Genomic DNA, 72,089 nt, shown 5'->3' on the forward strand with positions numbered 1-72,089 from the left:
GTAGAGTGAAAAAATTGTACATAGACCTGGAAGTGGGAGGAAGCATAGACATTTGGGGTAGGGGAGAGGGATGGTGTACACAGGTGGAGAGGTAAATCAGCCCCTGGGATCAAAACTATGACCTTAACCTCTTTGCTCAGTTCATTAACCAACCAAATGGACTAACCACAGCGAGCTAACCATTCAGGCATCACCAAAGGGGAAGGAATGCAAATGGAAGTTTCCCCAGGCCTGGCTAAAGTAGAAAGAAAAATAAGGTCACTCCTGGTTATTTATATCAATGGAAGGCAAGGAGAATCCCCAAAGGGAGTCAATTTAAAAGGACTATTGGTGAATACCCAAGATGATGAGAGTCTGACACCAACCTAGGCACTCAATAAATGTTGGTTTGAATGACTGAGCAAATGATGTCAATGAAGTAATTTCAAAGTATAAAGAGAGGCACAAATCATTATCCTCAGTTTGCAATGTACTGTACCACACTGCCCTTCGAGGTATAGTCCACTAAAGATGACAAGAGAAAGCCTTTCACATTCTTGCTGAGTACAAGGCTCAGGGCTCCGTCTTCCTATTAGTGACTCTTAGCTTTGCTCTTTGCTCTGAAAATGGGGGCACTGTCTCCATCAAAGATCATTGCTCTCAGCACCAGCCTTCTTCCCCAGGACTTCTAGCGCCCACGTGCCTCTGAGCCCAGCTCACAGAGCAACTGAACATGGCCACTCTCAGCCTGGCAGAAGTTTAAAGCAGAAAACCATTCCTGCCATCAATGCTCTTTCAGCCTTGGAATTTCAATTCTTTCAGCTGGGCATCGCAGCCTGATGGGGGCCACCTTCTCTTTGGATTCCGGGGGCAGGCAAACACAGCACAGAAGCACAGGTTTCCTGACTGCCGACTCTGCCAGGAGCTGCCCCTCATTTAAGTCTCTTAACGACCCTGTGAATTGGGGTTTATTATTTCTTCTCATAGCTGAGGATTCTGAGATACAGAAAATTTAAGCAACTTGTCCAAGGTCACACAGTAAGTCAGTGTCAAAGATGGAGCTCAGATCCTCCAGCTTTTAATTTAGACTACAGCGTCATGAGATGTCTTGAATTCTGCATTTACTTCGTCTTTTCTACTCCCTTCTAGATTTTGTCCATAGAATTCCCCTTAAGCTCCTCCTAACTGTCTCACTCCAGCATCCCCTTACACACTATGGTGCATACATGCTCCACTATAGCACACTTGGCCCTGATGCAGGCATGAGGTCCCCGGGCCAGACATGTCCTACTGGGGCGCTAGACAATGTTTAGTCCTGGGCCAGCTCTCCCCCAACATGTGTCATGCTTCCAGGTGTCCAGATAACACGTGGAACAAAACTGTCTTCCATCTTCCAGATGGAGAGTGGAATGGGTGTGGAGTCTGGCTCTATAATGTCAAATGCCACCCTCAGGGAAGAAACCAGATGCTCTTAGTGAAGGCAGGGATTATCAACGTCCACCTGGGAAGTGGCAGTCTCTCCTGCTCTACCCTCACTTCTCACCATCCCTCCTCCAGCCCACCTTATCTCGCAGGACCCCATGCACAGCCTCTTTGGGGCCACACAGCACTTCTCAGCAGTCCTGAATTGCACCAGGCTCCTGTACATCCCTCTGCCTGAATCACCCACCCCATCCCATACCTGCGTCATTCCTATTTATCTTCCATGTTTCATCTTAGCATCACCTGCCCCCGGAAGCCTTCCCCAACACTCTGGCCACATGTTGGACTTTGGGGTCCTTGCTGTGCTTCCAGAGCTTTCTGACCTTTTCTCTCCACACTCTTACCACTTTGGACATAATTCCTATTCACTGGTCGGTCTCCACCACTGGCCTGAAGACTCTGTGAGGCAAGGACTCTGCCACCTTGCTCACTGCTGAATCACCAGCCTTTGGGGACAATCACAACACACAGTAGGCACAGAGGAAATATTTATTGTGGTCACATTGCTGCGAATTCTTTTTCTCTCTCTTTTCCACTTAAGTGTAAGCTCCCTGAGGACAGGGTCTAAATATTTTCCATCTTTGGATACTCAGGACTAGGGACAGAGCCTGACACAGAATAAGGAGAAGCAAGGAGCCTAACATGTTTAACCTGGAGAAGAGGTGACTGAGGAAAGAATGCAGGACCCACTCACTGTCCTTAATTATCTGAAAGGCTCTCAAACAAACCGATATAAAGCTACTCATAGTGTGATCCAGACCGGCAGCAGCCACAAAACCTGGGACCTTGTCAGACATGCAAATTCTCAAGCCCTACACTAGAGCCACCAAACCAGAAACTCGGGGGTGGGACCCAGCACTCTGTGTTTTAACAAGCCCTCCAGGGGATTCCGATGGGCCCTACGGTTTGAGATGCTGGGTAACCTCCCGTCAGACCTCTGCTGGGATCTCATGCCTTGATTATTATATTGTAGATCCATCCAGGAGAGAGAGAGACTGGAGGAGAGAGAGCCTTTCAGAACTTCCCCCACTGATCTCTGTTTTGCTGGGCTGGGGATTGGGGACGGGTGAGGGGGACGTTCCTGATAGCCCAGTTCTATCTCTCCACGTGCCTGGAGGTTGGCGTTGAGGAAAGGCAGTGGGGAGAGAGTGATACTGGCAGAAGGAGGGCACCCACCTTTGTCTTTTTAATTTGAGAAAGGCTTTACGGTTGGAGAAGGAAGGTAACCTTGCAGTTGTAATAACAGCAATACCAAAAGTTAACATTTATTAAACATTTACTATGGGTCAGGCATAGTGCCAACTTACTTTGCAAGGATTTTCTCATTTGATTCTTCCAAGAGCCCTATAAAATTTGCTAATATTATCTCTTATTGAAGATGAGGAAAAAAGTGAGAAAGAAGCTAAATGACTTCCCCAAAGATCTCACCTTCATGGAGATGACATTATAATGAATATTACCAATATTTGTAAAAGCATTGATATTTTGAGGGTGAGCCTGGCATAGCCTGGCCCTGGCACAGAGGCTCAGGACATGCTTATTGTAAAAATGGATAAATGAAAGATCTCATTTCATCCACTGAGGTAGATGTGATTTCCCCCATACTTAGATAAGAAAGCAGACTCAGCAGAGGTAGCTGATTGTCAAAGGTCACTTAGCTATTAAGCAGATGAACTGTGATTTGACTGTGTCTTCCATCTCTAAAACCTGTGCTTATTCCCATATCATCATCCACAGTGTGGTAGAGATTATACAGAATGGCCACAAATTCTTTGCAGCTCCTCCCATCAAGAAACTGAGTCTTTTAATCCACCTACTGGAGTCCAAGCTTGTCACTTGACTTGCTTTGGCTAATGGGATATTGGCAAATAATGATGTAAACAAAAGTTTGAGGTTTTCTTTTTCTTATTGCTGGGAATATTTTCATTACCATGTGAAGAATTTCAGCATAGGCTACTGGAGAATGAGAGACCCTGTGAACAGAGAAGCCCCAGCAATCCCAACTGTCTCAGCCATCCCCACTGAGGCTCCAGACATATGAGTGAGGTCATCCTAGACCATCCAGTCCCAGTCAAGCCAGCTCAAAGCAGAAGCCACAAAATCTTAAGCAAATCAATGATTGTTGCTTTAATCCACTAAATTTGGGGTTGATTTGTTACACACCAAAGCTAACTGATACAAACGGTTACTATTATTTTATGCTGAACTACCTCTCTTTTTCACACTTACAACCTTGAAAAGTCACTCCTCATACTCTAGTATGCTCACACTAGAACACACGCAAATGTACACAGTTGCAGATACATCCTTAGACTCAACAAACTCAGGGAAAAGAAAGGGCACCAGCTTTTACAAAACTTTTTTAAAGCACATGAAGTGGGCTTCAAGAGGAGCTAGGTCCTCAAGGAAGAATTTCAAACATTACTCTGGCTGTAATTTACAGCCAGTTCATGGTTGCCCTTTGTATTATTTTTGACTGGCTTTTGTAGGGCAGTCTGGAGTAGATAAGCAGAGGAAGGAGATGGCAAAGTAATAAGGATGAGTAAAGGATTTTCATCTGGGGAGCGTGGCCATTAGCCAACCCCAGATTTGAACACAGGGCCACAGTCTCACAGCCTCTGCCAACAAACTCCTATCAACAAGTCAACTTGAGACATTTCACCCAGGCCAGCAGGCATAAAGGACACAACCCACCACCTGAGTAAGCCATCAATATATGCACACGGGGATGCCAGCAGACTAGCCAACTGTAGGTAGTTATTCAAAATCCAAGGCTACAGCAAAGAAAGTTCATCTCTTTCCAGAGCTTGGCACCATCAGGTCCTGCCTGGCTTTTTAAGGAGGAGTTAGCAGCTGCCAACTGTCAGGAGCCTGAGCCCTGGCTGCTGTTCCTGCCACCTTCCCATGGTCTGCCACTGGGCCATTTCTAAGCTTTGCTCGTAGTCACAGAACATCAGCATTTAACCAACCATGAGGGGCCTGATGATTCACCCAGTGAAACAACAGAGGTGGAAAAAAACTGCTGGGATGAATAGAACAAAACACAACCAGAAGGGTCGAAGTCTGGCAGAAGAGTTGAACTACACAGAATTAACAGTGCCACATAACAGACCATACACAAGGACCTGAGAGCCCAAGAACAATGCCTGGTACAAAGTAGGTGCTCAAGAAATATTTATCAAATGAATGAATACAAATCAGCCCAGCCACAGAAACAGGGCTTCATGTCTGTTCTCTGGTCTTACTGCAAATGCATTTGGCCCTCCTTGCTGAAACCTGGCTTTCCTTCAAAGGCCAACTCTGACCCTTGGAGAGGCACTCCAGGCTACATCTTAACTGTCAGCATAAATGCTTTCTGATTACCTTAGAAACTGAGACGTGGGCCAACAGCTTTCTCTTCTAGTGATTTTAGATCAAATAAATGAGCGTCCTCCATCTAGCTCAACTATATCTTTTGATAGAAACAACTTTACATGCTAAGGCAGGGGTTAACTTACAATTCTCTGCCTCAAAATAAAGATTTACTTATGTGTTCATTTATTTATACCTCATTTTCCTGCACAAAAGGTTTGAGATAACAATGGAAAAATATTAAATGCAGCATTCTGTTTGCAAGCAGACAAGCATGGAGAAGAAGGAAGCTTTTAAAAAAATGTTTTCCCGGCAGCCTCTTTTGACCTACACTTGGCATTCTGTGTAATATCCATGTGCAAGAGATTGCAATGGTGGGAAGGTCATGGGTTATGCGGTGTCAGCTCAACCCCACACAGGGGGATGTGAACCTCCAGGCAAATCGTAGCTGAACCCCTGGCCAAATGAGGTCATGAGATGGGAATGTCAATTCCAGAGAATGTATGTTTTCTAGTTTTACAATACAATTTGGGGAGGTGAAAGATCGCATCATTACAAATTCAATAGAGTTCAGAGGAGGGGGCAAGGAAGGAGAGAAGTGGGAGTAATGTTTGCCAATTTATCAAGCTCTAAGTCCCTGCATCTCTCTCCCCATGCAATCAAGAGTAATCATTGGCAGCTTGTAAGGAAATATTGTGCTTCCCAATATTTTCCATTCAACAATTGTACATTTGTAAGTTATCCACCACTCCAATGGAAGAAGGGTAGGCAGGACAGATGACCCCCAGGCAAGTCCAGGAATAAAAACTGGCTTAAAGAGGTTGCCTAGGTGGTTGGAAAGAATAACCTAGACTATAATGATGACAGAAGAGGGGGCAGAAGATCCATGCACCACTGAGTCTGGCAATGATGGCAACTCAGCCAGGGGTGGGCTCAGGCTTCCAGACACAAAGTGCCCCCAAGTGAGGCTCGTTTTGAATTGGTTTGCTTTGTTTTTTCTTCTTTAATATGAAAATGTTTCAAACAGAGAAAAATTTAAGGAACTTTATAGTGAATACCCATATCAATACCTAGATTCTACAATTAACCTTTCGCTACAGTTGCTTTATTACATATCTATCCCTTTATTCACCCATTAGCCCGTCTTTTCAAAAAAATACATTTTAAAGTGAGATGCAAATGCCAGTTCACTTCCCCCCAGTACATCCATAAGCATATCATTAACTGAAGTTCAATATTTGGGGTTTTTTGCCTCTTGAGGTTAAATTTCTATACAGTGAAACACACACACACACACACACACACACACCCCTTAAATTGCTATCTGATGAATTCTGACAAAGGCATAAAACAGTGTAACCCAAACCCTTATCAAGATAAAGAACATGGCCGTCATCTAGAAAGTTCCCTCACATACCTTTCCTTTCCTAACCCTAACCCTAACAATCAGAGACAATCATCATCTTGATTTTTTACCGTCATAGATTAGTTTTATATATTCTAGAGAGTCAGGTAAATGGAATCATACTGTATTTACTTGGGCAAGTTTTCTATCACTCAGTGTAACAACATTTTTACGATCTATCCAGTGATAGAAACCGTGCCGTTATGTAGCTCGTGTATCAGTAGCTCATTCCTTTTCGTCGCTGAGTAACTTCCATCGTATGAATTATCACATTTTGTTTATCCATGCACTTGCTGATGGATATTTCAATTGTTTCCAGTTTTTATGGCTATTAGGAATAATTTTGTGGTTTTGGTTTGTTTTGAGGTTTTCTGTTTGTTTGTTTTATTTGGCTGCATCCTGCAGCTTGTGGGATCTTAGTTTCCCGACCAGGGACTGAACCTGGGCCGTCAGCAGTGAAAGTGCAGCGTCCTAACCACTGGACCACCAGGGAATTCCCACTTATTATGAATAATTTTGGAATGACGGAAATATATAAGTTGACAGGTCTAAGTGGAATAGATCTGTCAACTCACAGATCCTGTGGTTAACCTTGTGGCTTACCTTGTTAAGTGAGAGTTTAGAGTTGAAATCCAAAACAACTCACAACTTCAAATGACTTACATTCAACAATGTATATCCATTTTATTGCCTCATAAGGTAACACACAAAAATGAGAAGTAATTGACATAAATAGAAATCATTATTTAATGTCACCCGAGGCCTGGGAGGGCAGAGTAAACATCTTTGTAGTCTCTGAGTCCTGTCCTCACCAGAAGGAAGAGATCCCCACCACTGTCTTTCTCACTTCTCCCACCAGGACCAGTTTTAGGGAAGGAAGCAGCCCCACCTAAAGCCAAGCTAAACTCAAGACCCTAGTGTTCGTGTCCCAATTTTCCATATGCTGGTAGAAGTTTCTCTCGTGCCTTCTCAGAGGAAAATACATAAAATACCTCTATCATCTCCACACCCTCACCTCCCATTCTCTCCTCAACCCACTACAGTTCCACTGTCCAACGCCGTGTCAAATAAGATGAGCGCTGAGACGTTTCCACTGGATTTGCCATCCATTGGTGATGTTAGAGAGGACAGTTTCAGTGAAGTGGTGGAGACGGGGAGGACTTGAGTACAGCCAGAGAGAGGAGGAGAGAACTGAGCTAAGGATAGGAAGAGAGGACCCTATGAGACAGGAGCTGGTGCAGCAAAGGAAGTTGCTGGAAATAATCTTCACCTACTTTCAAAGTTCACCTGGAGCCAACCCAGCCTGGTCACCAACTTAGGTCTCAGGGCTGCTTCCTCTTCACTTCCCTCTGGGTAAGGAGCTCGGCACTCTCCCCAGACACCACTCAGTCTCATAAGAGCACCACCCATGTCTCCCGCAGCAGCCTGGACCTGGAGTGTCCTCCTCTGGTCCTTGCCCCAGCCAAGGAAGGCACTGTCCTAGCTGGCTGCCAATGCCTTGGCAGGTATCACCTTTGCTCCCTTGAGGTCAATCATCCTCCGGTCTCTGGAATTCTTCCCTTCCCTCTTGACTCCTTCTGTCTGCCTCGTTCCAATCGCCTGAAGAGAGTTCACTTGCAAATTGCCAAGGCTGTTCTGGACTCAGGTGAAGCTGGGCTTCTTGCCTATTATTTTAAGCTACCAACCCAGGCTTCCTGGCAGCCTGAGACTTTAAGGCAGCTTTGCCATGTTCCCTGAAATCCACGAGGCTGCCTCTGAAGTTTCTTTGTGGGACAGATAAGATTAACACAACCCAAGTCCTCCCACCCACTTTCTCCCTGGTAACCGATTCAAGTTTCTCCACCACTGCCACACACGATCCCCAACCCCACACCCTTAGTTGTGTGAGCTTTCACACTCCTTAAGTGGCTGATATACAATCTCAGTATGCTTTAAACATACGGTGACAACTCTGCAGGGACACCATTGTGAACACCAGCTATTGTCCTATGATGTGATAAGATGATGCTATCATGTGATACAGACATCTAACTCGGTTTGTTCACACTATTTGGATCCAGAACATCATGGTTTCTTTGGCTATGTGTTTGCTTTTAATAGCTTCTTTCCTCATCTCTTTGCTATTATCAGCTTTCAGCCAGTGCTGCTGGCCACCCCATATTCTAATTTGTTATTTCAAATGAAACATGTTGGAGACAGTACATAGGCTCTGAGTGATGACAGTGTATCAGTGGGCATAGTGCCTGGAATAACATAGGTACTCAAAATATGTTTTTAAATATTATGAACCGAAGAAAACTTTCCTGCTACAACACATAGGAAGTCTAGATAAAATACAGTACTATCCCTCCCCAAATTTTATAAAAGCACAAAGCTGGCCTTGAAAGAAAGAGAAACCCCCAAATTCCAGATGAGAAGAGGGAAATGAAAGCCAGGGCAGTGAATACACGCTGGTGCCATGGAGTCCCATAAGAGCTTCAGCACAGTGACTGCCACAGAGGCTTCAATACCCTCCCCACACACAGAAACTGTGGCCTCAGGCCCATGCAAAGTGAGAGCTCAAACTGAGGCATGCTCATAGAGCTTAGAGCCTTAGAAATCTTTCCTGTTCATGAAAAGGGCACACAATGATACTGTTCACCAGCTCACTAAAGCAATAAGGATCCTTGCTGTCTGTTTGGGCTTTAAGCAGGTAAATCAAAAAAGACATCTATGACAAAATCAAGAAGCTAAGCCTCTGTTCCTTGTAGATGTGAAGTGTGAGTCAATGCTACCTGTGCGTATAGAAAACTCAAGCTGAGACATTAACATTAAAACTGGTCCAGGGCCTTGGAGACCCTGGAGCCTTGGCAAAAGTAAGTGTGAAATTGCTCTGAAGACTCCAGAGATCCCCACGGAGGGAAACAAGATCTAAAGATATACTCACAATAAAGAAAATGACTAGTTGCACAAGGAAATGAACTACCATAAGGAATGGTAGACAGATGCAACAAAGAGAAAGACTGTAACTTGACCACAGCAAATAACAGAAAGATCTGAAGGAGAACATAAAATAAAGATCCTGAAAATGATTAAAGAAATAAAAGAATAGACATAATCATGAAATTAAAGGATACTATGAATAAAAATCACCTTGATTTGAAATAATAATAACTTGTAAGAATAATAATAAAAACTTCTAAGAATAGTCATGGAAATTTAGAATGAATTTAATAATTTAACAGCAAAACCTAAGTGAGGTAACTTCTATTAAAATGGGCAGCAGGAAGAGATTAGGAGAGAAAAAGGGAAAGGAACAAGGAACACTTAAAAGCAGGAGTATAGAGCCTCACCACTGCGCTGTAAGCTCCCACGGCATGGGTCTCAGGACCATTTTCTATTTAAACTTACACGTCCAATATCTATTCATCCGGTGTCTGGCATAGAAGACCTCAAAAAATGCTTGTTGAATGAATGCAGTAACAAACGAACAAGCTATAGGTAAAAGGATTAATGAATAATGGAGGGAAAGTCTTCTAGGCAGCATTCCGGACTAAACTTTTTCTTTTCTCTCTTAAAGCCTGAGATAGCTACCCAGACTCATCCCATCTTAGCAATGGCAGACATTCATGGGCCAAGGACATTTACAGACATCCAGAGGCAGCAGGCGTTTTTATAGAAAGCATTTTGCAGCAGGCCCCAGCTGAGTTCATTACTTCGTGGACTGCGGCTGCACTGAGAGCTACACTCCAGCCCCGCACAGATTTAAGAAAGAGTGCGTGGGGACAGAAAGAGCTAGGGCAATAGAAACACAGCTGGGGAAGTCCACGCAGAACAAAGGAGAAAGTCTCTGGTCTGAACACTGCACGGTTGCCTACAGAGGGCCAGAAAGCCCCCTGGCAGCAATGGCTCGACTTGTCAGTAGGGATGTGACCAGTCCAGCTTCTATCTGGATGAAACTGGTGGCGTGTGAATGTTGAATCAAGTCAAAACACAATGAAGAAACAGGGGACAAAAGATAAAGGGGACCTGTTCCAGAATCAGCCCAATGATGCATCCAGAGCTTCCTCACAGCTCTAACAGGAGAGAAGTCACAATCAATACAAAAAACCACCCTGTCGTGATGGCTTGAAATTGTGTTTGTGTCTGTGATTAATTTAACTGTTCCCTAAATTATATATGTTCCACTTCTAATTTAGGATCCAGTCGTCCTCAGGTTTATCTTTTAGATTTTCCTAGCCTCCTCCACTCAGTAATGTTCCCACTGTTCTTAGATTATTCAAGATGCTAAGCCCATGGAAGTAGTTCCCTCAAGTGGAAGCAATAGACTGTTGCTATAGGCAACACAAAACACACTTCATGAGAGGTTAACACTCCAGAATATCGGAATCTGATGGTCATATTTCTGTGCCTGTTACATCCACTCTGGGAAATGAAACTTGTCAAATGACTTTCTGACCTTATTTATTCTATAAAATTAGAATGAATGGAAAGGGTTCGGGGCATGTGTTTGGGTATGAGGCTGACTAGAATTTGAAGCCGAGCTTTGCCAGTTACTAATTAAGTGACATTGGTGAGTTACTTAACTTCTCTGAACTCATCTGAAAAATGAGGCTAGAAGTATGAGCAGTTGATAATAGTAGGTACAATGCAATTCCACGGTACTGACCTCATGGGGCAGCTGGGAAGACAAAGCGAGATGATATACGTGATTATACCATTCTGAGTTACTCAAAGCACCACAAGGACCACTAAGAATGTTTATCATAGATGATCTGGTGCTCAACCACAGATAAAACTCCTGAGAGAACCGCACTGTTGAAGCAGGGCTTTAGGGTTTGGAAAAGCAAAAGCCCATGACAGAATTGTAGAACTTACAGTACATGGCCCCCTCCCACTCCTCGCCACAACCCTACAAAAAAAAAAAAATCTAGGGCTTCCCTGGTGGCGCAGTGGTTGAGAGTCCGCCTGCTGATGCAGGGGACACGGGTTCGTGCCCTGGTCCGGGAAGATCCCACATGCCGCGGAGCAACTGGGCCCGTGAGCCATGGCCGCTGAGCCTGCGCGTCCGGAGCCTGTGCTCCGCAACGGGAGAGGCCGCGACAGTGAGAGGCCCACGTACCGCAAAAAAAAAAAAAAAAAAATCGAATCCAGATCCCAATGCATAGATATCACATGAAGAATAGTGGTATTTACACTTTCAAAGAATACACATGCTCAAATGCATACCAAAGTGTTAACAGAAGTTACCTCTAGGGTGTGTGATTCAGCGTTTGTAAGTATGAGCACGTCAGGGATTGAAGATGGTCAAAAATTCTTTGCTACTCCTCCCATCAAGAGGTGGCATCAATGCCCCACTTGCTGCACTGGGCTCACTTTTGTGGCTTACTTGACAGAGAGCATTCAGGGGAAGTGATGTTCTGGGCCTTCCAAAGCTAAGTCATGAGAAGGCTTGCAGCTTCTGCTAGGTCTCTTAGGCTGCTTGCCAGTTGCCATGGAAGGAGGCTACCGCACTGAAAGGGCACAGGAAATGACCACATGGAGAGGCCTTGAGACTACATGAGGAAAGAGAGAGAAAGGCCCAACCAGCCCCTAGGCCTTCCAGGCATTCCCAGCTGAGGTCCCAGTCATCCTGGGGTGGAGAATCTGACCATCTCTTCCTAAATTGCAGATTCAAAAGCAAAATACATGCTGGGTTTTTTTTTTAAGCCACTAATTTCTGGGGTGGTTTGTTCTGTAGCAATACCTAACTGGTAAAAAAAAATGTACTTCTGTATTGTGTGAATTTTTTTACAACCAACACGTGTTTCTTTTTTAGTTTGAAAATTAAAGGGAGAAATAAAAGAGAAAGTTGAAGGAAAAGAAAGTCTTTTTTAAAAAAGAGAGGAAATCGGTACACTTTTCATATCACTAGCCTCTCCAACAACCTTCCCTTATGGCACACTTAACTTAGATTGTCATGGGCTATTCAGCTCCCTCTTCTGAAGAAAACCACCATTTGATGCCTCCTGTCATCTCATGGAAAACAGATCCTGTTTCAAACAGCTGCAAGCACAGGGCAAAGCCCTCCAGAGATTCAGAGACAAGGGCTCAAACTCCTTCGGGATTGATAAATCATTTTGCACGCGTCCCCACACTCTTCAGTTTGCCATACCATAAAATGACTTGGCTCAAGTCTAGCTGAAAACAAAGAAGAGCAATTGCTTTAGAGTCTATATGCTGGAATCACTGTGACGCGACTTTGAAGAGGGCCAGCCTTCCCTGTTAAGAATGTGGTCTTTAGGATCTTGGATCAGCAGGGACCTCAGAAAGTCTTCTGTAACTGGGGGAATATTCATGTCACCTTTTGGCTTCTTTCTTCATGAAACAAATGGGTTAGACTTGGTCTTGCAGACCACTTGTAGTATGAAGGTTAGTGCTTGAAGCTAATGTAGAAACCCAGGTCTTGCTATGCAACATGTCAGACAAGTCTGGTGGAAAGGAGTTCCCCACAGTGTGATCACAGGCAGAATTTTAAAGCCTCAGTGTGACCTAAGAGGACAGCCTCTCCTTCCTCCATCCACTTCAGTGAAGGCCCAAAGTTCCTGTGCATAAGGAATGTTTAGGAGTAAAGGAATGTCAACTTGCATAGGCTTTCTATTCTCTGAGGGGAATAAAGTATAGTCACCATTTTTCAAAAGGAAGATATGGTGTGTGTGACACGATACAATAAGCAGATCTTTGGAAATGATTTTCACTGTTTCTTCGAGGAAGAGTGGTTTGGTGTTTCCTGGTATCTCCTGTACAGGCCATTTGAGATTGTCTACCAGCCATTCCCTGGCCCCCAACAGCAAAGCAGGAAGAAAGCAGCTTTCTGATAGAACGAACCTCTCTTCCACCCGCTTGGCGTAAGAATTCCCTCATCAGTTAAACAGAGAATCAGCTCACCCAGTGAATTCTAATGAGGCAGGCTGTTCAGCTGTCAGCAGCCCTCCCTGCTGAAGAAGACAGCAAGCAAGGAAAAAGATGGCGTGACGCTCCAAGCAGTTTATCTTCCCATACCAGGGACATGAGCATCAGAACAGCTTCCATTATAGCTGGGCTCCCAGAAAAAACCAGCAACAAGGAACGCTGGATTAAGTTACCCTGGGTCTAAGGAGTCCCACAAAACAAGGCAGGTATAGAATGGCGATTCTAGGAAATTAATTAAGATTAATTATTAGTCTTATGAAAAATCTAGGCTTAAACATACACATATATACAAGCACCTTTTGAGTGCCAGCTCTGAACTGAAATGGGGGAACGCTTCAACCTAAGTCTCAAGGGCAGCCAGCTGAAGGTATGTTTTGACATTAGTTGAGAAAGTAGGGGAACCATTTACAAAGATAGTGGTGAGAAATACAGGAAACAGGGACTTCCCTGGTGGCGCAGACGTTAGGAATCCACCTGCCAATGCTGGGAATATGGGTTCGAGCCCTGGTCCGGGAAGATCCCACATGCCGCGAAGCAACTGAGCCCATGCGTCACAGCTGCTGAGCCTGTGCTCTGGGAGCCCATGAGCGAGCCACAACTACTGAAGTGTGCACTTAGAGCCTGTGCTCTGCAACAAGAGAGGTCACGCAATGGGGGGGCCTGTGCACCGCAGTGAAGAGTAGCCCCTGCTCGCCATGGCTAGAGAAGGCCCACGTGCAGCAACAAAGACCCAACCCAGCCAAAGATAAATAATAAATAAAAAAACAAATTTACGAAAAAGAAAGAAATATAGGAACCAGACTGGAGGCAAAGTGGCAGGGGTCCTAGATTGACCTTGGCCACTGGTTTTGTCACCTGAGAAAAGACAGGTAAGCACCAGGTCTGTGCTTCTGAGACAAGGGAGGGCAGTGGAATGTCAGCAGTGCCTGGACCATGGGGATAAGCATAGCATTTCTTTCAAAGGCATTGAAATTGATGATGAGTACTTTCAATATTGTTTTTTTTTTTAATTTAGAAACTGCTTTCCATTTTTACAATCAACCTTGGAAAATATAAGCAACATAAAACAAAATTTTAAGTTATAGTTCATGAGTTTTAGCAAATATATACACCACCACAATCAAGATATAGAGCATTTTCATCATCTTCTAAATTTTCCTTGTGTTCTTTCAGTGAATACTCCCCTAGCCCCAGGAAACCACTGATTGTTTTCTGTTGCTACAAGTTAGATTTGTCTTTTTTTAGAGGTTCATAGAAATGGAATCACACAGTGTGTGTGTGTGTGTGTGTGTGTGTGTGTGTGTGTGTTTGTCTGGTTTCTTTCACTCAGCAAAATGGCTTTGAGATTCATTCATGCTGTTTGTGTGCATCAAGTCATTCCTCTTTATTGCTAGATAGTATTCCATTGTATGAACAGTGCAGAATTTTTTTAACCATTCTTCTGTTGGTGAAACTTTAGGCTCTTTCAAGTTTTGACTCTTATGAAAAAAGCTGTTATGAACATTTGTGTACAAGTCTTTGTGTGGACACATTTCCATTTCTTTTGGGTAAATATCTAGGAGCAGGATTGCCAGATCTTATTGTAAGTCAGCACTTAATTTTATAAGAAAGTGCTAAACTTTTCCAAAGTGGTTCTACCATTTTACATTCCCATTAGCAATAATTTATATTAAAACAAATGTAAATAGAGTTGAGAGACATCAAATATGGGGGTTCTAAATCCAGTATGTAATCCATAGTCAATTTCCCATGAAAAATTTCTTAAGGCATTCCCCAAAGTACCGTACACATATTTTGGGGTACGTGACTCTGTACTGTAACACACGGGTGTGCATGCATATTGTATATTCAGTAATATGCATGAGTATATATGTTTTATTTATAGTAATAGGTAACTATATCATATACAATATAATTCTATATAGCAAAAGATAGGGATGGCAGAGGTGAGGGAGGGATATATCTTCACTGTTTTCTGCTATTGGTGATGGTTCAGAGAAAGATCTGAAGCTTTTGTGTTTTTCAAATTTGAATAATATACAGATCTTTTTGAAGAAAAATTTGTCTTAGATGTTGACTCAAATAAAAGTAATTAAAATATTGCTCATTATGTGCAAACATAATATAGATGCCTTATATTTTAGCTTGTCTACATATTTGAAGCCCTTAAACATTTACAAATCAATGTAACTAGAACTATAAGGGCAGTGCAATTCTAATTAACAACGTTGATTTAAAACAATGGATAATATTGTTTTGCTGAAACTAAACTGCAACTGGCTCTAAGAGTATGAGAGGGGACATTATGCCTACACAACTACAGGTCAAACAATGGCTCAATTTTCCCAGTGCTTTGCAAATTATTTTCAAATTACTAGGAAACCTTGGCTCAAGCAATGTGCATTCGGCACAAATGCTTCATTAACGTATAAGGTCTGCCTTTGTGGTTTTCTTATTCGGCCAACACAAGTTAGGTGGAAATACTTAGCACCAAGTCGATCACAAACACACGCACACGCACACACACGCACACGCACACACACACACACACACACACACACACACGGAGACTGTGAAATATAGGAAGCAGGGACTGTGTTGTTTTTGGTCTCACCATTACAAACCCAGGAATTGAGAGATGGAGAAAGGGATGAAAGTCCCAAAGAGAAACTATAAGGTTGAATAATTAGGTCAAAGATTTTTTTAAATGAGACATATCTTTTGAAATTAATCAAATATTTGGAGCCAATCAGAGAAAATACCAACTTAAAAAAACAAAACTAAACCTGAAGCTCTCAAATTCCCATTTGGCCTTTGGCAAGTACAGACACAGTCTGCAGCTCCTCTGAGGGAAGAGACTGGGAAAACAGTGAAACCACAAGGACAAGGGGGAAATTAATCAAGAAATATCAACAAAGCCTGGGAATATGACATTGCTAGCCATGTGTGGTTTGTTCAACAAACAAATAGGAAGGCTCAAGGGAAATGAAATTTCTCAGGATAGATGACCAAATGCGCCTTGTCAGCAAATGTGGAGAGGAAACAGAGAAGCAAGATCACTTCTGATGGAAGCACGGTCAGTGAAGGAATCTAGGGGACACTAGAAGAGAACACAATAAAGATTCCTTCGAATTTGAGCCAGATGCTACATTTCTAGAGTATTTCCACATACAACTCCCATGCGTGGTAAGTAAGGTTAACTGTGAGTTCCCACTTTTACAAAATAAGACACCAAGGCTCACAAAAGTCTAACACTTTCCCAATGCTCACAAAGGGAGATGGACCTGAGCTGAGGTCTCCTGCCCATGCTCCATGCTCTGGCTAACACTCTGGAGATGAAGATATTGAGGCAATACAGCTTAGTGGTTAAGTGTGTGGGCTTGGAACCAGACAGCCTGGCTGGGGTAGGTACCTGGTATAACCCATCCTCAGCCTCGTTGTCACACAGTGAGATCATACACATGATGGAGCTCAGTATCTGGCACATAGTCAGCTCTTAAAAAATGCAGCCATTACAGTTTGAGGGGTATATGGATTATGCGAATCAATATAGATGAGAGTGGATCAATTAAACGTAATCATTGTACTAGATACATTCTGGGATAGATAAGGATGCGTGGTTTAGAATCAAATTTGACATAATAAAATACTTTAACAACAACAAAAAGATAAACCATAGAATTTTGCCTATTAAAGAGTGAGGAATGATAGTTCTTATCAAAGGGGAATAAAGAGAGAATTGGGGGCCAAATTGAACAATGAGATTAGACTGGGAAAGTTAAAATCCACAATGAGAAATGAAGACCCAACACAGCCAAAAATAAATTAATTAATTAATATTTAAAAATCCACAATGACTTTTGTATGTTGCCATTCAAATATCTCATGTTTAGAAGAAAGATTAGTTGATAGAGGACTTCAACTTGCATCTTACTGTGAATGTAAGAAGATTCAAATGCAACTCGGACGTGCTTTATGCATACTGTATTAAGGGGAAAATGTCTAATGGGTGCATAAAGGGCACATTTTGTAAGGCTTTCCTCAAGTCATTTCAATTCAATTCTGTTCTATTCTGAAGACCCTATTTACTGAGTGTCCATGTGCTCACACTGGACTGCTTTGGTCCTGTGTGCTCAGTACTTTGCTAGGTCCTGGGGATTGAAAGATAAAAAAGCCCAGCCCTGGCTCTCAGTCTTGTAGCAGATTCAGAAATATGAACACATAATGCTAAAGCACTGCAGTGATGCCCTGAGACAGCCTGTCTAAAGTGCTGGGTGTCCAGATGAGAATATCTGGTAGACTGAATCATTGACCCCAATTTTTCACTACTCTGTTATTATATACCTACACATACTACCTTGCCGTGGCCTCAGCGTGGGTGGAATACTTCCCTGCCCTTTGACTTTGGGCTTCACTCTGTGACTCATCTGGACCAATGAGTTTAACAGATGTGACATGTGCAGAGGCTTAAAATGAGCTTTCCCTTTTGTACTGCTCATTGTCATGAAAAAAACATACCACGTATATTCTGCCCATCCAAGGAGAATGAGAGATCAGAGGAGCAGACCCAGATCCAACCTGCAGCCTGGAAACAAACCCAGTGGAACCCAGCCTGGAATCAGCTAACCTCAAGCCAATGCACAGACGCTCAAGCAAGAAACAAATGATTTTTTTAAGCCAGGGAGTTTTAGGGTGATTTGTTACACAGCACATGGCAACGGCTGTCTGAGATAGGCCATGGTAGCTATGACAGGGATGGACAGGAACAGAGCTATATTGTGGCCCTTCTCTGCCCACTAACTACCCATTTCTCTCCCTTCATTCCCTCCACCGAACACATAAGCATGGATCCCAAAGAAGAGCTGTGGGAATTCTTGCTGGAGCTGACTTAGAGTCTTATAAACAAGACTTCTGTTTGGATTGTGTTATAGCAAAGCAGGGCCCTTACATTAACCATTCCTGGGTACCTCCACTGTAAAAAGAACGAAGACTAGAGCCATCTAATCCATATCTCCCTTTCTTGTTGCTCTTTCTCAATATCGGCGGCTCCTTCAGAAAAGCACATGCCTAGCACTAATTCTAATGTAGTCAGAGCAGCCCACCACCCATATAAAGCTACAGATGGATTTCCAAGGAGTGGTGAGCTAGTTTGGGTAGCTGGGGCCGAATCTTGCAAAGTATACTGCAACCATGGGTAATGCAGAACTTAAGTCCCGGATGAAAAACGTTAACTAATTTATCTCTCCTGGCAAGTAGATAGATGCTAAGGAAAGGCTGGGGAGAGCTCATGAAGGGCAGGCAGGGGAGTGAGAAAAGTGGTAAGGAAAATCTATCTCACGCTATGAGAAATACAGGACTATTCCTTTCACACGTTCCTTCCAGAGCATAGAACAATATCAGATGATATACGTTTCAGAAGCAGGGGTTTTTGTTAGAAGTTTTTGTTAGTTAATTTAAAAAAGAATTTAAGGAGAGGGTTTCCAACTAAGGCAGATGAGTCCCACAGTATTAATACAGTTAAGCAAATATTGGACGATCATAGGAAATGAGGTTGAATAAATTACATGTTTTATCAGACATCTTCGGGCTTTGAAAATGCTGACAGCCCACTGTGGAATATTAAATCTCACATTTCTCAATTTGCCTTTTTATTGATGTTGGGGAGAAGATTGTATATGAAAAATTTTCTTCTCCCAACATTTATAAAATATTATGTATGCATTAACATATGCGTAAATATTTATTTTTAAGTGTGTCTTTGGCTGAGTTCCCCTGGACGCTGACCTGAGACAAGGATTTGGGTGCAGGTAGTTTATTTGGGAAGTGGGGAATGACACAGGTAGGGGGAAAGAGCCAAGGCAGGGCTCATTAATGATCACAGTGGGGAGTCAGGGCTCAGCCCTGTTAGCCCTGTTGTTTTTTTTTTTTTTTTGGCTGCGTTGGGTCTTTGTTGCTGCACGCAGGTTTTTCTCTAGTTGTGGCGAGCAGTGGCTACTCTTTGTTGCGGTGCGTGGGCTTCTCATTGCGGTGGCTTCTCCTGTTGTGGAGCACGGGCTCTAGGCACTCAGGGCTTCAGTGGTTGTGGCACGCGGGCTCAGTAGTTGTGGCTCGCGGGCTCTAGAGCGCAGGGTCAGTAGTTGTGGCGCACGGGCTTAGTCGCTGCGTGGCATGTGGGATCTTACCGGACCAGGGCTCAAACCCGTGTCCCCTGCATTGGCAGGCGGATTCTTAACCACTGAGCCACCAGGGATAATTGTCCTACCCAAGAGGGGGGAAGATAGAGTACTCCTATCGAACATTGGCTGAGGGATGCTCCCAAGGGCGTTAACCCCTGAGCACTTTCAGTCAGCCCCACCAGAAGGGCCTGAGAGAAAACTATCAGATGGAGACCCTCTGGCACCCGCCATAGGTTATTATCGGCTTGGACAGGATGGTGAGTGCTAAGGGGACGTGGACCAGCCACCAACAGTGTACTATAAAGTGCATATTTTAAATCCATGCGTCAATGAGAAGAGTTACACATTGGGTTACATCTTACAAAGACAGCCAATCGTCTAGCCCACCAGTATGTTCTTTTGAACCACACTTAGAATCAGACATCAATTACAACAACTTCTTAGTTTTGAGCCAAGGTAGTCCAGGAGGATGGGAAAGCAACTATTTACAACCAGCACCAGGTAGTTCAAAGTTTTAACAGCCAGGAAGGCTGTACCTGTGCTTATCTGCTAACCATCAGTCCTGAGTTAAGCAATTTATATGCACAGACACACAAGACAGTGGTGCGGTGGAGATCAGAGCACACATCTGCTGCCTTCAAACATCGTTCTACTCCAGGTTGCCTCTGGGAGGGCTGAGGCTGATGCAGGCCCCGGTTTACATTCCCCGAGGGGAAAGAAGTCACAAATTCTGCAAGAGGAATAGCCCTAAGAGATAGGGATCAGGGAAGGCTTTTTGAAACCAGCCAGGGGTTTTAACCTTTCTTGGTTGATGGAGCCCTTTAAGAGTCTGATGAAAGCATGGATTCTCTCCCCAACAAAACAAACTCATACGCACAAAACAGTGCATATTATTTTCAGAGCCTCACCGTCACCTGAAACCCCTCTGTGGGTTCCAGATTAAGCTACAAGGTAACAGGAATGACTCAAATTATGTGTGTTATGATTTGGGGCACTTTCAGAAAGAATTTTCAAATTTTAGAACATTCCCCAGGAAAAGGTCTCCTCTTACTAAGATTATCTGTCTCCCACTGGCAGTTCTCATATTAGGTCTACAATTGCCGCAAGCCCAGCAGCCTCAAGTAGCAGGAAGGATTCCAGATGCTAATTCATGATTGGATCTAGTAGGTTTCTTCCAAAGTCCATTTAAACCACAAACTCTGCCTAGCCAAACTAGGTCAATCAATGCCACAGAGAGGTTATTGCAAAGTACAAATCAGCTGGAACCAAGTAACATACCTAGTCGATAAAGTATCTTATAGAAAGGACTGAAGCATTAGAAGTAACGACAGTGGCAGGGATCTAGACTCCAAAATAGGAGTTTTAGGGTTTTTTTTTTTTTTAATATTAAGAAAGTTGCTGTTCTGGGAAGCCAATCGGGTGGAGAAAAACGTAATTCAGAGAGTAGGACAGGCCTAGTGCCATATCCCCGTGGCACCCATAATTTGCTGTGGCCCTGGAAAGTTAGGCTATCTCTCCAAATCTCACTTTTCACATCTGTACAGTGGGTGAATATTCTTTTCCTTATAAGGTTGCTGTGGGAGTTTGGGAAATGAAGGTGCCTGGTACATCTCTTGCCTTCATTTCAGTATAGCTTGGTGCTAATTTCTTTATTATCATAGCAGTCATGTCCCGAATTAGCATAATGATACTCAGAATGAACAAAAAATACTTCTTCAATTATTCCTGTGTTCATACGCTGTTGAAGAACTGTTCATACTGGTCAGATTCAGTTACCACAAGTACCTCTGGAAGAAAATCTCTACATAGAAAAGAGCTCTAAGTCTCAGCTGACAGTCTCTTTATTTCAACCTTGAGTTATCAAATTATAGAGCCATAGAGAGAGGGGAGAAGGAGAGAACAAAGGAGGAATCTCATCCAACCTCGAGTTTTACAGTGAGGGAAGGGAGGTCCAGAGCAGTTAAAGGTCCTGCTGCAGTCACACAGCTAGTTACTGACAGCGTGAGAACTGGGGTCTAGATCTCTGGACTCCCAATCCTTCAGTCTCTCTACTATATCATTCATTCCACACTAATTAAATAAAACTGAAAAAGAGCCAAAAAAGAAATTTTTAAAACCTCTTGGAACTCAATGTGATGAGATGTTATCTTTATCTGAAATATTCTTGGAAGAGAATGAACAGAAAATGCCTGATATGTAGTGAGCCATTCATTATGTAGTTTGGTTCCACCTGTTTTGGCTTCCAGAGCATTCTGGCCTGGAGGTAGGTATGGAGGAGGTGAAGAAGGCAGGCCATGTGCTAAGCATGGCACTGAGCAGGTGAACAGAAGACCTGGATTTTAACTTCAGCTCCAGCGCCAATGTGTGAGGTTAGGCATCATCCTTGACACCTCTGTGCCTCCGCTTCTTTCTCTGTAAAGCCGTGTTCCCACAAAAGGATGTGTCCAGGGTCCCTTTGGGCTCTCATACTCCAGTTTTCCCAAGAAGGTCCCATCCCCTTCATGGTCTCGCATAAACTATCTTAAAGGGCTGGCTGAATGTGAAGGAGGAGAAGAAGATCTCAGTAGGAGGGAAGAGGGGAAACTGAAAGGGAGCAAGGAGGAGCTGGGGCAGCAAGCAGGGAAGCAGGTGCTCGAGAAAGGGGATTTGGCAGCAAGAAGATGGGATGGCGAGGAGCCTTAACACTGGCCCCTGCTCAGGGCAGGGGCCGGGGGGACTTGAGATTTTGTTCCTGGATGTGTCTATCTTTAAACACTAAAGCAAAATGCCCCCCCCTTCATTCACCCACTCATTCTGCATTTCATCAATACTTTTTTCTTTTTTTTTTGGTAACAGCTTCATTGAGATATAATTCACATACCACACAAGCCATCCATTTAAAGTATACAATTCGATAGTTTTTCATGTATTCAGACTTGTGCAATCACCACCATAGTCAATTTTAGAACACTTTCGTCACCCCCAAAAGAAACTCCATGGCCTTTAGCTATACCCCCCTAATCCTGCCATCCCCTCCCCGAGCTCTAGGCAATCACTAATCTCCTTGGTTTCTAGATTTGCCTGTTCTTGTCATTTCATATACTATGTGAATGGAATCATACAGTATGTGGTCTTTTGTGTCTGGCTTCTTTCATTTAGCATAATGTCTTCAAAGTTCATCCGTGTGGTAGCATGTATCAGTCCTTCATTCCTTTTCATGAGTGAGTAATAATTCTACTGTATAGAGAGAATACATTTGTCTATTCATTCATCATCTGGTGGATATTTGGGTTGTTTCCACTTCTGGGCTCTTATGAATAATGGTGATACGGACATTTTTATACAAGTTTCTTTGGTGGATCCATCAATAATTTTTGAGGTCTGTTTCACGCCAGAACTTCTAGGACTTTGAGATGCAAACATGAAGACAACCATTGCCCTCAAGGATGTCACAATCTTACAGGGAAAGAAAAGTTTGCTTTTCAAAAGCTGCAATAATCTGCTGTGATAAGTGCCAAACAGTGGGCTGTGCAAAGAGAGGCAAAGAAGTTATGACACTTGAGAGAGGTGTTGAAAGCCAGTTAGCCCTTAGGCACAGAAGGCAGAGAGGGTGTGAAAGGCTTTGGAAACTGCATGTGCAAAGGCACAGAGGTGTCAGACAGAAGGCCACATTCAGATCACTGTAAATAATAATAATGCTACCTAATCTTTCCTGGTATTTGCTATGTGTCAAGTACCTACTCTAAACACTTTCTTCATATTATCGCATCTACTTTCCACAGTGGCCTTATCATACTATTATTCCCCCCATTTTATAGATGGGGAAATGGAAGCACAGAGAGGTATGTAACCTGTCTGAGGCTACACAATAGTGAGATCCTGGATTTAAACCAAGAGTCTGCATCTAAAACCTATGATCTGAGCCACCATGAGGACCGCCTCATTTAATCCCAAATCGTCCTGGCTGGTTAGATTGTGGAGTGTGGAAGGGGCCATGCCAGGAGATGACATTGGAAGGGTAGGCTGTGCTGAGCCATATGAAGAAATTCCAGATCCAAAAGCAAAAGGGAGCCAATCGAAGGTTCATATGCAATGCAAAGACACAGATGAGATCTTCATTTTAAGAAGTCAAGTGGCAAGTGTGGGAGGATTGATTGAAAACAGGAGTGGACCATAGTTTGTTCCACTAGCAACACCACTCAAAACCCAACACTGCCCCTGCTACTCTTTCTGATACAACACACCCATTACAGGTGTGAAATTGCAAAGGCAGTATTGGTTGTGCTCTCCTGGATGCAATCTCTTCAGGAGGACGCCACGGTCAAGATTTTACAAAGATAGTTCTCCTTTTTCATTCCCCATCTTTGCTCTCATAGGGTGGAACCTGATTCCCAACGAAACAGGGCTGGGAGTTGACACAGATCTCACAGTGCAGAAGCAAGAATTCTGAGTACACATGGCTCTCACATATATTTTCACAAACACGCTGAGAGTCAGGATGCTGATAAACAAAGGGCTCATGTACCAGAGGACTATCTGATTGGCTTTCTTCCACATATACGTTAATAAAGTGGCTGGTCCTCAATGCATCAATCGTTTGCAGAACTCTGCCCTGCTTTCCTGTCCTCACCCTTGAGTTTTAATGGAAGCTTCTCATCCCTTAACAGAGCCCACCTCAACTACAGAACCAGCCACAGGAGTTCCAAGGGCACCCCTGAATGAGTGCTAATAGAAAACAAGACGTGACTGTAACACCGATGCAAGGCACATAGAAAATGTGCCATCTGTCATTATCCCTCTGCCTTAAAACCAAAAGTTGTTTCATGGAATGCAGAGGATGATCCTTGAGCCAGAAAGAGTTCATATTTAACTCACAAATCCTCACAATCCCTTTATAAAGCTGCTGGGATCATTTCCATTGCACAGGTGGAGAAGCAGAGAGAATAAGGGATTAGCAGATTGACCTGCTCTATTCAAAAGTGTGCTGGTAAACACATGGCTCTGGACAAATCATTTCACTTCATCCTCTCCCCAGATCATTCTTCGTTTTTCTGTTAACATCATCAAGTGTTTTCTAGAGTCTGAGATGGTGCTGGCCTCAGCAATTGCCACATTTGGTGTGCACGTCTTGCCTTTTTAGCAGGGATCATAGTAGGGGAGCTACAAATCTGTTGAATGAATGGATAAATAAGTGTTGGAAAGTCTCTTGGGGTTAATTACTAAAGTATCATTCATCTCCTTTCCTCTCTCTCATGTATATATACATATATGCATATATATGTATACCTATATGTATTAACAAATACATAGATATAGTTATATAAATATAAACATGTATGTGTGTATGTTAACTTTCAATGCTTTTCATATGCTCTGAACTAACTTATCTATTTTGGAAGATAACTAAAAATACTATAATAGCTAACTTTTGTGGTGTGCTTGCCATGTACCAAGAACTGTTCTAACTGTTCTAAGCTCTTTAAATATTTTAGCTCACTTAATTCCCACAACAACCCTTTGTGGAATAAGCTATCATTTTTCCATTTGACAGGTAAAGAAATTGAAACACAGAGAGTTTGAATACTTTGCTCAAGTTTTCACAGCTACTAAGTTGAAGAGTGAGGATCTGAACCTACAGGTAGGGCTTCCCTGGTGGCGCAGTGGTTGAGAGTCCACCTGCCGATGCAGGGGACACGGGTTTGTGCCCCGGTCCGGGAAGATCCCACATGCCGCGGAGCGGCTGGGCCTGTGCGCCATGGCCGCTGAGCCTGCATGTCCGGAGCCTGTGCTCCACAACGGGAGAGGCCACAACAGTGAGAGGCCTGCGTGCCGCAAAAAAAAAAAAAAAAAAAAAAAAAAAAAAAAAAAATTGAACCTACAGGTAGGCTGTCTCTAATCCTGCAATTCTTAAATTGAAAGATAGAGACAACTTTTGAAATTGCTGAATAAGAAAATTACATGAATTATATTCACCTCCATCATAGTTTGTCTCCCCTGGAGAGAAACTGGTCATTTACCCTGTAGCCCTGAGTAACCTGATTGTTTTAAGTGTAACCCAAATAAAATTGGGTTGCCTTGAGGCCAGCCCCTGTCTCAGCATATCCAAAAGAAACAAAAATCCAATTACCAAAAGCCTTTAAAAACACTGAAGATCTCTTGAGATGACAGTGGGGGGGAATTTTATCATGAAACATACAGGAACACTAATTAAAATCTAATTTACACGCTGTCCTTTCCAAAATCTGTCTTTTTATCTTTTCTCTCTCCCCCAATCTTCCAGTCCCTGTCCCATTGCTGGTTTGTCTTACTCTCTTTCTCCCCGTTCTTCTACCTCATCTGTGTTCACAAATAGTGCTACCATTCTTCTTTCCATCCCTCCTTACCCTGAGTAGCCAGTAAAGACCTCAAAAGCCAAAGAAGCAATGGAGAACCCCCCTCTCTCCCCGCCACGGCCAGGAGACACTAAAGGAGGCATGTTGAAAATACCTATAATTCATTTATTCCTGACCACAATTCCACAACATGGGCACTATTATTATTCTCATTTTCAGATATGTAAATTGAGGCTTAGAGAGGTTAACTTTCTTAAAATCACACAGCTGGTAAAGGCAGAAGCAGGACTTGACTCCTGACCTGCCTGAACCTGTAGTCCATGCTCTTAATCTCCTTGCTATACTGCAGGTGGTTCATGCCCACACACAATGATCAGGAACCTGCTGATCTGGGGGAATTTTTCTGGTTCCTTGAGCAAAGCTGGAGAAGGAAGCTATGACTGGATTCTGAAGAGTTTTACATGTTTGTTGAAGACTTAAGATTGTGCTTTAGGTTTTAGGAAATCGCTAAAGATTTTAAGCAGGGGAGATTTTAATCAGGGAAGTTTTAAACATGAGCTGTTTTGTTTTTTGGAACAATGACAACACTGTGGAAAGTGGACTGGTATCCCAAAGCCACACAAACTTTTTTTTTTTTCTGCTTGGTCAATAAGTTTATTGTCTTTAGCTGAAAAAAAATCTTCATAGAAAATTGTGATTTGGTTTATTAGCTCTCAGCAGCCCACTCCTGAGCATACATGGTGTTCATGGCTCAGGTCATGGATGGGGTGGGACTGCTTGACATAGGATATGTCTGAGGGATTGAAGTGCATCCTGGGAAATAACTCTCTCTGAGGGAAAAAGAATAGACGTGCCATGTTTATTCAAGGGCAATAGGATAAAGCTGTAAGGGAAGGGTAATGATTCTTAAAAAGATCTGTTTATCACTAAGATTGCCTTCTGTCTCAGGCTTCATGGATTCATACCCGAGTCCTAAGGTGAGAGGGCTACAATAAAGAACAACTAAAGTATTTTTAAAAGGGATGCAGTTCCCTAACATAAATACCCATGAGGCAGCAAAAACTTGTCCTTCGGCAGCATCAGTGTCCACAGTCTCCACAGGGATGGGAAACAATGCCCTGGGTTCTGGCATCAGTAGCAATGACCACACCTCAGTGAGCTCAGTGGGCAAGGCCTTGGGCATTGGTTGGTAGACACCAGCAGCAGTGAATTTTTTGCTGTTTTTGACAATGACGGTAATGCATATCACTAGAGCAAGCTAAAGTAGGAAAATAGGAACATGGCAACTCCTGGGGAGTAGCCAAGAAGACTGGTTCCCAAGGTGCATGTGAAACACTCCCTGGAGAATACCAAAAGTATTTAGAACCCATCTGAGGGGATCTGGAATTCCAGTAGATGGTTAGGGGTGGAGCAAAAGAAAGACCGTGTTGTGATAGATATTCTGGCCCTGATTTTTACCCTCATACTGGGACTGTGTGGCCTGGGGAAGTCCAAGGGTCCCCTGCAGTGGTATAGGTCAGAGATTATAAGGGTTGAAAAAAAAGAAGGAATAGTGGGAGCTAAGGGGAGGTGACGGCTAAAAGAAATGGTTAAAAGGAAAATTGCCAGGATATGGTAACTGGGTGTAGAGAGTAAGGGAAAAGGAAGAGCCTTAGGTGACATCCTGGTCAATGACGGAGCCATTAACCAAAATAGAGAAGTGAGGAAGAGGAGCTTGAATGGAAAGATGATGAATTCTGCTCTGGGACATGTTGGATTTCAGGAGCATGGAGCTGGTTAAGGTGGAGGTACAGTTTATGACAGAAGAGATACATTTAGAAGATATCTACATATAGATTATAAATGAAACCTTGGGATAAAACAAGTCATGGAAGTATGCTGAGTGAAGAGAGAAGAGAAACAAGAATGAGTCCTGGAGTAATGTTAATAGTTTGATATCTGTTAACCAACTGAATATAGACACTGAAAGGCTTGTATACATCTAAATATCAGGTGAGTATGGGCTGTATGTAGTGAGGTCAAAAAATTGAGGGGGAAAGTAAAATAGTATGATCATGAGTTGGTTTTATAAAGGAGCATGGATAATGTATTATAAATATAATATAAAGAGGTTCAACAGACACTTCCACACAATCCCTGTGGAAGGACAGCTCATGTTGAGATCTGCTCATAGATTAGAGTCAAATTAAGAAGATGCTTTGATATCTCAAAGCCTGGTGGACTGGATATTTTCAGCACCATCAGTCTCTTCCAAGTGACTCAGCACTTGAGAAATGCGGAGTCACTGGGGAGAGGCTGATTCCAGTTAATCTTTTCTTAGGACCAGGCTCAGCTGTCAGAACAGGGAAAGTTCCCTTTCGCTAAGCCAAACAAGAATGATATCAGGGTTGTATTAAAAGCACAGTTGGGGTGAATCCTCATCATCTAGTATAATTTCAACTTACCCTGTAGCATCATCATTCAAGTTAATTATGAAGTTGTTCTCCAGTCAGCCCTCTTTCCTTTTAAAGAAACCTTCTAAATGGGTTTTCCTTCTGGCCTGAAATTTCCACCATATGAGTCATTAAGTCATAAAACTTTAGGGCAGTCAGAGACCATAAGATCCAACTAGCCTAATCTCTTTATTTAGATGATGTTAGTTAAGTGCAGAGAGGTTAAATCAAATTCCCAATCAAATGCCTTCCGGGATGAGGTAGATAACATCAGTGAGTACAGCAGGCCTTGAATCTGCTTTTTAAACACCTAATTTTCACCAATATGAAATATGCCCCTCTTTTGTTTTTCTTGAAATCATGTGACCTTCATGTTCTAGCTCCCCTCCCCCCAACATTTTCAATAGCAATATGGAAACAAATATTTCTAGCTACAGGGAAAAGCAGCACCCATTATGAGCAGGATAAGAGATATGACTTCAGTGTCAGGCTCAGTACGGAGCTAACTGGACAACTAACTGGACAAGTTCCATCCAGAAGGGTCAGATTCTCCCCAGCTTCAGTCAATAGTTGTCTTCAGGGCTTCCCTGGTGGCACAGTGGTTAAGAATGCAGGGGACACGGGTTTGAGCCCTGGGCCGGGAAGATCCCATGTGCCTCAGAGCAACTAAGCCCGTGTGCCACAGCTACTGAGCCTGCGCTCTACAGCCTGCGAGCCACAACTACTGAGCCTGCGTGCCACAACTACTGAAGCCCACACACCTAGAGCCCGTGCTCCACACCAAGAGAAGCCACCGCAAAGAGAAGCCTGTGCACCACAACAAAGAGTAGCCCCCGCTCGCCGCAACTAGAGAAATCCCGTGTGCAGCAACGAAGACCCAGCACAGCCAAAAATAAATAAATAAGTAAATGAATAAATTTACTTTGTTTTAAATGGTTGTCTTCAAGACTGTGAAGCAATTGCTGCCGGACCTTCTAACTGTGTTTACTTTTCTTTTTCTCTCTTTTGCCTACAGGCTGCTCCATGCTCTTTCCACAGACCTTAACTCATCTCCTGAAAATAGGCTGTTGACCAGGATGAAAGCATAAATAACTTTCCTAGAGTTTCCCTGTTATTTTGGGGGCACCTGTTGGTTTTCCTGTGTTTCGAATGGGAGAACGTCCTGTGTTTCAAATGGTAGAACGTTCCAAATTTCTTCAGCCTAGGTCATTTGGTACACAGCACTCATGTTTCATTTCTGTCTGCCTCTCCCTGTTTCTCTTCCTACAGACTTTTTTCTGCAACAATTTCAAACACCAAACCAAACAGATTTTAAACAATCATGTAGAAGTTTCTTCATAGTACATAATGGATTAGGTAACCACAGCAGTATGATAGGGCAATTTTTCCAGAAGTTCATGGTTTAAAAATGCAAACAGGAGCCAGAAACACTTCAACATATATTTATCTCTAAGATTGCCTACTTGAAATTAGAAGGTTACCAGTGTTAACAGATTGTGGGTAAACCCCAGATTAAAACCCAAATATCTGAGTGTATTAGTTGTCTATTGCTACACAACAAATTACCCCAAATTTTAGAAACTTAAAACAATACATACACATTCATATTTCCCAGTTTCTGTAGGTCAGGAATCTGGACAAACCTTAGTTGAGTCCTCTGTCTCAGGGTCTCTCACAAGGCTGCAACTAAGATATTGACTGAGGCTATAGTCTCATCTCAAGGTTCAACTGTAGAAGGATCCATTTCCAAACACATTTATGGAGTTCTTGGGAGGCTCCAGTTCCTTGAGGCTGCTGGACTGAGGGCCTCAGTTCCTCACTGGCTGTTGGGTGGAACCCACCCTCAATGCCTTGCCACATGGGCCTCTCCAATATGGCAGTTTGCTTCATCAAAGCCAGGGAGGAAATCTGCTAGCACAAGGGAAGGCACAATCTTTTGTAATCTAATCATGGAAGTGACCCTCCATCATCTTTGAACTATTCTACCAAATATAAACAAGTCATTAGGTCTGTCCACATCCAGGGGAAGAGGATTATATGAAGATGTGAGTTTCAAGAGGTGGGAATCATTGGGGGCCATTTAGAAGTCTGCCTACCCCAGTGTGATTCCAAATATACTTGTCACTATACCAACTAGAGCTTAAGAACATCAGTTATAAGGAATTTGAACTTCATTGTAGCCCTTGAAATGGTAGGAGGGTTGGGAGATAGAGATGTGTTAGTTCAGATAACACTGGCTTCTATAACAAATAAACCCTAAAATGTCACTGGCTTAACACAAACTAGGTTATTTATTGTTACTATAACCATGTAAATTGGGGGTTCCTGATCAGGTGGGTCTTCTGAAAGTGGTGATTCAGAGACCTAGGCTCCTTCCATCTTGTTGCTAACTGTCTTCAAAACATCACCCTGGAGATTGTCTCCATTCCAGGAATCTAGAAGGGGGAAAGGGCATGAAGGATACCGTCTGAGAAGTCTCTGTGGATCTAACTTGGAAATGGTGCTTCCACGGAATTTCCATCAGATAGAACTCACAGGCTATTCCTAAGCACAGGGAGGCTGGGGAGTGAGGTCTGTCTACGTGCCCAGGAAGAATATGAATCATTTTGATGAGTAACTAGCCAGGCTCTGCCACAGAAACTTTATCAAATTCATTCATTTAACAAACATTAACTAGGAGCCTCTTTGAGCAAGACTCTATCCTAAATGTTGGTAATATACACATGAATGTATGCATATTTGTAGAGTATTCCTATTATATTCTTGAATTCTCTTTCTTCAATTTCTGTGTGTGTTTTTTTTTTTCCTTCACCATTCCCTTATATTTCGCCCTCCTTGCTGGTAAACTATCACTAAAGATGGCTACCAAAAATTCCTCCCACCCTTTACGTACACGCTGTTCCTTTTATTTAGAACTAGAATCTATTTCCCTCCCCTTGAATCTTATGCTGACTCGGTGACCTGTTGTGGCCACTAACATGCTGTGGACTTGGTACAGTTTAATTTCACAGTACTGGGCTGAGGCCTTAAGAGGCTGGCACCTTCTACTTTCCTGCTCTTGGAACCCACCTTCTGCAAGAAAGTCCAAGTTAATACCATGAAGAGGCCATGTGGAGAAGAACCAAGGCATCCAACTGACAGCTCCCACCCTGCCATTAGCTGAATGCAGCCACATGAGTGACTTCAGCCAACATCATGTAGAGGAGAACTGCCCAGCTAAGTCGAGCCAACCCACAGAATCACAAAATATAATAAATCATTGTTGTTTAAGCCACTAAATTTCGTAGTGGTTTACTACATAGCAAAAGATAATTGAAACATATTTTATTCATTTTTCTTTCCTTTCTTCCATGTTCTTCACATTTCTAGCATGTCTTCCAGATAATGTTAGAAGAAATTACTTCAGATAACAGAAAACAGGTGAAACATATCACGGGGTACAAATACACAGGATACCACAGGAACCCTGAGCAATCACGCTACTTCAAATCATTGATGCAGTGTGGGCAGAGTATTTATTTGCCTTGTAGAAAGTGTAACCTGTGAAAAAATGCCAAATGAACTTTGGATGCGAATTGCTCCCCTCCTAGGATATGACCTGTTACAGCCACATTCTGCAGGCATGTAAATACTGACGAGTGATAAGTTCTGTAGTTCAAATAAAAGAAAGTTCCAAGCGATAGGGTCATGGATTCAAAATGTCAATAGTGAAAGTGAATAGGGATTGATATGCCAGCCCATGCCTGACAGTATGGAAAGACAGATTCCAATAAGTGCTGATATCCTGTTTCTATTTGCATATTTCTCCTACAATTAACCAGCACTTTTTTACACAATTTTGAAAAAAAAATTACATAAGAAGAAGTCTCAATTCCAAGAGAAAAGGTGACAGTGAAACCTAGAGATATTGCTACCTCACATCAAAGCCTAAAAGAAAAAGACACACCCTTAGTTTGCAGAAAGGAAAAATGGCTCTTCTCCAAAGGATGAGTACAAATGATTCTACCATTGGTTCCCATCCAGGCTTGGCTAAGTCTACCTTAGTTTCCTCTGTCCTTGAGTACTCTAGGGGCGTTTGTCTGGCAGCCCATCAGCTATTTGCCTTGGAAGGGTGGAGGGGAAGTAGGGTGGGACCAGGGTGGAGCCAACAGGTACTCTGTTATTTGCCCTTCTCCCACGCCATTACACTTAACCTCATAAGAGTTGCCCCTGAGTCTCTGTGCAGAAGCCTGGCATCACTGAGCTTTATACCACAGTCTGTCATTTGAATGATTTTTGTCTGCCTCTGAGCAGATGATATGTTTGGTGTCCATATTACAATCAAAGCATCCTTATTATGGTTAATTCCCATCAATCAATAAGACTTGCCTCTTTGCTTCATCAGAGAAACAGAGAATGGCCTCCATGCCAAAGCTCTGTAGATAAAATGAGAGTCAAGGCTTATTTGAGGAGGCAGAAGACATCTGGGGGAAATGAGAAAGGAGTTAGTGAGTAATTCAGCTCTAGGGAGTCACATTTCCTGCACTTAGATGGGTTAAAGGAGCTGGGGACCAAAGAGATTCTTTGCTTAAAGATCCAAGGGTGAGAATCTCATTTGTAGTCAGATGGCAGCTGAAGCAGGAGTCATCTGAAGGTTTCACTGGGCTGAACATCCAAGATCAGCTTCTTCACTCACATGTCTGGCATCCCAGTGCTCCTCTACATGGCCTGTCTCTTCAGCAGAGTAGCCTGGACTTCTTTTATGGACACTCAGGGTCAAGGCTAGAATTAGAAAGTACCAGTCCTCTTAAAGACTCAGCCTACCACTGGCAAAGCATCATACCTGCCATATTCTATTGGTCTGAGTAGTCACAGACAAGCCCAGATTGAAGGGAATGTAAGAACGATTAATTCCTCTTAATGGAAACATAGCACTTCTTTACAGGAAGAGAAGGAGTTGACGGCAGCCATTTGGGGGACAAGGTACCACATTGTCCTTCCACTCTCAAATTTTTCTTGGTTTGCAAAATAAATCTGTAGTCCTAGAAGTCAGGATAGTGGTTACCCCTGAGGGAAGGGGAGTGACTGGCAAGAACCCGAAGGGGCTAGTGCGTGTTCTGTTTTTGTTTTATCTATGTGTTAGTTACACAGGTATGCTCATTTTGTGAAAATTCTTCAAGCTGTACACTTGTGATTTGTCCATTTTGCTGGGTGACTGTTACACTTCAATTTAAAAAAAGTTTACAGAAGGTGAAAAAAACAACCACAAATCAAAAAAAGCTGACCCTTTCTAGATGATAAATTATAAGGTCATCCTGCCCACTACCCAACTCCAGGCCATATGAGAAAAGCCAAGTGACTCATTAGAAGTTAAAGGTGGGGAGAGAGTGGCTGGAGTGCTGTCATGAGCCTCGCCGTGCCTGTGCCTGTCAGTGCCTTGCTGTCATGAGTGAGAGGAATGGGGCTTTTTCTCTTTGTCTTAAACCAGGTGATAAGGGCTTTATGAGAACCGCGAAGAGCCTGACCTATGCTCCCTGGAGCTTGAGGGACATAAAGGCAGCCATCTGACTCCCTCCTGGGGAAGTACTAAGGTGAGCCTGTGGCCGACCAGCTGCCCTGGAAGCAGCGTAAGGAGAGCTGACTGCCCTCGGAACCACCAGCACTTGCTGTGTCAAAAGGGTCTGAGATGCATGCATATTTCCCCTGAGCCAGACGTGGCCCTTGGAAGGGATCTGGACTGAGTGATCCTGAGAGGGCTCTGCCCAGGAGGACCACTTATAAGGCACTTGATCAGTTGATCCCATCAAGGGATGGACTGTACCAAAGCCAGGGGGCTGAGGGAGAAGCCAGCCAGAGGATGCTCACCCTCACCAGAGGCCTTGCTGGGGAGAGATTCCCAGCAATGCAAAGTCCCCTTTGGGACCATGAGAGCTGCCAAAATAAGAGTCAACACTGAACATTCTCCACACCTGGGAAGTTCCCTGGCCAGTAACAGCTGCACCTGTCTACTGAGGGGTGCCCTGTCCTGTCCTCAACCCCTTCCTCTGCACCAACTGTGGAAGGACTGGAAAGGGTAGCCAGAGACTGGGGGAGACAGTGAAAGGTGGAAAAGAGAGAACAGAGGACATCACTATGCATCTCTCCCAGCCCCTTTGCACAGGTCCCAGTCAGAGGCAGGCTAGAGTGTGGGTGCAGGGCGTGGGGAGCAGAAAGTGCTTCAAATTGAATAAAAGATTGAAGTTTTCAGGTTAGACTGGATGGGACGTTTTATTTACTGAAACGAGATCACGCTTGAGACTGAAGGGGATTGAAAACCTCTGGCACCCGCCTAAGATTTCATCCAGGAGTGAGAAAGAGCTACCTGAGAAATTACGTTTGATAAGGCGGTGGAAGGAAGAATGAATAATTTTCTTCTTACATCCCCACACAAGTCGGATACAAGTAAAACACAAGTTGTAATGTATGCCACAGGCCTTTGTTAGCTGGTGACTTCAAATGAGATTGCCGCCCCGCCTGGTACTCAATATTAAGGCACAGGCCTGTATCAATCCAATTGCTACCACGAGTGCCCTTGAAAGGGCTCCCCCTTTCCCAAGCTCTTTAGGCGAGTTCCCCATGGCACTGACTTGTGGATGTTCCAGAAGCAGCCTCTCTGTTCCTTCCATTCACACGTCCTCATTTGCATCTTTATGCCACAAGAGTCATTGAGTTTAGTATGTATCGGGGCAAGAGGTACAATAACAAAAACAATAGAGTCCCACCTAATAGTGAGGGAGGTCAGAAGACTGTCCTCTGAGGGACTTGTGATTGAGGTGGGATCTGAAAGAGCACCAGTTAACTAGGGGGAGGGGGAGACTACCCCAGGTGGAGGGACCAGAATGTGGACTGAGCAATAAAAATAGGGGCTGGAATAGAGAACCTGAGGAGGAACACTGTACCAGGTGGAGAGGTGGGTAGGCGCTGGGGAGTCCTATAGACCTTGTTCATAATTTTGGAGTTTATCGCAAGAGTGAGGGCGCTAGGAAGCCACCAAAGTGTTTGAGTATGAAGGAGACATTAACAGAATTAACCCTACCCTCAAAATACAACTCAAATCTGACCACTTCCCCACCCTGACTGCCGCCAGCCTGTTCCAACGTATCACCACTTCTCACTTGATCTCTGAAATCACTTTCCAAGTGGCCTTCATGTTTCCTCACCTGCCCCTCCCCCTATAGCCTGTTCTCCAAACAACAGCTACAGCGATCCTCCCAAAGTGTAGAACTGGTCATGCCCTCCCTCTGCTCCAACCCCTCCAGTGTCTACCCATCATCCTCAGAACCCGATACAGAGTCTGCACCATGGTCTACAAGGTCCTTCAGGAAGCGGCCCCTGCCTGGCCCTTGCTCGATCTGCTCCAGCCCACTGGTCTCCTGGCTATTCCGGGCCCCAACCGAGCGTGTCTCCACCGCAGAGTACTTGCACTTACTGTTCCCTCCGTCTTCCCAGATTGCCGTGTGGCTCTCAATCTCAACTCATTTGGGACTCAAATGTCACCTCATCAGCAAAGCCTTTTCTAAAATAGCACCCTGCCACCCTTACCCCTAGTCACTCTCTATCCCCTTTCCCTGCTTTATTTATTTTTCGGGGCACTCACCCGTAGCTGACATATTTATTTTGTTTATCTCTGTTTCCCAACCACCTCCCTAGGATAAGCTCCAAGTGGGCAGGAACTTTCTCAGTCTTATATACTCCATCGCCAAGAACAGTGTCTGGCACACAGCGGTCTCTCAATAACTCCTTGTGTATGGATGCATGCAGGGAAGAAATGAGATGAGTGAGGCGAGGGTAAGAGTGAAAGTGCACGGCCCACCAGCTGCTAAGTTCCCCCATCCCGCCAAACGCGCAACCGACACGCTACGCCCCAGCCAGGGGCAAGGAACCGGTCTTCCTGTGAACCTGTCACCCCGACCCATAGCCTACCCCTACCCTCCAAACGTGCCATGACACTAATCTCAGAGCAGAGGCGGCTATAGCGATGCCCCACGGCAAGATGTGCAGGGCACATGCTCCCGGCCCCGACCCTTCCTACACCTGTACCCAGGCACCCTATAAAGGCAGAGGGCAGAAGGTGGCAGTGGTCACAGGGTGTGGGCAGGGCAGCAACCAGCCAAGAACCCAACCTGGGGAAGCAGGGAGGCAGCAGAGGCAGGACCACAGTGAGCTGACGCTCCACACCCCGGCACCGTTGGGCTGCATGATGCCTTTGGACTCCATTTACAAAATACAAACTCAAGGACAAAATTATGAAGAATTTCAAGATAACAACCGCAGAGCATTAAACGCCAAGCGTGAGACCCTTCTGAGCACGGGGCTCTGTGGTCCTCCTGTACTGGCCACAGGACCATGAAGCCAGGGCTGCTGGCCCTCTTTGTATTCGGTGAGAGATCTGCGGCTTCTGAGCCAGGATGGGTTGGCAGCGTTCGCGTTCACCATCCTAGGGTAGGAGGACCCTGGTTGAGGCTCAGAACACAGCCCTCAGCCTTTTTTGCCCTCCTCCTCACTGTGAGCCTGTTCCCGCATGACATGTGCAGCAAGAGCTTTGACCGCCCCCAGCCCTCTCCAGTGGAGCTTATCCACTCTTGCTTCTCTCCGACACTTTGGAACTGAACCAGCGGCCTCCTCCCTACACCCCACCCCCATCACACACTTCAACTTTTCCCGCCTCTCCAACTACTTTGATGGGATGATGGCTTGCCCAACATTTTAGAGACTGAAGGGGAGGACTAGGTTTGGGCGACCAGATGGAAAGAATGAGGCAAGGGAAGGAGGGGCCCTCCATGGGAGGACATACAGTGCTGAGAATGCTGAAGAGGTACTTTTCACCACGATATGTCGGGAATTTATGTTTCTATGCTCTACTCAACCCAAACTTCCTGCAGCTCTCAGGAAATTGCTTGGGGTGGGGGAGGGGAGCCACACAATGTCACCAAAGCAAGGAGAATTTCAGTACATTAAAGGTTAAGAGGGATCTTGGCTATTGTTAATTGCTAATTGCCTACTACTTAAGGACTTCCAAAACAGACACTCAGTTGATCAAAGGAAAAATGTAAGTGCAGATAAGACTCTCTCAAACACTCACCCAGACACTCAATGTGTGTGCACACATACTCACAGAGGGGAAAGAAGGCAACTTCAAGTAGAATAAAAGAATAATACTAATAGACAGCACTTAGGTTGTCTATTACCATGTGCCTGTCACCCTTCGAAACATTTTATTTGTAGTAACCGATTTAATCCTCACACAAATCTATAAGGCATTACTGTTATCCCCATTTTACAGATGAGAAAACTGAGGCACAGAGGATGACATAACTTTTTCTGTGCTGTCATCGTGTACATAGAACTAACTAAACCAGGCAGCGAGTCAGAATTCTTAGAATTAAAACATCAGTCTTCAGAGCAGTTCAAGAAAGAGTACTCAGCTACACAGGTAAAGCTTAAGAGGAAAGTCAGTCCAATGCATAAAACTACAAGCCTGAAAATATATTCATAAGCACTTCTGTCCTGTTGCCTCTATTCAATTACAGTTAGGGGCACAGTCTCTGACTTTGCGGAAGACTGGAGAGGAGATGATGTGACTACATAATCTGTCAGAGCAAAGACTAAGGCCTTCCCACAATTCCCATCTGTTCCTGCTCCCGAGAATAAACAGAAAGTTCCCACATGAACTCATTTTTTAAATATTGCGAGGAGCATGCCAAAGGTGTCCTGACTCATTGCTCACGGGTGGCCACCCCTGAGCCATGCTCAGCTGCTTCATCAGCATGGCCCTAAAAGTCCCTTCATACCAGAACAGCGACCTGCCAAATATAGCAAGCGCCCTATTTTTAAAAAGGTTCAAATGAGCTAGCAGAGAGCCATCAACGCATGCCATCAGCGTAGTTTTATAAAAAACCCGGGCCAGGCCATCTGCGCGGCATTCAAATAATGCTGAGGCAATACAGCCACAACAGCAGCAGCAGCCATGAGAGTGAGTAGCTCCTGCTCAGTGAGGGCCTCCACGGGTCAGACCCCTCTAAGCACTCTCTTATATCCACTCTCACTTCATGCTGGTAGCTGCCCTGCATGACAGGTTTTATTATCCCCATTTTACAGATGAAAGTACAGTCTCAGAAAGGTCAAATGACTGCCCTGCATTCACCTAGCCAGCACTCCACACCGTTTCTGAGACACCTCATTAAATACCACTTGCAGTTGTACATTCCCAGGCGTGTGACACTTGTGCTACTGGAGGTTGATTGACCCCAGATGTACCGAGGACCTAAGAGGAGACAAAACCTAGTGGCATGTTGTTGCCCCTGCACCTAACGGTCAGACCCTCAGCTATCAGCGTGGAAATGCCCTTCAAGTTTTGAAAGGTTAGAGAGCTTCAAGAATGGATCATAGACCTAAGCATAAAAGCAAAAATGATAAAATGTCTAGAGAAAAATAAAAACATTTTGTGACATTGGGGTAGGCAAAAAATTCCTAGATAAACAAGCATGGACCATAAGAGAAAAACTAGATAATGGACTTCATTGAAATGTAAAACTTAGGCTCTTCAAAGGACACCTTTAAGAAAATGAAAAAGCAAGCCACAAACTGGGAGAAAAAAGTTGATATATACTTGACAGAGAACTGGCATCCAGAATGTAGAACTCTTACAACTTAATAATAAAACAAACAAGTCAATTAAAAAATGGACAAAATATTTTAACAGACACTTCCCCAAAGACAAGTACAAATGGCCAAGAAGTGTATGAAAAAGTACTCAACATCATTAGTTGAAATGGAAATTAAAACATGAGATGTTAGTACATACCCACTAGAATAGAATGGCTAAAAATGAAAAGTCTGACAATATCAAGTGTTGACAAGAATGCAGAGGAAGTAGAACTGGCCTACATTGATGCTGAGACTGTGAAATAGTCTAGCCACTAAACCAGTTTAGCAGTTTCTTATAAAGTTAAACATACATTCACCATATGACTCAGCCATTCCACTTCTAAGTATTTACCCAAAAGAAATGAAGACCTATGTCCACACAAAGACTTGTACAAGAACATACATAGCAGCTTTCTTCATAATAACCGAAAACTAGTAACAACCCAAATGTCCAACAACAGGGGAATGGATGAACACATTTTGGTACATCCATACAATGAAATGCTACTAGCCATGAAAAAAGAGCAAACTAATAATGTATACAATGCCATGGATGAATCTCAAAATAATTATGCTAAAAGAAGGAAACTAAGCAATAAAATAATATAAAAATCTCTGTGTGAGTCTATTTATATGATATTTGAGTACATGCAAAATGAATCTATACTGACAGAAAGCAGATCAGTGTCTGTCTGGTACTGAGGGTTAGGGTGGGTTTGGCTGCAAATGGACACAAGGGAAATCTGGGGGGCATTAGAAAAGTTCTATATCTTGACTGCAGTGAGTACACATACCACATGTGAGTATATAAATCTGACTAACTGGATGTTTAAAATTGGCACATTTTTCTTCATATTTATTACTCCTCAGTAAAGCTGATTTTGAAAAACAATACTGAAAAAACGTGTTTGGAGAAAGGACAGGAAATTCAGAGGACAAGGAAAGAGGTTCGGCGAATGGGTGGCAGTTAGTGATGGGGCAGGGAGGGGAAAAGGTGAGAGTTTCCAATCGTGAATGAGAACCCGGCCCTGCCACTTGTCACTCGGAGAGCTTCAGCCAGTCTGTGAGGTGCGGGGCAAGGAAATTAACTCCTTTCACCCTCATTGTTAAGTGCAACAATGAGTGTGGTGGCTTTATTTCCAGGGCTGACAGACCTGGTTCCTGGCTGCCCTGAGACCTGAAGACCTCCAGAGCTATCTGCTGCTTTCTCGTCGTGAGGCCTGACACTCCTGCTGCCTGCTGGCACCACACCTCTCTAGCTGGGAAAGTGAGACTTCTGTGAAACATGTGGTCGGCATGGAACATAAATCTCATTCCTCCCGGGTCCCTGCAAAAAAAGATCTTCTTTGTCTAAGTACATAAGCACATTTCTCTCACAAGAAGGATAAATTATTTCCAAATGCAGGAAAACTGTACCTATGTGCTGCTGCTCTCACTGCAGAAGCTCCCTCAGAGATAGATGTTATTCAGCCACCCGTTTAGTCATTCATCCACTCATTCGCTCATTCAACAACCATCTAGTGAGCACCTGCTATGTGCTAGGCCAACCATGGTGAACACATAGGCCCTGAGAGCAAGGAGCTCACTGCCTGGCGGGGTGGGGCAGGGGGCTACAGGTAGTTAACAGGCCATTACAGCCCAGTGAGGTAAGAGCCCCATAGCAGATGCTGCCAGTCTCTGTCCCTTGGACTGCTTTACCTCATGCCCTTGGACCTCTTTGCCAGTTCTGTGTATGCCTGCTCTAAAGGTACTTTCAGCCTACAGAGATCATCCATGCCCCTTTGTAAAAGGACTTCCCCCAGGCTGCTGGAGCCAGATTTGCCTGCATCAAAGAAGGCTAGAACTACCTGGGAACTTTCCTCTCCCGTCCCCTTAACCAATGACTGAGGGGTGTATAAATATTCCGTAAGTATAAAGTATTGATAAATATAATTACTCCAGCTTCCTCATCCCCTGTTTGGGACAGTATTGAGCTGTGGTCTTCACTGTGTCCAGAGCTCCCCTCCAGGACCAAGCCAAAGTCACCTACTGTGATATTGTGATTTATAATAAGAAATAAATATTTGGTCTTTGTTCTCATTTCTGGCACAGAGCTCCTAAAGCCCTTAGAATTTGTCTTTTGTTATGTTAATGAGGTGACTTTTAAAATAATTTTTATTGGAGTATAATTTCTTTACAATGTTGAGTTGGTTTCTACTGTGCAGCAAAGTGAATCAGCTATACGTATACATATATACCCTCTTTTTTGGATTTCCTTCCCATTTAGGTCACCACAGAGCACTGAGTAGAGCTCCCTGAGCTATACAGTAGGTTCTCATTAGTTAGCTATTTTATACATAGTATCAATAGTGTACATATGTCAACCTCCCAATTCATCCCACCACCACCACCCCCTGCTTCCCCCTTTGGTGTCCATATGTTTGTTCTCTACATCTGTGTCTCTATTTCTGCCTTGCAAACCAGTTCATCTGTACCATTTTTCTAGATTCCACATATATGCATTAATATATGATATTTGTTTTTCTCTTTCTGACTTACTTCACTCTGTATGACAGTCTCTAGGTCCATCTACGTCTCTACAAATGACCCAATTTCATTCCTTTTTATGGCTGAGTAATATTCCATTGTATATATGTGCCACATCTTCTTTATCCATTCGTCTGTTGATGGGCATTTAGGTTGCTTCCATGTCCTGGCTATCATAAATAGTACTGCAATGAACATAGGGGTGCATGTGTCTTTTTGAATTACGGTTTTCTCTGGGTATATGCCCAGGAGTGGGATTGCTGGGTCATATGGTAGTTCTGTTTTTAGTTTTTTAAGGAACCTTCATACTGTTCTCCATAGTGGCTGTATCAATTTACATTCCCACCACCAGTGCAGGAGGGTTCCCTTTTCTCCACACCCTCTCCAGCATTTATTGTTTGTAGATTTTTTAATGATGGCCATTCTGATGGTGTGAGGTGATACCTCATTGTAGGTTTGATTTGCATTTCTCTAATAATTAGTGATGTTGAGCACTTTTCGTGTATTTGTTGGCCATTTGTATGTCTTCTTTGGCGAAGTGTCTATTTAGGTCTTCTGCCCATGTTTGGATTGGGTCTTTTGTTTTTTTGATATTGAGCTGCATGAGCTGTTTGTATATTTTGGAGATTAATCCTTTGTCAGTTGCTTCATTTGCAAATATTTTCTCCCATTCTAGGGTTGTCTTTTCATCTTGTTTTTCATCTTGTTTATGGTTTCCTTTGCTGTGCAATTAGGTGACTTTTAGAAGGCTCCTAAGGATGGGGGCTAGTTGCCAGGGGAATGAACCCTGTGAGTGGAGGGTTAGAACTTTCATTCCCAGCCCCTGGATCTCTGAGAAGGGGGAAAGGGCTGGAGATTTAATCACTCATGCCTGTGTAACAAAGCCCCTATGAACACCCAAAAGGACAGGGTTTGGAAAGCTTCTGGGCTGGTGAACACGTGGAGATGTGGGGAGAGTGGTGAGCCCAGAGAGGGCATGGAAGCTCTGTGCCCTTTCCCCACACCTTGCCCTATGCCTCTCTTCCATCTGGCTGTTCCTGAGTTATATCCTTTTATCATAAACTGGTGATCTAGTAAGTAAGATGTTTCTGAGTTCTGGGAGCTGCTCTAGCAAATTAATTGAACCCAAGGAGAGGGTTGTGAGAATCTCCGATTTATAGCCAGTTATCAGAAGCACAGGTGACAACCTGGACTTGCAATTGGCACCTTAAGTCTGGACAGTCTTGCAGGGCTGAGCCCTTAACCTGTGGGATCTGATGCTACCTCCAGGTAGATAGTTTTGGAATAGAGTTGAACTGTAGGACCTTCAGCTGGTGCTGGAGGACTGCTTGGTGGTGTGGGGGGAAAACCACACATTGGAATTGGTACTAGAATCATCTTACCCACCCTCTGGAGGACTTGACGTAATAATTCACCCTGGCTCAGCTTCCTTTGCTCTGTCTCCTGCTTCCCCAATTCCCTACTGGTTATTCCCAGAAACACTTCCTAGTAAGTTGCTTTCCCAGGAATCCTTACTTCAGGATTTACTTCTGGGAATTCCAACCTAAGACATGCACCAATTGTAGAATACCAAAGTTGGGCTGTGGAGGCCCCTGGGAGGGGCACTGGGATCAGAGAAATCTTCTAAGAAGGAGCAACATTGGTATGTGCCTGTGTGTGTGCATGTATGTTGGGTGGGGTTGGGAAAACAAAACTGTAAGTGGGGGAGGAGTCTGAACCAAGGCCCCAAGTTGTGGTGAACTTGGGAAACAGCAAGCAGTCTAGTTTGGCTGGAGCGCAGCGCATATATGACAGGTCACGGGGAGAAGTGAGGCTGGAGGGGCCCATAGGGATGGAGGTCATAAAAGTGTAAGTCCCATTAAGAACTTGATCTTCAGGGTAATAGTGAACCATTGAAAGGTTATAGTGATGAGACCAGATTTACTCTTTAGAAAGATGGCTTTGTTTGAGAGGGGCAAAATGAGAGTCTGGGAGCAGTTAGGAGGCTGTCTCAGACATCCAGGCCATAACTGGAAAGAGGTCATCGGAATGGAGTGGGAGAACATGGGTGCACTCGAGAGATGTTCCAAAGTCACATTCAATAAGACTCAAGTTTTGATTGAGTGAGTGATTGATCATATAGGGATGGATAAGGAAAGAGAGGACACAGAGATGTTTCCTGGGTTATCACAGGTCTGGGTCCCTAGGAATCAGACTCTTATTTGGAAATTGGAATGCAGGAAGTCTATTGGAAAGTGCTCTCAGGATTGACCCTTGTTGGTAGAAAGGGAAGGAACTTGGACTGTGATGAAGTCTCCACAAAGGCCTCAGCCAAACTCATGGGGGGGCCCTGGAGGTGGGAGAGCCCTGCAAGAGTTGTCCTAAGTTGGGACAAGGGATCCAGGCCCCTGTCCACCCACATCACCCAGCCACTGGATGCAGATTACCCTGGGGGACAGCATGGAACCTTGGGTGGTATGGCTCCCTTCAGCTGAAGGCAATTCCTGGAGAGGGTTGACAGCTGAACCGTCAGCTAACAACCTTCCCAGCAGCTGAGGAGGTAGGTCCTTCTGTCCTAGCAGGGGTGCTGGGCAGCATAGCACAGCATCCACAACTGACATGTAAGTGTGAGGTACTTGTGAGACCTGCAGTGGGATATATACAGAAAGCACCTGGTTCTTTGTGACTGGATATCAGGAGTGGATGAGCCGATCTCGAGAAGAAGGGTTAGGTGTTGGTTCTTGGCCTCTTTAGGGTCATAGACCCTTTCGAAAAGTTGATGAAGGCCCTTAATAGTCACAACTCCAAACAAAAATTTGCATAAAATTTCAGGAACTTGTCGTAGTTTGGGTTCCTCTACCAGCAGACCCTGGGACAAAGATGTTGGTTCAAGAGGTTCATTTGGGAGGTGATCTCAGGAAATTTGGAGAGGGAGTAGAGAAATGAGCAGGGAAGGGAGAAAAGCCAATAAAGGTACATTAATGGGAGGTGGCCAACTGGGGCTCAATCTTGCTGGAGCCCCTCTGAGAAACCCTGAGGGACACAACCTAGAATTGTCCCACCCACCCAGAAAGGAAGCTGGGGAGTTTGTCTATCATCTCCCATCTCTCATGGATTGAGGATCGCCCCAGGGGCATTAACTCTCCGGCCTATCTAGTCACCTAGTACCCATTCTCCACCCTGTCCCACCCCCTGTGGGACTAAGAACAACTTGGTTCAGTGGCTAGAGAACACCCTCAGGCAGAGAGGGTGCAGATGCTTACAGTAAGAAACCATTAGATTGCCGCTAATGGTTTGAGAGCCAGAAGACACAGCTAGGGCACCAACAGTATCTGCCACAGGACTCGTATATTCCTCGTTGAGAATTTTTGCCAGAGAGGACTGAGGAACACCGAGGAAGCAGAAGGCATAGCCAGCGAAGTAGGGGGAAAAAAAATCAAAACAGTATGGTGCCACGTCAACAGCAGGAAGTGACGGAGACATCGAGGGTACACAGCTTCCTCCAACTGGGTCCCCACTGGAGCCACTGGGGAACGTACTGCTGTCAGTGAGCTTGGTTTTTCTGTTGTAACTCTGAGCTCCCCAGTTCTGACACTGCCTGCCCTGACAACTCAAAGACCAAATGGAAGGCTGGGATTGCCAACTGTCGGAGAGCAGCTTGGGAAATTAGGGTGCGGCTCTCAGGGGGCCAGGATTGAAGGGGATATTTAATCATTTGCGAGTTCAGTGACAGGTCTAGAAAGTATACAGAGGAGGCCAAGCCACTCCCCTTTGTGCCACAAGAATGCCTCAATTAAGATGCCATTCAGTTAGAAGAGGCAGAAAGAAAAACAAACCCCTCAGCTGTAATTGCGCACCGGTTTTTTTTCTGTAAATCAAGGGGTGCAAGTGGCATTTTCTATCAGTGATAAGTGTCAAAAAGCCCAGAGGTGTGCAGCTGTTATTGTGCAGTATTACCCAGTGACCATTTAAACAGCCGATCAAGTTCCTTCCAGAAAAGAAGGTTCTGAGTCCACGTTCCTAGTTCAACCACTTGAAGTGTTTGACTCGAGTGGAGCCATGAAGGCCTTACAACGGGTCTCCTCAAGGCTGGGCTGTACTGGGTTTTGCGGTTGTTATTGCAGTTGGGGTTTGAGTTTGCTTGCTCCTCAGAACACCTCCTGCTACAAACAAATTGCCCTTGGACAAGGTGCTGTGGACCCAGGGGACAAAACACAGTGTACACAAAGCTAAGGAAAGGTTAAGAGGAACTTGGTAACCTTGGGATAGTCTGGAAACGAGCAATGCTAACAACAGCTCCTGTGCACAGTGGACGCCCAGTCAACAGTCCTCACACTCGAGAGAGATGATACAGCTATGCTTATCCATATCTTCACTAACTTATAAAACCCTTGAATGCGGAGACTGTAATCCCTATGCTCATCCCCACCAAACACCCTTGTGTTGACCGAATCACATATGTGTATACTCCAATTACACAGTGCCCACACCACTGTGCCCACACCACCTAGATGACTCTGTTGATCATTTTGCAAAGACTTGGGTAAAACAAGGAGGGAATCGCAATCAAAAGGGCAGAGCTCCTGCATTATTCTCCTGCCTTTCTGCTGCTGAATGATCTTGAATGAATTACTAAATTCCTCTGAGTTGTGATTTTCCCAACCAGAAAATGGATAAATCACCCCGTTTACAAAGTGCCCTGGTAAGACAACTGGAAATACAATCAAAAGTTTATCAAGTGAGATCTCTCAACTAGAATAAAAATTAGACCATGACATTTTGGATAAAACTCAATATTTTGTTAGTCAAGTTCCATCAAAATTATACTTAGGTACATTAACTTAATTTAAGAACTAGTGGTAAATTATATTACTATTTGACACATTATTGCTCTGCATAATTATTCAATCAGAGCTCCCCTGAAACAAATTAATGCTGATGCAACCCAATTTTTTTTTGAAATAGTTCAAGAATACAGAAAAGTATCAAGAATAATATAATGAGCACCCGTACACCTACCATCCAGCTTTTTGGAAGACTCACATTTTGCCGTATTTTCTTAAGAAATAACACATCAAAGAGCCAGTTGAAGTTCCCTGTATATCCCTTTCTCATCCCATTCCTTCCCCTCTTTTCCCAGGGGTAAGAACTTAAAATAGCATGCCCTCAGCCCACTTCTGGCTTCAGCCGTCAGCCATACTGGCAGTATCCCACTTCCAGGGCCCACCTCGAGTCTCTGTTTCTTTACTCCAAGGCTTTCCTCCAAACCCTCAAGAGTGCACTCAACCCTCACAGGCACATCACAAATGCATGGGGGAATTAGCACCCCCAGGAGAACCATCAACCCAGGGGGACAGAGCATTGTATAAATGCCCTTAGGACAGACAATTCTCAGAGGTGGGGTTGAGCCCTTTTCCCTAAAGCAGTGACCTCAATAACATACCCTTTCCTGGTTTTCCCCCTTTTCTTGTCTCACCCTCCCTGCTCCTTCACTCCTACTCCCTGGGATCGCCCCTCAGTAAATGCCCTGCACCCAAGTCCTGGTCTCAGGCTCTGTTGGAGGGGAACGTAATCTAAGACATGGCTCTCCTGTAATTGTCTACTGCTTACAGGCAGGTATGGTTATATCACTGACGTGCTTGCATGCATTCTGAGACAATGGATAGCATTTTTTGCACCTTTTTGAATTCTATATAAATGGTATCATATTATACTTGCTTTTTGTCTTTGTGACTTACTTATGCATTCTGTAGCTCTCCAGAACATGGAAAGGCAACTAGACACAAAACACACTTCGTTTCCAAATGTTGAGCAATTATATTATACCCAACACACTAAACTCTATGTAAAATCTTTCTCAATTCACATCACATTAACATCTAAAGGTGCTGCTGAGCTTGAAAAATCTCAGTAAATTTTCCAGTTAGATGCAAATGTTTGCATACACAGAAGGCTGAGAATAATACTTTGGCAAAAGTATTACTTTCCTGGGGTAAAGAATTACCTTATTGCATTGAATCAGGCATTCACCATAATTGTCATGTCTTAATAAATTCTTACGTTGCTGTAACTCTTTCTCTTTATAATGTGATTTTACATGAAGTGTCTCAGTTGAGTCTCTCAACTCTGAGTCTGATTTATCTGTTTCTCCCACACGTCTACCCTTGCCCATGGTAGGCATTTGATAAATATTTATTGAATGACTCACCATTTTATTCACAAGAATACTGAGTCTTCCAAAGATAAAAACATTGAGTACACACAGCAAGTTAGTGGTGGACCTAGGAGTAAAACCCAAGTCTAGGAGCCAAAATTTGATTCAAAGCATTTTGAAATCTGTGTAATAACATTATATTATCTTCCATAATTAGTGGTTACAGTAGTACCAGTCCAATACTTCCCTTTCTTTTTTAATGTTTTAGTGAATAATCTTTTTTTAAATTTTATTTATTTATTTACTTACTTATTTTTGGCTGCATTGGGTCTTCGTTGCTCCGCACGGGCTTTCTCTAGTTGCGGCGAGTCGGGGCTACTCGTGGTCGTGGTGTGCGGGCCTCTCATTGCTGTGGCTTCTCTTGTTGCAGAGCACGGGCTCTAGGCACACGGGCTTCAGTAATTGTGGCATGCTGGCTCAGTAGTTGTGGCTCGCGGGCTCTAGAGTGCAGGCTCAGTAGTGTGGTGCACGGGCTTAGCTGCTCCACGGCATGTGGGATCTTCCCGGACCAGGGCTCGAACCCATGTCCCCTGCATTGGCAGGCAGATTCTTAACCACTGCACCACCAGGGAAGCCCCAATACTTCCTTTTGTTCAAGGATCAGTATACCAAAGCCACAAGATTGGATATTTTCCTTTAACATGGAATGCCAAAAGAATCCAGAATATAACCGAGTCTCCATGGGAAAGAAACTGCTCTCTTTTTTTTCTTTTCCAGATATATCTATATCTATATCTCATCTATATCTATATCTTATCTATATCTATATATTGAGAGAGAGGGCACTTATATAAAGCAAAATGGAAAGATCACAGTTACATGAATTTTTGTACCCATTCACCATCAGATTAAGATATAGAACATTTCCAGCTATCTATCCCCAAAATGTCTTCATTCTCCATCTTATTTAATTACCACCCCTAACCCTGCCAAAGATAACTACTGTTCAGACTTCTCTCACTATAATTTTTTTGCCTATGTTGGGACTTCATATATATGAAATTATACAGTCTGTATTTTTTTTTTCTTTTTTGCGGTACGCGGGCCTCTCACCGCTGTGGCCTCTCCCGTTGCAGAGCACAGGCTCCGGACGCGCAGGCTCAGCGGCCATGGCTCACGGGCCCAGCCGCTCCGCGGCATGTGGGCTCTTCCCGGACCGGGGCACGAACCCGCGTCCCCTGCATCGGCAGGCGGACTCTCAACCACTGCGCCACCAGGGAAGCCCTACAGTCTGTGTTGTTGACGTCTAACTTCTTTCACCCAATCTATGTCTATGAGACACATCAGCGTTGCATGTATCTGGAGCCACCACTTTTTCATTGCTGCATGGTGTCCCACTGTATGAATACAGTACAGTTTTCTTGCCCATTTTACTGCTGATGTACATTGTAAGTTGTTTCTAGCTTGGGGACATTATGAATAAAGCTGCTATGAACGTTCTTAATGATGTCTTTTGGAGAATATAAAAGCCCAGATATATTCTATTGGCTATATACCCAGAAGTGGATCGCTAAATTACAGGACTGGTGTATAGTTCGCTTTGTTAGATGCATTGCTTTGGCCAAAAGTGCGAAGGTTTCCCTCACCTGGAAAAGCTGGCAGGGAGCAGAGCTCCTGTTCCTAAATGGCTCCTCATTAAAAAACCATAGATTCTTTGATTAGAAGAGACCCTAAAGGCAATGACCTGGCCTCCCACACAATATCAACTCCTTCTCTAGCTCCAGTCTTAGCTGCCCTCACCTGGGCCACCCTCAGTAAGCAGAAGTCACTACCTGCAAAGGACTCGGACAGCCCTGCCACCTGTGACAACCATCCACTCTTCCCTTTAAATCTCCCATGCCTCAAGTAGAACCACACATACTCCTTTGGCTTGGGTCTTACCCCCCAAACCCTTTTTTTGGCACCGAAGAGTAGACCAGAGTTGACTCAGATAAGAGTGAAATTTGTTTCAGACTGAAAATTGGTACCATATGTCATGGATTCTCAGATCCTTAAAGGCTCTCAGAGACCTTTGTGGCCATTTAGCCAATGCCAAATCTACAAGGTATTTCCAAACCTCTGTTTAAGCATGTCCAAGGCAGAGAACTTAGCTCATTCCAAAGCAACCCATCCCATAGTCACACGGATCCATTTGCTAGAAAGTTCTTCCTGTTAGCTTTGAAGCTACCTTCTTTTAATTCCCACCTACTGGTCCTTGTTTTGAACTCTGAGACTCTTGAAAACAAGTTTGTTTTTCTCATTCAGCCATTCTGCAAAGATTATAGGAGCTCCTTCAATATTGGAGCAAACTGTCATCATTTAGTAGGTGAATTGAAGAAGGATGGAAACAGCAGCTAGGGCCTTAGGATGAGGCAAACACTGTTTCATGTCTTAGGTTTTATAATTTGTTATTCTTTAATAGTAACTTTTCTATTTTTAGTTTTGCTATGGCTTCACTGCTCACCAAAGAAGGAATGTGCAGGCTTCTATTATGTATCGAGGCCATGGTGATACCTCCCATCTCATAACTCAGTACCTTTGTCCTCTGGCAGTTGACCAGAGCAGCTCTGGCCTATCTACTGAGCCCTCTGGGCTAATCTGGTTGGCAGTCTGGTGTGTGGTAATGTAGACTAACTATAGTCTTTATAGTCGAATGCATATGCCAAAAATCAGTGTGCTGGTCTAGCCACTTCTTTGAATCTTTGTTTCCTTTACTGCAAAATCTAGCTTTTATACCCGCCTCAAGGGAACATTAAGAATTAGATATGCTCATGTATACGAAGTACCTGGCCCCATGCAAAGCATACAAAAGATGCTCAATAACGTTCTCTTCCCTCATCTTCCTCCCACTGCTGCTTTTGAAATCATGAATATCCAGTCATGAAAAGGAACTGTCATGTGGTACCATGGAAAGACCTGTGAAAGTGTCTTCCACTCTAAGCCCAGGTTGCTAATTTTAACCCTGTAAGGCCTAAACTATCAACTCCATAAGAGACCATTTTTTTGCCCAGTTTATCTGTTTATGTAAGTGTCTCCTAGTACACCCCTAGTGGCTTTTGATGCATCTTATATGATACAGCATTTTACATCTTAAGAATATCCATGATATGGAGCCTTCTGAAATCCTCAGAGAGTGCCATGGAGATTCAGCAATCTTTAATACCTGTCAACTGAATTCATTCATGGGAGGAGGGGCTTTCATATACACACAGGCCTGATAACCGTGCTCAAGAGCTGAGTGGAATGGGGCTGAACTGTGAGGGCAGCTTAAGGTCATGTTCGCCCCACGCTGCTGACACAGAGGCCCTGCCAACTGTCTCCCTGTGTGGAGCTGGCCCTGACCCCTGGCATGCAGTTGGTAATTTGAGATCTGGGAATGTGTGACCCAGGCACTGCTGGGGTGATAATCAGCCAGTCCTCAGAGTACCCTAAGACAGTTCACTGCACCCCTCACTGAAAAAAAACTCTAGTCAAATGCAACCACCTTGATGGTAAGTCCCAGAGTTTGGCATGAATGCCAGCTCAGCTCATCACTCATTTATTTGAAATCAGCCAACATTTACTGAGGGGCCTCTCTGCTTCATCTCTTATATGGGAACTGGAAAATAAATCAGATTGTCTCTAGAGCCTGCAGTCTGAATTTCCACTCTGGGCCTCCTCATGGAAGTGTCTTTTTAAAAGCATGTGTCCCCTTTTCCAACTCCTCCCACCTGCCCCCCTGCCCCCCACCATGGGTTGAATTACTGAACTCCTTAGAGAGCAGAAATCCGGTTTCCTCCTCTGTACAATTCTGGTCTTTTTTCAGGTGCCATTTTTCTCCTAGAACTGGACAGAGGTACAAGGTAAACCTGGACTCTGTTAACACACGACAGCTTTGGTCCCCTCGTATCTTGTTCATGCTGGGCCAGGTCTATCTACCTATGAGGTCCTTGATCAGGGCAACTCATTCATGGGGAGGACATTCGTTTACCTTGCTAATCCATGCATTTCCCAAGAAAGACAATCAGGATGAAACTAAACCAAATCATTTATCTGCCGGAGCTCAGAATGAATGAAGAGGCTGCAGGGAGGGGAGGGGCGGGGAGGGGAGAAGGCAGAGGAGGCAGTGCAAGATCTAAGGCGGCATCCTAGCATCCTAACAAGAAGAGGAGCAGAATCAGAGTCCTATTGCCGACTTACAATTCCACTGATTTGAGACCGAGGTTAAGCAAGCCTGACAAAGTGGTTCATCAAATTGGAGGCAAACCCCCACATCTATTGGATCTCATTAATTCCCAGACCGGCTTATCGTCAATCCCAAGCAGTTCAGCCCGCCACGTGGCACTTTTGTCTCTCCGCACTTGCTTCCACCATCCATTGGTGGCCTGACTCCGTTCCCCGAAATAATTTCACTGTTCCTGTCACGCCGGCTACTGGCTGTCTGCTGGGAATCCTAAAAGCCCTGTAGGTGGTGAGCGGCACAGCAACTGGCGACTCTCATTTACCAAAGCTTTTCTATTTTTAATTTTTTTTAAATATTCCATGCTAAAGTTTCCTTTCTCCCCCTCCCACCCTTTGTGTTATTTTTAGGCCGTGCAGGCTCTTCAGAACTAGCGTCTCGCTTGCTGGGCTCTGCAAATAGCTTTTCCCCTTACCTGCCAGTCACAGTGTACTACAGGCGTGTGTCATGTGGAGAGCTGGTCCTTTCACTCCAGCCTCTTACGCAGGCTTCGCTTCTGTGTGCCGCTAATCTGTCAAGAAATCAAAGACACCAGCCTCAAAGGGGAGGCCCTGGCCCAACGGCTGCCTGCCAGGGTTATTATGAAGGCCCATCCATCCTGTACCGAGAGCTCACTGGGAGCAACTAGCAGCAGACAGGGGGAAGCCAGAGATCAGGGATCTGAGCAGGGCCAGGCGATTTGGGTGAGAGGAGGGTGGGAAGGGGCACTAGGGATCAGGACTTGAAAGATGAAAGCATCCTGGGGATGCTGTAGTCACGACTGCTTTCAGGCAAGGACAGACGTGAGAATCATTGGAGATGCTTGCGGGGGCGACCCAAGGTCCACCCAACCCAGGGTCTCCTCTGTCAGGGGTAGCTCCAGAGTTTCTATGGGGAAGAGAGAGGGGTGGAGCAAGCTTGTGAGCCGTCCTCCTTTCTATCATCCTCCCCATCACTCCTGCAGGTACAGAAAGAGGCCCTGTAGCTGCCCGGCCCTCCTCAAAATCTATTGGAAGAGACTACAAATAGAATCTCTTAGGGTGGCGGTTCTCAAAGTGTGTCCGCAGACTGGCGGCCCCAGCAGCACCTGGGAACTTGCCAGAAATGCAGAATCTCGGGAGCCCCACCCAAGACCTACAGAATCAGAAACTCTGGGGGTGGGGCCCAGCACTCTGTTTTTTGGGGGTATTTTTTGGCTGCGTTGGGTCTTCGTTGCTGTGCGTGGGCTTTCTCTAGTTGCAACGAGTGGGGGCTACTCTTCGTTGCGGTGCGCAGGCTTCTCATTGCACTGGCTTCTCTTGTTGCGGAGCACGGGCTCTAGGTGCTCAGGCTTCAGTAGTTGTGGCACACAGGCTCAGTAGTTGTGGCGCACGGACTTAGTTGCTCCGCGGCATGTGGGATCTTCCCAGACCAGGGCTCAAACCCGTGTCCCCTGCATTGGCAGGTGGATTCTTAACCACTGAGCCACCAGGGAAGCCCCCAGCAATCTGTTTTAACTAACCCTCCCGGGGATTCTGATGCGCATTCAAGTTTGACAACCACTGTATTAGGAAAAACAAGGCAGGGTTATCTACTAAGGAGTCAACTGAAGGAGCAATTTTTCTGTGTCACAGAATGAGATAGAAACATTAGGATTCATAGGTGCTTCTCATATGACCTCTGAAATGAAACAAAATGAATGAAATGAATGTTATCAATATCTAAGAAAAGCAAAATGGCCATAAACCAGAGAAAAAAATAACTCTTTCAAATTCATGTTATAATGTGAACAAGACCTTATCTGATGTTTCCTTGAGGAAGATGGGGGTGAATTTTCCATTGAAAAACTAGTCAGTTGGGACCAGTGTACTGGGTTTTGATTATGAAGAGAACATCCCCAAAGACCATGCATACCTGAAATTGCTGAGTACCCCCAAAAACTGTGCTTGAAAAGTTATAAAAATATGTTATCGTGATTACCGATGTTTCTAAAGGATAAACCTACAAGGACAACTTTTAAATTATAATTCTTGGCTGTTCCATATAGTAGAATAAGATAGAAGACTCCCTCCTTGCTCTCAGCTCAGGGCTTTCTTATTTACTGAGAAAATTGAAGTCATCAGAACTGAAATCCCACATGAGCTGACCACCAACTAGCCCCACCTCCCTGCAACTCTACGCTCTGCTCCACATTCCCTTGTACGGGGTCTTCTCACAATGCTCTAAGGCCAACTCCTTCTGTTGTGCCCTGGAATCCCACCGGCTCTCAGCTCATCAAAGATGCGCCTCCTGCAATCACCAATTTCCCCTCCTGACTGGGTCGTACCATCTGCGCATAAACATTCTAAAGTGCGGCCCACCTTTAACAAGCTCTCTTGATCCCATTGTCACTGCCAGCTACCACTTAATTTCCCTATTCCATTTTATAGTTAAACTAAAATGAAATCAGTCTAAGTTTGCTGTCTCCACTTTCTCTTCTCCTAGTTTTTCCGGATCCCTCTCCAATCAGGCTTCCGGCCTTATCCACACCACTGAAATTATCCTCCTCCAGGCTACCAGTGACTTCTGTGTTGTCAAACACAGTGACCCATGCCCCATCTCATCTGGCTCAGCCTCGGCAGCCCCTGATATGGTTCTCACCTCACTGGCTCAATCTCACCTCCCTGAATCCCCCTCACTTCTCCCTATCCTAAACTTTGGAATGTCCCAGAACACTTCAGCTGCTCTGGCCTCCTTGATGGCCCTTAAACCTGCCCAAGCTGCTCCCACCTCAGGATCTTTGCACTTGCTATTTTCGCTGCTTAGAATGTTCTTCCCCTATAGCTACATTTCTTCCTTCCTGTCTTCATTCAGGTCTCTCCTCAAATGTCACCTTACCAGAGAGGTCTTTCAAAATCCCTCTATCTAAAGTCATCCACACATTCACCACTCCATCCCACCCCACCATCTATCCTTTCACCTGCATTATTGTTTTTCACAGCACTTATCACTACTCAGCCTGTTATATATTTTTTTGCTTAGCGTCTGCCTCCCTCATATAGAATATAAGCTCCATGTTCCCCAGGATCTAGAACAGCACCTGGCACATAGCACACTTCCAGTAACATTTTGTTGAGTGAATGAATAAATGAATGAACAAAGGTATATTCTCTGTCCCCCAGAAGGAGAAAGTAAGGGTGGGCTCCTCTCTGTCCTAGAAACTTGACACTTACAGGGCATTTACCAGCTCCCTGGAAAATTCTACATATTCTTTGCTGGCCAAGTATAAGAATTAGTTCTCATTATTTATGAAGACCCTGATCTTTTGGTTCACATTAGAGTCTCCCGTGAAGTTTTAAAAATAAATGTTTCTTGCTCCACTCCAAGGAGCTCTTGATTGGGAGGTCAGTATCAGGACTCTGAAAGGCAGACTCTTGAGAGTGGAGTGGAGAGATCTAGAGCAGGAACACTGAAGTCTCCATTTTGAATCCTGACGCCATCATAGCTATAGAACCTTGGGCAGGTGACTGTACCACTCTGAGCTTCAGTTTTCTCATCTGCAAAGTAGTGACAATAAGAGGAATCCTATTTCACAGGGTTGCTGTGAGAATTAATGAATATACGTAAGCTCCTTAGAACAATGCCCAGCATGTAATAAGCAGGAACTATTATCACCAACATTGTGTAAGTTTCTTGGGTGATTCAGGAATATAACCAGGTATGAAAATTGCTGATATAGACTGTATGTGACACCACTGCATGAGAGAGAAAGGAGATTTCAATGAGGAGTAGGGCAAGCCAGGGCTTGAGAAGAAACCAGAAGGCACACACTGGCTGGTTTCTGAAAGGTGACAAGGATTGAGCGGATCACAAGACAGGCACCACGCTCTCCTGAGGGCACTCAGGAACTCTAAGACTGGCAGAGAGGAATCAGCCCTTTCTGAATTCTATTCTAGTTGGTTATTCTTAGCCAGCTAACCAGTTCAAAGGCAGATGATTTGTCTTCTCTAACCAAAGCTGGTGATAGAAAGACTCATGTGCTGTACTCAGGGCTGCTAGGGCCTAGAGACTCTCGCAGGGGTACTGATCAGGCCCAGCTGCAATGGGGTACAGTAGGCAGCAACAGCCCATCCTCCAAGACTCCTTCCTCATGCTCCTCACAAAAACCTTCCAACCTGCTCCCTGATTAGCATGCTTAAAATGGAAACACCTCCCCAAGAAGCACAGATGTAAAGTGACAACACGTTTGATCAGAAAAGCTTAGTCGGGTGATCTAGGAAGATGGAGGAAGAGCAAGACGTGGAGATCACCTTCCTCCCCACAGATACATCAGAAATACATCTACACGTGGAACAACGCCTACAGAACACCTACTGAACGCTGGCAGAAGACCTCAGACCTCCCAAAAGGCAAGAAACTCCCCACGTACCTGGGTAGGGCAAAAGAAAAAAAGAATAAACAGAGACAAAAGGATAGGGACGGGCCCTGCAGCAGTGGGAGGGAGCCGTGAAGGAGGAAAAGTTTCCATACACTAGGAAGCCCCTTCGCGGGCGGACACTGCGGGTGGCGGAGGCGGGGAGCTTCAGAGCCGCGGAGGAGAGCACAGCAACAGGGGTGCGGAGGGCAAAGCGGGGAGATTCCCGCACAGAGGATCGGTGCCGACCGGCACTCACCAGCCCGAGAGGCTTGTCTGCTCACCCCCCGGGGCGGGCAGGGTTGGGAGCTGAGGCTCGGGCTTCGGTCAGAGCGCAGGGAGAGGACTGGGGTTGGCGGCCTGAACACAGCCTGAAGGGGGCTAGTGCACCACAGCTAGCCGAGAGGGAGTCCGGGGAAAAATCCGGAGCTGCGAAGAAGCAAGAGACTTTTTCTTCCCTCTTTGTTTCCTGGTGCGCGAGGAGAGTGGATTAAGAGCGCTGCTTAAAGGAGCTCCAGAGACGGGCGCGAGCTGTGGCTAAAAGCGTGGACCCCAGAGACATGCATGAGACGCTAAGGCTGCTGCTGCCGCCACCAAGAAGCCTGTGTGCGAGCACAGGTCACTATCCACACCTCTCTTCCGGGGAGCCTGTGCAGTCCGCCACTGCCAGGGTCCTGGGATCCAGGGACAACTTCCCTGGGAGAACGCATGGCGCGCCTCAGGCTGGTGCAATGTCACGTTGGCCTCTGCCGCCACAGGCCCGCCCCACACTCCGTGCCCCTCCCTCCCCCCCGGCCTGAGTGAGCCAGAGCCCCCGAATCAGCTGCTCCTTTAACCCCGTCCTGTCTGAGCAAAGAACAGACGCCTTCAGGCGACCTACACACAGAGGCGGGGCCAAATCCGAAGCTGAACCCCCGGACCTGTGAGAACAAAGAAGAGAAAGGGAAATCTCTCCCAGCAGCCTCAGAAGTAGCGGATTAAATCTCCACAATCAACTTGATGTACCCTGCATCTGTGGAATACCTGAATAGACAACGAATCATCCCAAATTGAGGAGGTGGACTTTGGGAGCAAGATTTCTTATTTTTTCCCCTTTTCCTCTTTTTGTGAGTGTGTATGTGTATGCTTCTGTGTGAGATTTTGTCTGTATAGCTTTGCTTTCACCATTTGTCCTAGGGTTCTATCCGTCTGTTTTTTGTTTTTTTAAATTTTTTTCTTAATAATTACTTTTTTTATTTTGATAACTTTATTTTGTTTTACCTTACTTTATTTTATTTTCTTTTATCCTCTTTCTTTCTTTCTTTCTTTCTACTTTTTATCCCTTTTATTCTGAGCCATGGGGATGAAAGGCTCTTGGTGCTCCAGCCAGGACTCAGTGCTGTGCCTCTGAGGTAGGAGAGCCAACTTCAGGACACTGGTCCACAAGAGACCTCCCAGCTCCACGTAATATCAAATGGTGAAAATATCCCAGAGGTCTCCATCTCAACACCAACACCCAGCTTCACTAAACGACCAGCAAGCTACAGTGCTGGACACCCTATACCAAACAACTAGCAAGACAGGAACACAACCCCACCCATTAGCAGAGAGGCTGCCTAAAATCATAATAAGTTCACAGACACCCCAAAACACACCACCAGATGTGCACCTGCCCACCAGAAAGACAAGATCCAGCCTCATCCACCAGAACACAGGCACTAGTCCCCTCCACCAGGAAGCCTACACAACCCACTGAACCAACTTTAGCCACTGGGGACAGACACCAAAAACAATGGGAACTAGGAACATGCAGCCTGCAAAAAGGAGACCCCCAAACACAGTAAGATAAGCAAAATGAGAAGGCAGAAAAACAGCAGATGAAGGAGCAAGATAAAAACACACCAGACTTAACAAATGAAGAGGAAACAGGCAGTCTACCTGAAAAAGAACTCAGAATAATGATAGCGAAGATGATCCAAAATCTTGGAAATAGAATAGACAAAATGCAAGAAACATTTAACAAGGAACTAGAAGAACTAAAGATGAAACAAGCAATGATGAACAACACAATAAATGAAATTAAAAATACTCTAGAAGGGATCAATAGCAGAATAACTGAGGCAGAAGAACGGATAAGTGACCTGGAAGATAAAATAGTGGAAATAACTACTGCAGAGCAGAAGAAAGAAAAAAGAATGAAAAGAACTGAGGACAGTCTCAGAGACCTCTGGGACAACATTAAACGCACCAACAATCGAATTATAGGGGTTCCAGAGAAGAAGAGAAAAAGAAAGGGACTGAGAAAATATTTGAAGAGATTATAGTAGAAAACTTCCCTAATATAGAAAAGGAAATAGTTATTCAAATCCAGGAAGCACAGAGAGTCCCATACAGGATAAATCCAAGGAGAAACACACCAAGACACATATTAATCAAACTATCAAAAATTAAATACAAAGAAAACATATTAAAAGCTGCAAGGGAAAAACAACAAATACCACACAAGGGAATCCCCATAAGGTTAACAGCTGATCTTTCAGCAGAAACTCTGCAAGCCAGAAGGGAGTGGCAGGACGTACTGAAAGTGATGAGAGGGAAAAACCTACAACCAAGATTGTACAACCAGCAAGGATCTCATTAAGTTTTGATGGAGAAATTAAAACCTTTACAGACAAGCAAAAGCTGAGAGAGTTCAGCACCACCAAACCAGCTTTACAACAAATGCTAAAGGAACTTCTCTAGGCAAGAAACACAAGAGAAGGAAAAGAACTATAATAACAAACCCAAAACAATTAAGAAAATGGGAATAGGAACATACATATCGATAATTACCTTAAAGGTAAATGGATTAAATGCTCCCACCAAAAGACACAGACTGGCTGAATGGATACAAAAACAAGACCGATATATATGCTGTCTACAAGAGACCCACTTCAGACCTAGAGACACATACAGACTGAAAGTGAGGGGATGGAAAAAGATATTCCATGCAAATGGAAACCAAAAGAAAGCTGGAGTAGCAATTCTCACATCAGACAAAATAGACTTTAAAATAAAGACTATTACAAGAGACAAAGAAGGACACTACATAATGATCAAGGGATCGATCCAAGAAGAAGATATAACAATTGTAAATGTTTATGCACCCAACATAGGAGCACTTCAATACATAAGGCAAATACTAACAGTCATAAAAGGGGAAATCGACAGCAACACATTCATAGTAGGGACTTTAACACTCCACTTTCACCCATGGACAGATCATCCACAATGAAAATAAATAAGGACACACAAGCTGTAAATGATACATTAAACAAGATGGACTTAATTGATATTTATAGGACATTCCATCCAAAACCAACAGAATACACATTTTTCTCAACTGTTCATGGAACATTCTCCAGGATAGATCATATCCTGGGTCACAAATCAAGCCTTGGTAAATTTAAGAAAACTGAAATCGTATCAAGTATCTTTTCTGACCACAATGCTATGAGACTAGATATCAATTACACAAAAAGTTCTGTAAAAAATACAAACACATGGAGGCTAAACAATACACTACTCAATAACGACGTGATCACTGAAGAAATCAAAGAGGAAATCAAAAACTACCTAGAAACAAATGACTAGGGAGACACGACGACCCAAAACCTATGGGATGCAGCAAAAGCAGTTCTAAGAGGGAAGTTTATAGCAATACAATCCTACCTTAAGAAACAGGAAACATCTCGAATAACCTTGAACCTAAAGCAATTAGAGAAAGAAGAACAAAAAACCCCCAAAGTTAGCAGAAGGAAAGAAATCATACAGATCAGATCAGAAATAAATGAAAAAGAAGTGAAGGACACGATAGCAAAGATCAATAAAACTAAAAGCTGGTTCTTTGAGAAGATAAACAAAATTGATAAACCATTAGTCAGACTCATCAAGAAAAAAAGGAAGAAGACTCAAGTCAATAGAATTAGAAATGAAAAAGAAGAAGTAACAACTGACACGGCAGAAATACAAGAGATCATGAGAGATTACTACAAGCAACTCTATGCCAATAAAATGGACAACTTGGAAGAAATGGACAAATTCTTAGAAATGCACAACCTGCCAAAACTGAATCAGGAAGAAATAGAAAATATGAACAGACCAATCACAAGCACTGAAATTGAAACTGTGATTCAAAATCTTCCAACAAACAAAAGCCCAGGACCAGATGCCTTCACAGGCGAATTCTATCAACCATTTAGAGAAGAGCTAACACCTACCCTTCTCAAACTCTTCCAAAATATAGCAGAGGGAGGAACACTCCCAAACTCATTCTAAGAGGCCACCATCACCCTGATACCAAAACCAGACAAGGATGTCACAAAGAAAGAAAACTACAGGCCAATATCACTGATGAACACAGATGCAAAAATCCTCAACAAAATACTAGCAAACAGAATCCAACAGCACATTAAAAGGATCACACACCATGATCAAGTGGGGTTTATCCAGGAATGCAAGGATTCTTCAGTATAAGCAAATCAATAAATGTGATACACCATATTAACAAATTGAAGGAGAAAACCATATGGTCATCTCAATAGATGCAGAGAAAGCTTTCGACAAAATTCAACACCCATTTATGATAAAAACCCTCCAGAAAGTAGGCATAGAGGGAACCTACCTCAACATAATAAAGGCCATGTATGACAAACCCACAGCCAACATCATCCTCAATGGTGAAAAACTGAAAGCATTTCCACTAAAATCAGGAACAAGACAAGGTTGCCCACTCTCACCACTCTTATTCAACATAGTTTTGGAAGTTTTAGCTACTGCAAACAGAGAAGAAAAGGAAAGAAAAGGAATCCAAATCAGAAAAGAAGTAAAGCTGTCACTGTTTGCAGATGACATGGTACTATACATAGAGAATCCTAAAGATGCTACAAGAAAATTGCTAGAGCTCATCAATGAATTTGGTAAAGTAGCAGGATACAAAATTAATGCACAGAAATCTCTGGCATTCCTATACACTAATGATGAAAAATTTGAAAGTGAAATTAAGAAAGCACTCCCATTTACCACTGCAACAAAAAGAATAAAATATCTGGAAATAAACCTACCTAAGGAGACAAATGACCTGTATGCAGAAAATTATAAGACACTGATGAAAGAAAGTAAAGATGATACAAACAGATGGAGAGATATACCATGTTCTTGGATTGGAAGAATCAACATTGTGAAAATGACTCTACTACCCAAAGCAATCTACAGATTCAATGCAATCCCTATCAAACTACCACTGGCATTTTTCACAGAACTAGAACAAAAAATTGCACAATTTGTATGGATACACAAAAGACCCCGAATAGCCAAAGCCATCTTGAGAACGAAAAACGGAGCTGGAGGAATCGGGCTCCCTGACTTCAAACTATACTACAAAGCTACAGTCATCAAGACAGTATGGTACTGGCACAAAAACAGAAAGATAGATCAATGGAACAGGATAGAAACCCCAGAGATAAACCCACGCACATATGGTCACCTTATCTTTGATAAAGGAGGCAGGAATGTACAGTGGAGAAAGGACAGCCTCTTCAATAAGTGGTGCTGGGAAAACTGGACAGGTACATGTAAAAGTATGAGATTAGATCACTCCCTAACACCATACACAAAAATATCATCAAATACTAATCTTCTTAGCCTCCCTACAAAATAGGTATTATCCTCATTTTACAGGTAATGAGCTGAGGCAAAGGGAAGGGAGAGAACATGTCCAAATTCATATAGTAAGTCGATGCTTTTGGCTACTACCTTATCCTACACTTTGAGGGATGCTGAAAGGGCCATGGTTCAAAATTATCTTTGAATTGTCTCTTATCCAAAGTGCATGCATACACACACACACACACACCACTTCTATTTCACAACAATTAATAAGCAGAATTGTTAGCACATTAACCCAAAAGATCCATTAGATTCTATAACTTGGGTTATGTAACCTGAAAGATATAAACTAAACAGACTCCCACAGGGGGCTGGTAAGAACCACTGCCTTATCCTTGGAAGAGGTTCTGGTACAGAAGAAGCACTGACTCAGAAGTCCTAAGTCCTGGGTTGTGGTTCTTGCATAGCCAGTTACAAACCCTGTGACTTTGGCAATATTCCTTCCTCTCTCCAAGCCTCAGTTTCCTCATCTGTAAAAGGGAACTTTGATACCTGCTTTACCTGCCTCATGAGGAGAATCAGATAACGGAGGGGTGCTTTATCAATACACCTGTCAAGAGAGAAGACAATAAATGTTTTTGTGCATTCAAGCTATTATGGTTTGGACAGTATGGATCTTATAGTCACTGACTCAAGTACACAAAATTTTAACTTTTAAAAATTTCCTATAAACTGGACTTAAATTCTACCTGGTACTCCCATCTGTCTGAAGCAGAAAACATAGGCTGATCACTAATAGGCTGTCAGACATTTCAGTGATTTTCTCAGTCATTCAGATGAAAACTCAAACAAACTCAGAATTCCCTGTGCAGCCCCCTTTCCTTCTCCTGGGCTGGATCTCAGCTCATGCCTCACCCAAATGCTGTCTCACCATCAGCAGTAAGAGAAGCCCCCTCTCAGTCTCCATCTGTCTCAGTCTTTTGAGATGTGCCTATGTCCTCATTCTTCTCCTGGCTGGGTGGTCCATTCTTTGCTGAGATGTCCCCCTGTTTGGCATTACATCTCCATCTCTCTGTCTCTCTGTCTCTGCCTCTGTCTCTCTCTCTCTTGATTTCTTGTAGCTTAGACCCTAAAAATGGGTTTATTTCAAGATTCAGTACTTGGTCCTGTATGAATTTTTTCCACGTTGTTTCTCTCAGGCAATTTATCCACCTTCTTGACTCCTCCAACCTCCCACTTAAGGCGAAGATTCCCGGATTAAAGCTCTGGCCCCATTTTTTCCCCTAGTCATCAGAGAATCACAATGTTGGGGTTGAAAGGAACCGTTTTCCTGCAGGACTCTGCATGTCTAACTGCTTGGTAGACATCCCCCCATCCTGGCTGCTTCCCAGCCACCCCAAATTCACTATGGCTGTAGCCAAATTTATCGTCTATTCCCCAGACAGCCAGCTCCCCTCTACACTACCTTACAGTTCCCAAGGGAAGTGCCATTACCTCGGCTGCTCAGCTTCGGAGCTGAGAGCCTCTCTCAATTGTTCTTTATGTCTCTCCTTACATCTAGTTGGACCTCACGATGCTCAATTCTCACCATTTAAGGTCTCTGGAATCTGTTTTTCCTTTCCACACAGATGGGAACCACCAGAGTTCGGGCGATTATTGCTTCCTGCCAATTACTAAAATCGTATCTTGATTTGCTCCCAGTTAAAATGCATCCTACCCGACAAGTCTCTCATCTACTTCTCTGTGACCTCCCAGTCAATACTTGTTGAGACATAAGGGGTTTTTAATGGGTGGCACAGAGTTCACAGATGGGCTCTGGGGAAAACTGTGAACCCTCTGAAATTATACAAAACATTACTTAAACCGGACAATTAGAAATTTGATTTAAAATGCAAATGTTTCTCAGAGAGGGGGCATGTCAACTTAAACTCACACCTAAAATTCAATGGCTAACATTAGGACCTCTCCTGAGACCAGATTTGAAGGGGAGAGAATGAAGGCCCTGGGGCCCAAAGATTGAGCCTCAGTTCTTCCTCGTTTTCCACATGAACACACACGGTAGCCCTTGGACTGATTTCTTGGACTCTAATCAGTCATTCATTCTTTCTTCATTCCTTCGTTCATTTTCTATGTATGGAACACATAGTATGAGCCAGAATATTCCATTTATCATTTCATCTCCACCACGAGCCTCTGTTGAAGACTGTATTACACCTATTTTATAAAAGAGGACATTGAGGCTTAGAGACGTTAAATCCCTGGCCTGAGTTTCACACAGCTTTACAGAAGGGCTGGGATCCAAACCCAGTCTAACTTCAGTGCTCACATTCCTTCCAAAATACCTTATTTTTTTACCTCAACTTCCCGGGTTCCAGGCACTGCCCGCACCCTAAGAATATAAAAATGATTAGAACTAAATAAAAGAATGTATGTTAAAGCACCTGGCATTGGACCTGACCTAAAGTAGGAATTGAAAATTGTTAGTTAAAAGAATGATCTTTGAAAAAAATAGTACTGAGTGCTCAACTTAAAGAACTGGTAGTGTGATAAGAGACGGCCATCCAAAGTGGCAAGGGGCACCAAGCAGGAGGGTCTAACTGCGCAGGGCAATCAAGTTACTCATCATCCAGTGGGGAAAGACAGGCCAGAGACCAACTGTGTGACACAGTGAACCGTGAGCAACCTGAAGCCAAAGGCTTGACCTCTATCAGTTTCTCTTCCCTTCAACAAATAGCTTCAAATAAATCTAATCCAATCTATAATTTTATAGACAAAATTGAAATCAAGAAAAGAGAAGAAATAAGGAAGATAAACTGTTAATAACTATGGGCAGTTCTGGGTGGTAAATCTAGAGGCTAAATTTTCCCTTTCTCTCTTCTTTTTTTTATGTACTTAATGATCTACAATGAGGAAGTACGGCTTTTGTTCACAGAAAATAACAGTGTTAATTAAAGATACAGAAGTAGAGGAAAGATCCCAGTGTCAGGGGTACAGAATCTTCTCCTCCATTCTATCACAGAAGGCCCCCACTGTGGTTGCAATAACATGTCCTTGACCAAGCATAGCTTTAATTATCGTTAGAGAAAGCTTATTTTACAGATAAACACACTGACATTCCCAAAGGCCTGAAATTTGACTACATTATATAGCAAAAATCAGGCATAAGACTTCAGCCAAACTAGAAAAGTAAGAAAAGTAGCCTGATAAGGACCTTAATGCCAGTTCTAAGCATTTAGCATACTTTCTTTTCTACCAAGGAGGCTGATGGGATTCATTAGTACTCATTTGATCATTTCAGGGTCAACCTGTGTTGTTAATTAATAATCCTCTCATCCTTCTGTCCTCTGTTTACCCAGGGGCCTGGAACTGCTACTAACGATCCGTGCCTTAGGGGGGGAAATCCTTTCCTCAGACAGAGATTGAAGCTGTCTAGCACACCATCTTTTCCTCCTCTACCTGCCAACAGCACTCTCTGCTCTCTCAGTGGACAGTTTCCACTGTTAATGTGATACATCAAGAAGCCACCTCAGGGAGTCCCTGCTCAGGCCTCTCGCTGGTGATTTCCAGCTCACCTCCAAAGCCAGCACAAAACTACACTTCTCTCCTTTCTCTGTTTTCAACTCCAAGCGACCTAGTTTCCTCCACACTTCTTTCCTAAAAGCGGCACAAGGGAGCTCGTGAAAACTTCAGCCAGTGGATACAGAAGAGGACATGATAACAACAGTAACTGCAAAGTTGCAAGTTCTGTGTTGTTCCTTAATCATTTCTTCCGTGCTAACGTGAGAGGCCAGTTTCCAAGCAGGAAAGGCCACACGTATTCTTTATCCTTACCAACGATAAAAGCAAGGAGACATTTTCTTCCAACTTTTGTGCCTCTTTTTTTTTCCTGATGTAGGAACTAGGCTTTTATTTTCTTCTTGGATTCTTTATTTCTCCACCTCATTTGTTTCTACAGCCTGAGCAGAGACAAAAATCACGCTCTACTCAGTTTTCCTGTCCCCCCGAACCTCCAGAGGAGGTCAGGAATGAAACAGCGCTTCCCCTGCATTCCCATCTGCCTGTTCCATAGGGCCTGTGGTGAGCCTTTCTTTCCCAGCCTAGTTCACAGGCTACCTGCTTCTCTCGCCTGGCCTACACATGGGTTGAAACTCTCCTTCCCAGCTAGGAAAGCCGGGGCTGGGGAAATTAACATGAAGAAACAGATGCCTTAACCGCGGGGATGTTTATAAATAAAGTTCAGAGGACAAATAGCTTTTAACACAAGTGGCTATGGCTACATTAGAGTTTCCTCAGAAGCAAGCCTGGCCAGCACGGTCAGTGACGGGAATTAGAAAGTGTAAAGGATGCTGGCCATACACACATCCTCGATCAGCAAGCAGAGGCACCTTATTTTGGACATTTCAAAGGTCTAAGCACACACAGACTCCTCTGGCTCACGCCCTGGCACATCAAACATACAACGGAGTGGGACGCAGGTGGCCTTAAGCCTTGCCTCCAGGATCCCCAGGTGAAGACAAACCTAGCTGCAGCTGCAGGGCAGAAAGTTCCTCAGCCATCACAGAGAGGCTCTATTTAGTAACTTTCAGAGAAGGTGAGAGGCGTATAAATGTTTGTATAAGTCAATGTTATTTAGAGGAGGGGTTTTAAACATGGGCTCCATGGAGAGATTCGATGATAGCATTCAGAGGTCTGTGAACTCAGATGGGAAAAGTTTGACATTTTTATACTCGCTAACCTCTAACTAAAATACAGTATTTTCTTTGTTTATGACTGTAGGAAACAGACCACAGTTTTATTAGTAATTGTTGTGGCTTTGCTACCAATAAGCATCACAGGTTCGTTGGTATCGTTACAGTTGTTCAGAATACCTCAATATATCATTTATGCTCATCTCCACCTCAAAACTATGGCAGTTATGGGATCTGTCACTACACCTTTCCATTGAATATACCAACAGAACACACACATTATCACAAATGTGTTTACTAATATTTTGATAACTATATTTCAGTATAATTGTCTCCCTTATTAAATCTGTGGATTTTTATAGCATTTTTAAAACATTCTGTTTTTAACATCTTTATTGGAGTATAACTGCTTTACAATGGTGTATGGTTTCTGATTTATAACAAAGTGAATCAGCTATACATATACATATATCCCCATATCTTCTCCCTCTAGCGTCTCCCTCCCACCCTCCCTATCCCACCCCTCTAGGTGGTCACAAAGCATGGAGCTGATCTCCCCGTGCTATGCGGCTGCTTCCCACTAGCTATCTATTATACATTTGGTAGTGTATATATGTCCATGCCACTCTCTCACTTCATCCCAGCTTACCCTTCCCCCTCCCTGTGTCCTCAAGTCCATTCTCTACGTCTGTGTCTTTATTCCTGTCCTGCCCGGAGGTTCTTCTGAACAATTTTTTTATTTTTATTTTTAGATTCCATATATATGTGTTAGCATATGGTAATTGCTTTCCTCTTTCTGACTTACTTCACTCTGTATGACACACTCTAGGTCCATCCACCTCACTACAAATAACTCAATTTCATTTCTTTTTAAGGCTGAGTAATATTCCATTGTATATATGTGCCACATCTTCTTTATCCATTCATCTGTCAATGGACACTTAGGTTGCTTCCACGTCCTGGCTATTGTAAATAGTGCTGCAATGAATATTGTGGTACATAACCCGTTTTGAATTATGCTTTTCTCAGGGTATATGCCCAGTAGTGGGCGTGCTGGGTCGTATGGTAATTCTATTTTTAGCTTTTTAAGGAACCTCCATACTGTTCTCCATAGTGGCTGTATCAATTTACATTCCCACCAACAGTGTATGAGGATTCCCTTTTCTCCACAACCTCTCCAGCATTTATTATTTGTAGATCTTTGATGATGGCCATTCTGGCTGGTGTGAGGTGATACCTCATTGTAGTTTTGATTTGCATTTCTCTAATGATTAATGATGTTGAGCATTCTTTCATGTGTTTGTTGGCAGTCTGTATATCTTCTTTGGAGAAATGTCTATTTAGGTCTTCTGCCCATTTTTGGATTGGATTGTTTGTTTTTTTGTTATTGAGCTGCATGAGCTGCTTGTGAATTTTGGATTTAATTCTTTCTCAGTTGCTTCGTTTGCAAATATTTTCTCCCATTCTGAGGGCTGTCTTTTTGTCTTGCTTATGGTTTCCTTTGCTGTGCAAAAGCTTTGAAGTTTCATTAGCTCCCATTTGTTAATTTTTATTTCCATTTCTCTAGGAAGTGGGTCAAAAAGGATCTTGCTGTGATTTATGTCATAGAGTGTTCTGCCTGTTTTCCTCTAAGAGTTTGATAGTTTCTGGCCTTACATTGAGGTCTTTAATCCATTTTGAGTTTATTTTTGTGTATGGTGTTAGGGAGGGTTCTAATTTCATTCTTTTACATATAGCTGTCCAGTTTTCCCAGCACCACTTACTAAAGAGGCTGTCTTTTCTCCATTGTATATTCTTGCCTCCTTTATCAAAGATAAGGTGACCATATGTGCGTGAGTTTATCTCTGGGCTTTCTATCCTGTTCCATTGATCTATATGTCTGTTTTTGTGCCAGTACCATACTGTCTTGATGACTGTAGCTTTGCAGTATAGTCTGAAGTCCGGAACCCTGATTCCTCCAGCTCCATTTTCTTTCTCAAGATTGCTTTGGCTGTTCGGGGGCTTTTGTGTTTCCATACAAATTGTGAAATTTTTTGTTCTAGTTCTGTGAAAAATGCCATTGGTAGTTTGATAGGGATTGCACTGAATCTGTAGATTGCTTTGGGTAGTAGAGTCATTTTCACAATGTTGATTCTTCCAATCCAAGAACATGGTATATCTCTCCATCTGTTTGTATCATCTTTAATTTCTTTCATCTGTGTCTTATAGTTTTCAGCATATAGGTGTTTTGTGTCCTTAGGTAGGTTTATTCCTAGGCATTTTATTCTTTTTGTTGCAATGGTAAATGGGAGTGTTTCCTTAATTTCTCTTTCAGATTATTCATCATTAGTGTATAGGAATGCAAGAGATTTCTGTGCATTAATTTTGTATTCTGCTACTTTACCAAATTCATTGATTAGCTCTAGTAGTTTTCTGGTGGCATCCTTAGGATTCTCTATGTATAGTATCATGTCATCTGCAAACAGTGACAGCTTTACTTCTTCTTTTCTGATTTGGATTCCTTTTATTTCCTTTTCTTCTCTGACTGCTGTGACTAAAACTTCCAAAACTATGTTGAGTAATAGTGGTGAGAGTGGACATCCTTGTCTTGTTCCTGATCTTAGTGGAAATGGTTTCAGTTTTTCACCATTGAGAACGATGTTGGCTGTGGGTTTGTCATATATGGCCTTTATTATGTTGAGGTAGGTTCCCTCTATGCCTACTTTCTGGAGGGTTTTTATCATAAATGGGTGTTGAATTTTGTCAAAAGCTTTCTCTACATTTATTGACATGATCATATTGCTTTTCTCCTTCAATTTGTTAAGATGGTGTATCACATTGATTGATTTGCATATACTGAAAAATCCTTGCATTCCTGGGATAAACCCCACCTGATCATGGTATATGATCCTTTTAATGTGCTGTTGGATTCTGTTTGCTAGTATTTGTTGAGGAATTTTGCATCTATGTTCATCTGTGATATTGGCCTGTAGGTTTCTTTCTTTGTGACATCTTTGTCTGGTTTTGGTATCAGAGTGCTGGTGGCCTCTTAGAATGAGTTTCGGAGTGTTCCTCCCTCTGCTATATTTTGGAAGAGTTTGAGAAAGATAGGTGTTAGCTCTTCTCTAAATGTTTGATAGAATTCGCCTGTGAAGCCGTCTGGTCCTGGGCTTTTGTTTGTTAGAAGGTTTTTTTGTTTTTTCTTTTTTTTTTTTGCGGTACGCGGGCCTCTCACTGTTGTGGCCTCTCCCGTTGCAGAGCACAGGCTCAGTGGCCATGGCTCACGGGCCTAGCCTCTCCGCAGCATGTGGGATCCTCCCAGACAGGGGCCCGAACCCGTGTCCCCTGCATCGGCAGGCGGACTCTCAACCACTGTGCCACCGGGGAAGCCGTGTTGGAAGGTTTTTAATCACAGTTTCTATTTCAGGGCTTGTGTTTGGTCTGTTTATATTTTCTATTTCTTCCTGGTTCAGTCTTGTAAGGTTGTGCATTTCTAAGAATTTGTCCATTTCTTCCAGGTTGTCCATTTTATTGGCATACAGTTGCTTGTAGTAATCTCTCATGATCCTTTGTATTTCTGCAATGTCAGTTGTTACTTCTCCTTTTTCATTTCTAGTTCTATTGATTTGAGTCTTCTCCCTTTTTTCTTGATGAGTCTGGCTAATGGTTTATCAATTTTGTTTATTTTCTCAAAGAATCAGGTTTTAATTTTATTGATCTTTGCAAGCATTTCCTTCATTTCTTCTTCATTTATTTCTGAGCTGATCTTTATGTTTTCTTTCCTTCTGCTAACTTTGGGGGTTTTTTGTTCTTCTTTCTCTAATTGCTTTAGGTGTAAGGTTAGGTTGTTTATTTGAGATGTTTCTTGTTTTCTGAGGTAGGATTGTATTGCTATAAACTTCCCTCTTAGAACTGCTTTTGCTGCATCCCATAGGTTTTGGATCGTCGTGTGTTCATTGTCATTTGTTTCTAGGTATTTTTTGATTTCCTCTTTGATTTCTTCAGTGATCTCTTGGTTATTAAGTAGTGTATTGTTTAGCCTCCATATGTTTGTATTTTTTACAGATTTTTTCCTGTAATTGATATCTAGTCTCATAGCATTGTGGTCGGAAAAGATACTTGATATGATTTCAATTTTCTTAAATTTACCAAGGCTTGATTTGTGACCCAAGATATGATCTATCCTGGAGAATGTTCCTTGAGCACTTGAGAAGAAAGTGTACTCTGTTGTTTTTTGATGGAATGTCCTATAAATATCAATTAAGTCCATCTTGTTTAATGTATCATTTACAGCTTGTGTTTCCTTATTTATTTTCATTTTGGATGATCTGTCCATGGGTGAAAGTGGAGTGTTAAAGTCCCCTACTATGATTGTGTTACTGTCAATTTCCCCTTTTATGGCTGTTGGCATTTGCCTTATGTATTGAGGTGCTCCTATGTTGGGTGCATAAACATTTACAATTGTTATATCTTCTTCTTGGATTGATCCCTTGATCATTATGCAGTGACCTTCTTTGTCTCTTGTAATAGTCTTTGTTTTAAAGTCTATTTTGTCTGATATGAGAATTGCTACTCCAGCTTTCTTTTGATTTCCACTTGCATGGAATTTCTTTTTGCATCCCCTCACTTTCAGTCTGTATGTGTCTCTAGGTCTGAAGTGGGTCTCTTGTAGACAGCATATATACGGGTCTTTTTTTTTAATCCATTCATCCAGTCTATGTCTTTTGGTTGGAGCATTTAATCCATTTACACTTAAGGTACTTATCGATATGTATGATACTTTTTCCATTTTCTTAATTGTTTTGGGTTTGTTATTGTAGGTCTTTTCCTTCTCTTGTGTTTCCTGACTAGAGAAGTTCCTTTAGCATTTGTTGTAAAGCTGGTTTGGTTGTGCTGAATTCTCTGAGCTTTTGCTTGTCTGTACCGGTTTTAATTTCGCTGTCGAATCTGAATGAGATCCTTGCTGGGTAGAGTAATCTGGGTTGTAGGTTTTTCCCTTTCATCACTTTAAATATGTCCTGACACTCCCTTCTGGCTTGCAGAGTTTCTGCTGAAAGATTAGCTGTTAACCTTATGGGGATTCCCTTGTATGTTATTTGTTGTCTTTCCCTTGCTGCTTTTAATATTTTGTCTTTGCATTTAATTTTTGATAGTTTGATTAATATGTGTCTTGGCATATTTCTCCTTGGAATTATCCTGTATGGGACTCTCTGCGCTTCCTGGACTTGATTATTTTCTTTCCCATATTAGGGAAGTTTTCAACTATAAGCTTTTCAAATATTTTCTCAGTCCCTTTCTTTTTCTCTTCTTCTTCTGGGACCCCTATAATTCGAATGTTGGTGCGTTTCATGTTGTCCCAGAGGTCTCTGAGACTGTCCTCAATTCTTTTCATTCTTTTTTGTTTATTCTGCTCTGCAGTAGTTATTTCTGCTATTTTATCTTCTAGGTCACTTATCCATTCTTCTGCCTCAGTTATTCTGCTATTGATTCCTTGTAGAGAATTTTTAATTTCATTTATTGTGTTGTTCATCATTGTTTCCTCTTTAGGTCTTCTAGGTCCTTGTTAAACGCTTCTTGTATTTTCTCCATTCTATTTCCAAGATTTTGGATCATCTTTACTAACATTACTATGAATTCTTTTTCAGGTAGACTGCCTATTTCCTCTTCATTTGTTTGGTCTGGTGGATTTTTACCTTGCTCCTTCATCTGCTGTGTTTTTCTCTGTCTTCTCATTTTGCTTAACTTACTGTGTTTGGGGTCTTCTTTTCTCAGGCTGCAGGTTTGTATTTCCTGTTGTT

Source organism: Pseudorca crassidens, chromosome X, assembly GCF_039906515.1.
Source record: "Pseudorca crassidens isolate mPseCra1 chromosome X, mPseCra1.hap1, whole genome shotgun sequence".
Taxonomy (NCBI): domain Eukaryota; kingdom Metazoa; phylum Chordata; class Mammalia; order Artiodactyla; family Delphinidae; genus Pseudorca; species Pseudorca crassidens.